Below are 63,293 nucleotides of genomic sequence, written 5' to 3'. Positions count from 1 at the left end.
TGGACACACTGGGGTCCAGGTATAAAAAAGTCAGGGCATGGGTGGGAGCTAGAATTAGGGGTTGAGAGACACCTCCCTGCTCTCCGCAGCTCCAGGGAGATTCTGGCAGCTAGTCTCAGTTCTGGCACCCAGCAGGGCACAGATGGAGACATTTGCTAGAACAGGTGGTTGCCACAGCACATGGTGGGGAGGGGCAAGCAGCAGGAAGTCCCTTCTGGGTGCAGTCCTCCCCGAGGGGCCCTTGGTGCTTTCATCAACGCTCACTCTTCCCAACACCCGCCCCATGCACCCCCACCTCTAGACCGAGAGCCCACTGGCTAGCAGTACCAGGAGTCAGGCCTCTGACCCACAGGGCAATGCACACAGCACCCATGCATCTGTAGCATCCCCAGCCCGCCCCGGGTGGCTCTCCTGTGCCCTCATCCAACAGGGAGACAGGCTGGTTGCCACTAAGGGAGGCACAAAGAGAGGAAGGTCGAATGTCCCACCCAAGATCAGGGTCACGCAAGGAGTCCGAGGCCAGCAAGGGAGCCAGCGGCCTCTGCAACGGCCACTGACTCCACGTCAGAGCAGGGACCACTAGACCGGGCTGGGGAGGGGCCGGCAGGTGACAGAGTCAGCCCTGTGAGGGGTGAGCAGGCTGAAGGGGCTAGCAGCACCGCTGGCCTCTCCCAGGTCTCCACTGTGGCCTGCACCGCAGGCGCTGCCCCTCCTGTGGGGGGACACTGCCTTCCATTGAGGGTGTCTCTTCCAATCGTACACCCGGAACCGGGGATGACCACGGGACAGGCCCACTGGGATCAGACCCGAGCCAACGCTCCCTTGGTCTGGGCCTTCATAAGCCCCTATTCTGACCCAGTGACGTTTGACTCCAGAGTTCGCATCGGTTCAGAGCCAGCATCCAGGAGTCCCCAGAAGTTCTCATGATCTCCTTTTCCCCAGTGCACAGCCGCAGACATCCCCTTGAAGGCTGGGAAAAGACGAAAAGGATAAATCTGGGGGATCCTTCCTCAAGGCACCTGGCCCCCTCCATTCAGCGGTGTGGGTCTGAATGGAGTTTTGGGTCTGTGACCTGGCTTCAGTCTGAGAATTCATTGAGGGCCATGGTTCTGGGTTTTTCTCAAGAGATAGGGTTTTTTTGTTTGTTTGGTTGGTTTTTTTTTTTTTTTTTTTTTTTTAAGACAGAGTCTCACTCTGTCATCCAGGCTGGAGTGCAGTGGCACAATCTCTGCTCACTGCAAGCTCTGCCTCCCAGGTTCAGGCCATTCTCCTGCCTCAGCCTCCGGAGTAGCTGGGACTACAGGCGCCCGCCACCACGCCCGGCTAATTTTTTGTATTTTTAGTAGAGATGGGGTTTCACCATGTTAGCCAGGATGGTCTCGATCTCCTGACCTCGTGATCCACCCGCTTCGGCCTCCCAAAGTGCTGGGATTACAGGCGTGAGCCACTGCACCTGGCTGTTTTGTTGTTGTTGTTTTTTTTTTGACGTAGTCTCGCTCGTTGCCCAGGCTGGAGTGCAATGGCACAACCTCAGCTCACTGCAACCTCCGCCTCCCAGGTTCAAGCAATTCTCTTGCCTCAGCCTCCCGAGTAGCTGGGATTACAGGCGCCCACCACCACACCCGGCTAATTTTTGTATTTTTAGTAGAGACAGGGTTTCGCCATTTTGGCCAGGCTGTTCTAGAACTCCTAACTTCAGGTGATCCTCCCGCCTTGGCCTCCCAAAGTGCTGGGATAACAGGCGTGAGCCACCACGTCCGGCTGGAGGGTTGTTTTTTTTGAGACAGGGTCTCACTCTGTCACCCAGGCTGGACTGCAGTGGCATGATCAAGGCTCACTGCAGCCTCAGCCTCCTGGGCTCAAGCAATTCTCCTGCCTCAGCCTCCTGAGTAGTTGGGACTACAGGTGTGTGCCACCGTGTCTAGTTAATTTTGTATTTTTTGTAGAGATGGAGGGGGTGGGGGTCTCAGTATGTTGCCTAGGCTAGTCTCGAGCTCCTGGGCTCAAGTGATCCTCCTTCCCCGGCCTCCCAAAGTGCTGAGATTACAGGCGTGAGCCACCATGCCCAGCCTGACTCTGGGATTTTTATTTGTCTTAGACTTTTGTTCACTTGACCTAGAACTCTTCTGCTTACACAGATTAAGTAAGATTCGGTCAGCCTGGCCCAGTGGCTCATGTAATCCCTGCACTTTGGGAGGCCGAGGCAGGAGGATCACCTGAGGTCAGGAGTTCAAGACAAGCCTGGCCAACTTGGTGAAACCCCGTCTCTACTAAAAATACAAAAATTATCTGGGCATGGTGGCACATTCCTGTAGTCCCAGCTACTCCAGAGGCTGAGGCAGGAGAACTGCTTGAACCCGGGAGGTGGAGGTTGCAGTGAGCGAAGATCGTGCCCCTGCACTCCAGCCTGGGTGACAGAGTGAGAATCTGTCTCCAGAAAAAAAAAAAAAAAAAGGGTCGGGCGCGGTGGCTCACGCTTGTAATCCCAGCACTTTGGGAGGCCGAAGCGGGCGGATCACGAGGTCAGGAGATCCAGACCACGGTGAAACCCCATCTCTACTAAAAATACAAAAAAAAATTAGCCAGGCATGGTGGCGGGCACCTGTAGTCCCAGCTACTCGGGAGGCTGAGGCAGGAGAATGGCGTGAACCCGGGAGGCGGAGCTTGCAATGAGCCGAGATTGCGCCACTGCACTCCAGCCTGGGCGACAGAGCAAGACTCCGTCTCAAAAAAAAAAAAAAAAAAAAAAAAAAAAAAAAAAAGAGTTCAGTTGGCTTCTGTCTATTTCACTTCTGGGAACACCATGAGCCACAAGTCAACGCCGTGGGTCGTGGGTCTCTGAGAGTCAGATTATTGTGATCGCTGGTTGACCTCTGCTGTTCACTGCTGCAGCCACGCCCACCTTGTTTTGAGCCTTTGAGCCCTGCCCCCCCGGGATCCACTTACTCCCCTGTACGTAGCTTTCCCAACCCAGGGACTGCAGTTGCCACTGTAATTCCAGATCTGCTGGAGAAAGGTGATCACAGAGCTCTTGAAAGAGGATCGTTCCCCTCACACATTTATTTCTCATGGGGGTGGTAAGAGGTGTGTCCTCTCTCCTCTCCCGGGGTGGGTGAGTAGGTCTCAAAAGACAAATCCACTCTGACACTCCAACCTCCCCAAGCCTTTGAGTCCCATCCTCTGCCACGCAGAGAGGCAGGCCTGGCATTTCAGTCTGACTTTGTGTAGGTCACTTTTTGGTCTGTGTTGTAGCTCACCAACGAACCAGTCGAACCCCAGCAGTGGTAGCATGAAGTCCAGAACCTCTGCTTAGTGGACCCGTATCAATAAATGCAACCTGACCCAATTTTTTGTTCCTTCCCCCATTATCCCTACTGTAGGGTCTCCTGGTTCCCCCTACTTTTTTTTCTTTTTTTGAGACAGTCTCGCTCTCTCGCCCACGCTGGAGTGCAGTGGTGTAATCTCAGTTCACTGCAACCTCTACCTCCCGGATTCAAGTGATTCTCGTCCCTCAGGCTCCCAAGTAGCTGAGATTACAGGCATGCGCCACCACACCCAGCTAATTTTTGTATTTTTAGTAGAGATAGAGTTTCACCATGTTGGCCAGGCTGGTCTTGAACTCCCGACCTCAGGTGATCCGCCCGCCTCAGCCTCCCAACGTGCTGGGATGAAGGGCATGAGCCACCGCACCCGGCCTCCCCTGCTTTCTGTGTCCTGACCAAGAGTCACAAAGTCCAGCTGGGCATGTGGCTCACGCCTGTCATCCCAGCACTTTGGGAGGCTGAGGCAGGAGGACTGTTTGAGCCTAGGAATTCAAGACCAGCCTGCGTAAGATGGTAAGGCCCTGTCTCTAATTTTTAAAAAATTAAATTAAAAAATTCTAGGCTGGGTGCGGTGTTCAAGACCGGCCTGGCCAACATGGCGAAACCCTCTCTGTACTAAAAATACAAAAATTAGCCAGGCATACTGGCGAGCGCCTATAATCCCAGCTACTCAAGAGGCTGAGGCACAAGAATTGCTTGAACCCGGGAAGCGCGAGATGGAGGTTGCAGTGAGCCGAGATCTCGCCACTGCACTCTAGCCTAAATGACAGAGCAAGACTCCGTCTCAAAAAAAAAAAAAAAAAAATCTAGGTTGTTGGCTAAAACACTGAAAGAAACTGGCCCAGCCCTGAGCCGAATCCCTTAAACTTCCATATCCACTCCACACCATGTCCCCTTGCTGCAGAGATAGCGAGGGAGGGCACCCCTTTTCTCGCTTCTGTTGCAAGGATACACTGCGGCCTTCTGTAAGTTCCCCTAATAAGTGCCCTGGACTGCTCACCCTGGCGTTTAGCGTTCCTTACTTCAGATCCCAACTGGCCCCATCTTGCGATGCTCTGTGGCCACCCTGTGCCCTTTGGGGCACTCCTGGCCACTTTTGGGGCGATGCCAGCTATGGGTTCTGCAGGGTGAAACATCCACCCTTAAAATCCACTCCCACATGCTCCCTGAATTTCTGTGGGTATAAATTGGGAAGATGGTGCATTTATTCTAGACCTTTGTTCCGTGCCCTCCAGGGCCTGGGGCAGGCCCCATGTGTGCTGAGCCTATGCACATGCTGTGCCTGTCACTGCTGAGCTAAGCCCTCCTGAGTCCCCCTCCCTGACCCCTGGAGTTTCCTCCACACATCCTAGTGTGTCCGGAATTAGTGGGTTCTTGGTCTCACTGACTTCAAGAATGGAGCCGCATACCCACGCGCTGAGTGTTACAGCTCTTAAGGTGGCACGTCTGGAGTTTGTTCCTTCTGATGTTCGGAGTTTCTTCCTTCTGGTGGGTTCGTGGTCTCGCTGGCTCAGGAGTGAAGCTGCAGACCTTCACGGTGAGTGTTACAGCTCATAAAGGCAGTGTGGACCCAAAGAGTGAGCAGCAGTAAGATTTATTGCAAAGAGCGAAAGAACAAAGCTTCCACGTGGAAGGGGACCCGAGCGGGTTGCCGCTGCTGGCTGCTTTTATTCTCTTATCTGGCCCCACCCATGCCCTGCTGATTGGTAGAGCCGAGTGGTCTGTTTTGACAGGGCGCTGATTGGTGCGTTTACCATCCCTGAGCTAGACATAAAAGTCCTCCACATACCCATCAGATCAGCTAAATACAGAGTATAGACACAAAGGTTCTCCAAGGCCCCACCAGAGCAGCTAGACACAGAGTGTCGATTGGTGCATTCACAAACCCTGAGCTAGACGCAGGGTGCTGATTGGTGTGTTCACAATCCCTGAGCTAGACATAAAGGTTCTCCACATCCCCACTAGACTCAGGAGCCCAGCTGGCTTCACCCAGTGGATCCCGCACCCGGGCTGCAGGTGGAGCTGCCTGCCAGTCCCAGGCCGCGCGCTCGCACTCCTCAGCCTTTGGGTGGTCGATGGGACTGGGCGCCCTGGAGCAGGGGGCGGCACTCCTCAGGGAGGCTCGGGCCACACAGGAGCCCATGGACGGGGTGGGAGGCTCAGGCATGGCGGGCTGCAGGTCTCAAGTCCTGCCCCGCGGGAAGGCAGCTAAGGTCCGGTGAGAAATGGAGCGCAGTGCCGTTGGGTGGGCACTGCTGGGAGACCCAGTACACCCTCCGCAGCTGCTGGCCTGGGTGCTAAGCCCCTCACTGCCCAGGGCCGGCAGGGCCGCCTGGCTGCTCCGAGTGTGGGGCCCGCCAAGCCCACGCCCACCCAGAACTCCAGCTGACCCGCAAGCGCCGCACGCAGCCCCGGTTCCCACTCGCGCCTCTCCCTCCACACCTCCCTGCAAGCTGAGGGAGCCGGCTCTGGCCTTGGCCAGCCCAGAAAGGGGCTCCCACAGTGCAGCGGTGGGCTGAAGGGCTCCTCAAGTGCCGCCAAAGTGGGAGCCCAGGCAGAGGAGGGGCCGAGAGCAAGCAAGGGCTGTGAGCACTGTGAGCACTGCCAGCACGCTGAGCGTGGGGCCTCACCTATCTTGTTCACAGCTGCATCCCCAGCCATATTTTTTTTGCAAATATTTACTGAAAGGATACTCAGTAAATATTTGCAAAAAAAGTTTTTTGGGGTTTATTTTTTTTGAGGCACAGTCTGTTGCCTAGGCTGGAATGCAGTGGCAGAATCTCATCTCACTGCAACCTCTGCCTCCTGGGTTCAAGCAATTCTCCCACCTCAGCTTCCCGAGTAGCCGGGATTATAGGCGTGCGCCACCACACCTGGCTAATTTTCGTATTTTTTTAGTAGAGACGGGGTTTCCCCATGTTGGCAAGGCTGGTCTTGAACCCCTGACCTCAGGTGATCCGCCTGCCTCGGCCTCCCAAAGTGCTAGGATTACAGGCGTGAGCCACCGCGCCTGCCTTTTTTAACTATATAAAGGCCTGACACTCATGTGCTGGCATCTCTGATGTTGTTAATAAAGACAGCAGGGCTGGGGCAAGGTGGCTGACATGTGTAATCCTAGCATTTTGGGAGGCTAAGTTGGGAGGATCATTTGAGTCCAGGAGTTCAAGAGCAGCCTCGGCAATATAGTGAGACCCCCCCATCTCTACAAAATATGTAAAAATTATCCAGCATGGTAGTGCCCAACTGTGGTCCCAGCTACTTGGGAGGCTGAGGTGGGAGAATCGCTTGAACCTGCGAGGTCAACGCTGCAGTGAGCCACGCTGCACCACTGTACTCCAGCCTGGATGTCAGAGCAAGACCCCACCCCATCTCAAAAAAAAAAAAAAAAAAGACAGTACATCTGAATGTTTCATTTGTTTATGGATTTCCACCTGATTACTCCACAAAGTGATTACTTAAGATAGGGGGTGATTTCAGCATCACCCACCCTCCTATATGGCCAGGCCTCCGAGCACGTATAGTAAGGCACAGTCACCACATCTTGGGAAGGGCCTCCCTGCAGGTGTGAACTGCAGGCCTCAGCCCTGTGCTGGTTAGAGTTACGGAGCAACAGCCGCTTTCCTAAGCAGGAGTGAGGCAAGCTACTTCCGCACAGACTGTGAAACAGGATGTAGGCTTCTCCCCTCGTGGACGAGGGACCAAGGGTCTGCCCCATCAGCCTGCCTTCCCAGCAGGTCACAGACCATCCCCACCCTGGCTGGCCTGGAAGGGTTTGACCAGAGCGGATCATGCAGTGACCAGGGCCAGGGCGGCTGGCAGGGGCGGCCTCCGTTTCCATTCTGTCTCCTAAGCAGCCTGGGAGATGTGTGTCTAAGCTTCGGTGAGCATGAGAGTCTGTCTTGGAATTGGGCCTCACAGGGGACAGTCCAGAGACAGGGCCAGGCAAAGAAGGTGAGGGTGTAACGTCATTCAGAGACCAGCTGCACCCAGGGCTCACCTCCTGGAGGCACCTAGAGTGAGCAGGGGGCTAAGTCCGCCGACAGTGTGGCTGCGCAGCCCAGGCCTGTCCCAGCAGAAGGCATGAACCATCAACAAATGAGTGTCTTTTCCAAGAAACGAGACGGTCTTGTTCTGAGCCAGGGCCTTGGGAGCATCCTGATGTTTCAACCACTGCGCCCTGCCTTCCTGTCTCGACGCCCAGGGTTCCACCTCCGAGGTGGAATGGCCAACGTGTGGCCTCAGTGCGGTGGCTGTCTGGGGTGGGTGTGGGCTGCCTGCCTAGTGACCCTGGGAGGCAGAAGTTTCTTTGCCTGAAAGAAAGGACGCGGGGGCGGAAAGCAAGCGGGGGCGGAAAGCAAGGAGGGGCGGAAAGCCGGGGGACAGAGTGGGGGAAAGCCAGGGAGGGGGGTGGGAGGGGCGGAAAGCAAGTCACTGCAAGGCAGAGCTTCAGACCCTGTTCCCTGCGCTTTCACACTCTGCCCTGGCCTGCAGGCCACAGGGGAGCTGAAAGGACCAGATGCCCAACTCAGGGGAGTCTGTGCACCCCATTTTGTTCTGAGATCCACAGGAGAACCCAGAATCTCTTCTCTCTCCACTCACATGGAGGACAAATAACAACAAAAGGACGAAAATATCGCAGGTTTACCACGCACCAGGCTCTGACAGGCTGCTCGCTGAACCCCAGAGCACGGTGATGGCCATGAGCGTGTGCTGCTAACAACCCCATTTCAGGCCAGGCACAGTGGCTCAAGCCTAGAATCCCAGCACCTTGGGAGGCCAAGGCCCAGAGGAGTTCAAGAGCAGCCTGGGCAACATAGTGAGACCCCATCTCTATAAAAATTCTAAAAATTGGCCGGGAGCGGTAGCTCACGCCTCTAATCCCAGCACTTTGGGAGGCTGAGGCAGGCAGATCACCTCAGGTCAGGAGTTCCAGACCAGCCTGGCTAACATGGTGAAAACCCCGTCTCTACTAAAAACACAAAAATTAGCCAGGCGTGGTGGTGGGAGCCTATAATCCCAGCTACTCGGGAGGCTGAGGCAGGAGAATCCCTTGAACCCGGGAGGCAGAGGTTACATTGAGCTGAGATCAGCCATTGCACTCCAGCCTGGGTGACAGAACAAGACTCTGTCACCAAAAAAAAAAAAAAAAATTAAAAATTCACCAGGTGTGGGCCGGGCACGGTGGCTCACGCCTATAATCCCAGCACTTTGGGAGGCCAAGGCGGGCGGATCACCTGAGGTCAGGAGTTCAAGACCAGCCTGGCCAACATGGTGAAACCCCGTCTCTACTAAAAATACAAAAATTAGCTGGGCGTGGTGGTGCATGCCTGCAATCCCAGCTACTCGGGAGGCCAAGACAGGAGAATTGCTTGAACCAGGAGGCAGAGGTTGCAGTGAGCTGAGATCGTACCACTGCACTCCAGCCTGCACAACAGAGCAAGACTCCATCTCAGAAAAAAAAAAAAAAGGATGAGGATTCATCAAGCTATTATTGGGTGCCAGGCCCAGGTGCACATGACATGCAGCTGTCCTCACTGGCCCTGCTACCACGGCCACTCTGCAGAGGAAGAGGCAGGCTCTGAGCGGCTGAGAAGCAAGGCCACAGTCCCAGCCAGTGGCAGACACGGCCGCACAGACTGGGGCCTCAGGCTCTGCCTGCCCCGCCCCTGACTCTAGCCTCCGGGAAAGGCCAGGCCTCTGAGGAAAACCATTTGCCACATTTTCACTCCGAAGCCCCTTCTGGGGACAGCCATGATCAACCAAGCGAGGAAGCGGAACACCAGCCCCCTTGCCCCTGTGCCACAGCCACCTTTCGGGGGGATCCTTGACAGTTCCCAGGCAGCGTGACTTGGTGGCCCCGTACCTTGTCATGGTAAGTGGACAGGCACAAACACTGGGCCCCCCAGCCTGGGCTCAAGGGCCAACAGGCCTGGCCCCAGCTGTGCAAAGCAAGCTCACCTTTAGGGACAAACTTCAGCGAGCTGCTGAATATTCAGAATCGGGACTGCCCCGGCTTGGGGCCGTCGTTCAGGAACTCGTGGCCCAACCCGTTGCCACACTTGCCACAGGACACCTGGAAAGATCACAAGGCAGCTGCGTGAGCTTCTGGCCACGAAACAGCCGCAGTGAAGGCCCTTACTGGGGCCGGTAGATGGTGTTTCTTCCCACACGCCCATTTCCCAAGCTGACAGCCGACGTAAGAGGTTGACCTTTGTCCTGGAGCCCCTACGGGAAACCTCTCCTGTTGCCCGCATTTGCACCAGAAGGCCAAGCTCTCCCGATAGCCTGGGGTGGCAGCTCCCTGGTGGAGGCCACAGGCCTGGAATAGACAGCCTCTAAGCCCCTGGAGCTGTGGGGCAAGCAGAGGGAGGAAGGTGGGACTGGCTCTCTGCTCTCCCTGGCCGCCCCGGTCCCTCCCTCACCCCTGTGGCCTCTCACCTTCAAGGCTTCAGATCGATTGTGCTCCGGACGCTTGGCCACGCTGTCGGCGTGAATGGTCTCGGTGAATGCTGGCCATGGAGATGAGTGTGCATACTTCGAGCGGCTGGAGAACAGCTCATAGCCACACTTGGCACACACGTAAACGCCTGTGGTGGAAGGAGAGGCAAATGTGGAGTCGTCAGCTCCGGCCTTTCTGGGGTCAAGCTCCCAAATCCACGGACCCAGGCAAAGACAGAGCTGCCCCCGTTCTGAGGGTGGGCTGCGCTCCTTCCCCATGCACCCGCCACGGGAGGCGCTGTGCTGAGCTCACGTTTAGTAGATGTGCCAGAGACCAGGGGAGTCACCTTTCACAATTATCTCCTTGATTCTTCTCATAGCCTCGTGATGGGGCATCTCCTAACATTTCCATCTTTGCTTGGTGATGCAAAGACACCCAGCTACAAGCGTGTGCAGCATGAAGGAACCTGAGCAGTCCGATGAGGACACGGAGCTTCCCCTCGCCACCCTAGTTCCCCCAGGGACATACAGGGCAGGGACCCTGATGTGGCCCAACCACCTGGTCCCTCTCCCTTCTCAAGAGGCCCTCCCTGCTGCCCGACAAGGCCCTAAGCTGGACACCCAGGCACTACCCTGCTCTCCAGGCAGGAAGAGAGCAGTCCCAGAGAAAAGGCCTCCAGGCCACACAGGAGCCCAGGAAGAAAGAGGGCTGGGGACAACAGATTTCAGCCTACCCGCAAAGGACCACTTTCGAGTGGAGGGGGTGGGAAAGTTGCAAAACTGACTTGCAGAACTGTTTTAAGGACTGAAAACAGGAACCTCCAGGGGTGCTGAGTCACCTCTCACCCATCACCTGGGGACAGCCTCCCCTGGAGACTGTGAACTACCCAGCCTTTTCCAGGAACTGGAGAAAAAAGCAAAGAAGAGCCAGCAGCTGCCGTGGAAGTGGAGTTTCTGGCTTGGCAGAGCAGCCTGAGGACAACTGGGGTCCACAGCCAGAGAGTCTTGTTGGGGGAGGTTTTGTCGGGATGGTCCTGTGTCACAGCCCAGCTCCCTACAGGGGTGCCACCCAGCAGGGGTGCCACCCAGCAGGGGTGCCACCCAGCAGGTCCGCCCCACGAAGACCAGTGCACTCAGACTTGCCTGTGGATGTGTTTTTACTAAATGAGTCCACTACCAGGCGAGCCCAGCCCAGAAGGGGACTCATCAGGGCCGGTGTGGAGGGCTGGCCATGCCCCAAACCACCCCATCCTGTCTGCCTGGTCAAAATTCACTGGTTGTTGGCAGGTGCCTGATGGCACTCTGGTTCCCCAAATGTGGAGTCCCTGGGCAGGTGGGGAGGCACCTGGGCCGGCACGTTAGGATCTGAAGGGGACATTCTATGCTTGCCGGACTCCTCGCAGAGATCCCGAACTCGGGGGAATGGGAAGGGCCAGGGTAACACCTGCGGGATGACCCGCGAAGGGGCGCCCCGGCCACAGGAGCTGGCCCTGGACAAGAACCTGGCCTCTCCGAAGCCCCGACTCTAACCCGAATTCCCCCAACGCCATCACTTTGGAGTGAAGGGGGCAGGGAAGGGGTACCACCCCCACGTATCCCGATCCCTTAGACCCCACCCCCCCGCCAAACGGCACGTTCACAGTCGAGGCCTGCCTCCTCCCGGACGGTGAGCCCCAAGGCCCCCTCTCCTCGGGTACCCCACTCTCCTTGCTCCCAGGCTCCCCGCTCCTCCGCAGTCCTCTTGACCCATGTTCGCTTCTCCCCGGCAGCCACATTCGCCCCCATTCTCGGCTTGGGAGAGACATCACACCCGGAGGACGGCGGCGCCCCCTCTAATGCGCGCCCCCCGCCGCGCTGCCCTCCCAGCGAGAGGCCGCAGGACCAACCGGGCTCAAAGTGATTCTGGAAAACCTCGCCCCCGAAGAAACTGCAGAACGACATGGCGCCGCCGGAACCGGAGCGCGCCTGCAGCTGCCAACTGACCAAAGGCTGCCGACCCGACGACCGCCGGGACCCGCGTCCGCCTCCCCGCTCCTCCCGAGGACCAATCGCTCCCCGGAGTGCTAATCCCGACTTCCGCCTCCGGGAGGCCCCGCCCCTCCTAAGGGCTGGTCCAATACGATTTTCCCAGCTGGCCCCGCCCACGTTGACTCCCAGGGACCCCTCCTGGCCACATCCCAAGGCCCCGCCCCCCTGGTGCCATTCCTATCCCATCTTCCCAGCAGGCCCCGCCCATCAGTAACTTCCAGGGACCACTCCTGGCCCGCTTCCTGGAGGCCCCGCCGCTCGCGATGACCGGTCCAATCGCATCTCCCCAGCAGGCCCCGCCTATGGAAACTCCCAGGGACCACCCCTAGGCCGCTTCCCCAAAGCCCCGCCCCTGCCGCCCGGCTTGCCCTCGTGGCTAGGGGCGCATGTGGGGCCTGGCCTGGTAGTCTGCGGCGCGCACCCGTAGGGCCGTGTCCCCCCAGTCCAGTCCCTGGTGCTAAGCCCAGAGCCGCTGGAGGTCAAGCAGCCTTTGCGCGCCCAGGTGAAACCGCCTTTGCAAAATTACAACTGAGACAGTGAAAAAGATCTAACTTAACTGACTCTATCTTGCTTCTAACCTCCAAGCTGTCCTTGTTTATCCCTGGTGGTAGATTGAAATAACTTTGGGAGAAACTCAGTTTACAGTTTTTTGGTTTTTTCTTTTCTTTTTTTTTTTTTTTTTTTTGAGACGGAGGCTTGCTCTGTCTCCAGGGTGGAGTGCAGTGGCGTGATCTCGGCTCACTGCAACATCCAACTCCCTGGTTCAAGCAGTTCTCCTGCCTCAGCCTCCCGAGTAGATGGGATTACAATTCATGCGCCACCACGCCCAGCTAATTTTCTATTTTTAGTAGAGATGAGGTTTCTCCATGTCGGCCAGGCTGGTCTTGAACTCCTGACCTCAGGTGATCCGCCCATCTTGGCCTCCCAAAGTGCTGGGATTACAGGCGTGAGCCACCGCGCCCAGCCAGTTTATAGTTTAAAACAAAGATAGTAACAGCCCTTTCCCAAAGCAGACCTCCTTCTGGCCTGGGGCCTTGATTGCCTTTTTATGACTAACATTAGCCACAATATTAGAAATTATGGTTTAGGAGTCATGCATCTGGAGGCTACAAGATTCTCACCCTCCCTAAACTGCTCCTAAGATTAGTGCTTGAGATATTTTTCCGACCCTGCAGTTGATGGATCTGCTGGCACCACCCAGATCCATAAACTGGCTCATCTGATCTTGTGGCCCCCACCCAGGAGCTGACTCAGTGCAAGAAGACACCTTCCACTCCCTGTTATTTCATCCCTCACCAATCACACTCCTGGCTCACTGGCTTCCCCCCACCCACCAAGTTATCCTTAAAAACTCTGCTCCCCAGCACTCCAGCAGCCTGGGCAACAAGAGCAAGACTCTGTCTCAAAAAAAAAAAAAAAAAAAAAACCTCTGCTCCCCAAATGCTCAAGGAGATCAATTTCAGTAATAATAAAACATAAAACTCCGGTCTTCCACACAGCCGGCTCTGCGTGAATTACTCTTTCTCTATTGCAATTCCCCTGTCTTAATGAATCGGCTTTGTCTAGGCAGCAGGCAAGATGAACCCCTTGGGCGGTTACATAGCACTCTGAGACATCGCAGGAAGAGTCGCCTCTGGACTTTATTAGACATTGGGGTAGACAGTGCGGTGCGCTTCAGGGCTCATCCACCCCACACAGCCTACAAGTCTCCCGAGGTCTCTGGCTTTTCCTTCTCCAGATGCTTCTTTTGGGGGCCCTGGTTGAGGGGGTGGTGCAGGAGGAGCCTTAATCACAAGAGTCTGGCCAGAAACACGCCCTCCCCCGGCCAGGCTCTAGATCACTCAGGGCCGGCCCTGCTGACCCCCCAAGGCTGTTTCCTCCCCCACCTTCTCTTCTAAAGAATCAGTGCCCAGGGATAGCCCCTTAAGAGTCTCTCCTGCTGGCCGGGCGCGGTGGCTCACACCTGTAATCCCAGCACTTTGGGAGGCCGAGGCGGTCGGATCATGAGGTCAGGAGATAGAGACCATCCTGACTAACACGATGAAACCCCATCTCTACTAAAAATACAGAAAATTAGCCTGGCGTGGTGGCACGTGCCTGTAGTCCCAACGACTTGGGAGGCTGAGTCAGGAGAATCGTTTGAACCCGGGAGGCGGAGGTGGCAGTGAGCCAAGATCATGGCACTGCACTCCAGCCTGGGTGACAGAGCGAGACTCCGTCTCAAAAAGAAAAAAGAAAAAAAAGAGTATCTCCTGCAGGTGAGCTCAGGGGAGTCCCTGCCAGCTCCAGCTCCCCACTCGGGCAGACTGGATATGGAGCCGGAGCTCCAGAGAAGAACAAGGATGGGGGCGGTGAGCTCACCATGAAGGCCCTCTTCTCTTGGGCTGTCTGGAAGCGGCCATGGCCGAACTTGGAGGTGGTGTCAATGAACTTGAGCTCAATATTCTCCACAGCCTGGCGGCTGTGGTGCACCAGGAGGGACTGGGGAATCATGGTAAAGTAGACATCAAGGGTGAGGATCCCCCACACCCTGGTGTGACCTCCAAGCCCCACCAGGAAGGTTTTACTCACCTAGCTCCTACCAGAGCCCTCCCTGTCTGCTCCCACCACTCCGTCCCCCTCATAGCAGGCCGCAGGGCAGGACAGGCTGGCAGCCCTCGGGCACCCACTCCCCAGCCCGCCCAGCACTGCCAACCTTTCTCAGCGTAATGACCCGCTTCTTGGTACCAGCAATACAACCCTTCAGCATGACGAAGTCGTTGTTCACTTCCCCGTAGTGGGGGAAGCCACCCTGCAGAGGACACAGGTCAGGGGCCAGGCCCGGAAAGGGCTTCTGAGTTAGCTGGTGGCTGGGGGGCCCTAGGAGAATCCACACAAGGGGCAGTGATAGGCAGGAGCCCGGTGCCCAGCCCCCAGGTGTAGGGGTGACTATCACACCGCCGCTACTGTGGGCAGCATCTGAGTCACAAGCTAAGTCCTTTTCATGCATTATCTCACTTAACAGTCTGCATTTTTGTTGGGGGAGACTGAAGATCAGAGGAGTGGAGTCACTTGCTCCAAGCTCCACAGCTGTTATGTCCCGGAGGTGCCGTTTGAGCCCAGGTGGCCTGACTCCCAGGCCACAGTAGGAGCTGCCGCACTTCATACCCGCATGACAGCGGCTGAAGTGGAAGCTGCCTCCAGAGGAGGCTCGGAGGGTGTGGGACACAGCAGGGATTTCTCGCTTGTGACTACATCCAAATGTTTTGGACAGCCGAGGCAAGGGTCCCACATCACTGCCCAGCTGTCAACGTCTTCTGTCCAGTGTGCCTGGCAGGGCAGCATCCAGCTGTGGGGCAAAAATCTCGAGCCCTTGGGGCAGGGAGCATCCCGCTGAGGCTGGGGCATGCCCCCTACATGTATACCAGGCCCCCTTGGCCAGCCTGACCCCACTCCAGCCCTCATCAGAGGTGTGATGGACTTGGCAGTCACCCCCTCCCGGCCTCACCAGCGGTGTGATGGACTTGGCAGTCACGTCGTAGCTGGTAGATGCATTGTTCTTCACCAGCTTCCCGTCCTCCATGTGCGGCCCCCTGCCGATGCGGTAGATCTGCCAGAAGGGGGCACATGCCAGGGGCAGGAAGTGGCCTCTGAGGCCAGCAGCCCATCCAGGCCCATCCGCCCACATGCTCAGACTCAGTGCTGGGGGGGCATCTTGTGACCCCGGCAGTGTCTGGGTCATGCATCCCACCCACTGAAGCCAGTACTGAGGGCTGGGGTCCGACCACACAGTGTCCCCCTACCCCGGCTGAGGACGCACCTTCTTGTTGAGCTCCGTGCGGTGGTGATAGCCCTTCTGCCCGGCCCGAGCAATGGAGCAGCCCACGCGGGCGGGGTGCCAGGCACCAATGCAGGCCACCTTGCGCAGGCCCTTATGGGTCTTCCGTGGCAGCTTCTTGGTATGCCAGCGGCTTGTGACCCCTGTGAGTGAGAGGGGCTGGTGGCTGAGAGGCCAGGCTGGTCCCCACTGCCTCCAGGCAGCCTGCCCTGGAGCTGCCATCCTCACTGAGCCCTACCTTTGACGCCTCGACCCTTGGTGACAGCAATGACATCAATGACCTCACTCTGGCTGAACACGCTGTGCACGGGCACCTGCTTCTCCAGCCGGGCCTGGGCCCAGGCCACCTTCTCGGCCACCGTGCCACCGTTCAGCTGGATCTCCATGATGTGGGCCTTCTTCTGCCGGAAGGGCAGCAGTTTCATCTGCAGGACATGGCCAGAGGTCACGCCACGGCCCACGGGATCACACCCCCACCTGAAACGTGGCATGGCCAGCAGCGACCCCTGCCGCCTTCCACGCGTGCATTCATTCACAGGTGTTCCCACTTGCAATCCATGTGTTGTGCTGGGCACTGCGGATCCGGCGTAGAATGAGGCAGACAGAGTCCCACACCTCGGGAGCCACCATCTCGCTGCGGGACAGAAGGAAGCCAAGAAACTCTTGGAGAGGACAGAGTGCTCTGATGGGCTATGGGGGCTGGTGTTTCAGATACAGTGGTCAGGGCAGAGAGGGCTTCTCTGAGCAGGTGCCGCTGCTAACAAGAAGCAGCCACGAGGCAAACATTGGAGAGGCTCTGGGCGCAGAACTCCGCATTTGCACAGGCCTGGTGGCCGGGGAGGTCTTGGAAGGTTGGTGGGACAGAGAGGAGACCAGTGTGGGCAGACAGTGGGGAGCAAGGGGCGTGGGGCAGCGCCTGGGAGTGGGGAGCTCGCAATTTCTTCCAAGTGCAGGCTGCGATGTGATCTGATTGGATTTTTTTTTTTTTTTTTTTTTTTTTTTGAGTCTCGCTCTATAGCCCAGGCTGGAGTGCAGTGGTGCCATCTCGGCTCACGGCAAACTCCGCCTCCCAGGTTCACGCCATTCCCCTGCCTCAGCCTCCTAAGTAGCTGGGACTACAGGCACCCGCCACCATGCCTGGCTAATTTTTTGTATTTTTAGTTGAGACGGGGTTTCACCCCGTTAGCCAGGATGGTCTCGATCTCCTGACCTGATCTGCCTGCCTCGGCCTCCCAAAGTGCTGGGATTACAGGCGTGAGCCACCGGCCTGGCTTTTTTTTTTTTTTTTTTTTTTTTTTTTTTTTTTTTTTTTGTAGAGATGGGGATGTCCCTATGTTGCCAAGGCTGGTCTCGAAGTCCTGGACTCAAGCAATCCTCCTGCCTCAGCACCCCTCTCCAAGTAGCTGGAACTACAGGCATGCACCACCATGCCCAGCTAATTTTTAAATTTTTTGTAGAGACGACGTCTCGTTAAGTTGCCTGGGCTGCCACCTTGGCCTCCCACAGTACTAGGATCACAGGCGTGAGCCACCGGGCCTGATTTTTGTTTTTTTGTTTTTTCGGCTTCTTTTTTTTTTTTTTTGGAGACTCTATCGCCCAGGCTAGAGTGCTGTGGTGCGATCTCGGCTCACTGCAACCTCCACCTCCCAGTTTCAAGTGATTCTCCTGCCTCAGTCTCCCAGGTAGCTGGGATTACAGGCGCCCACCATGCCCAGCTAATTTGTTTGTATTTTTACTAGAGATGGCGCTTTGCCATGTTGGCCAGGCTGGTCTTGAACTCCTGACCTCAGGTGATCCGCCACCCTTGGCCTCCCAAAGTGCTGGAGTTACAGGTATGATCCACCATGCCTGGCTTGATTTTTTTTTTTTTTTGGTGAGGTCTCTGGCTGGTGCTGTGTGAAGCACAGGCTGTGCGACATAGAGGTGGAGACAGGCCAGCGGGGACCACATAGTGACCCACAGGTATGTACGGGGCAGGTATATAGGGGGCAGCTATGTACGGGGCAGGTATGTATGGAGTAGGTATGTACGGGGCAGGTATGTACGGAGTAGGTATGTACGGGGCAGGTATGTACGGGCAGGTATGTATGGAGTAGGTATGTACAGGGTAGCTATGTACGGAGTAGGTATGTACGGGGCAGGTATGTACAGGGCAGGTATGTACGGGGCAGGTATGTACGGGGCAGGTATGTACGGGGTAGGTATGTATGGAGTAGGTATGTATGGAGTAGGTATGTATGGAGTAGGTATGTATGGAGTAGGTATGTATGGAGTAGGTATGTATGGAGTAGGTATGTACGGGCAGGTATGTATGGAGTAGGTATGTATGGAGTAGGTATGTATGGAGTAGGTATGTATGGAGTAGGTATGTACGGGGCAGGTATGTATGGGGCAGGTATTTACAGAGCACCTCCTGCATACCAGGCTCTTGGTGGCAGCTGTGGCCCCGCCCAGGGCCTCTGCCTGTCTGGCGTCTGTCCAGGGAGATGAACACACGCCAGTGACTGGCCCAGGCATGGCGTGCAAGTGTGTGAGCAGCTGGAGGCAGTGTGGGTTCAGCGGGCTGCGGGAAGCTCAGGGTCGGGGGCACTGCTCTAGGGCCTAGGGAAGCCTTCCCTGAGGACAAAGATGCCAAAGCGTGTTCCAGAATAAGCTGGAGGGTGCCGCCTGCCTGTCAACCTCCAGCGAGCCAGACCCAGGTACAAACACGGATTCCTGTGCACACTTACGCTGGAAACCGAAGGGAGGTGACCAGCCCTCCACACTGCACACTTGGCTGGGGATCCGGCCCTTCAGGGAGTGCCAGGGTCTTAGTTGACTAGCCGGCGTGACTGATGCCCCCGGCACCCCAGAAGGCACCGATGCCTTTCAGCAGCCATCCCTGGGGCTGCACGTGGCCAGCGAGGCTGGTCAGCCGCTCCTCTGGCCTGTGCCGAGGCTCAGGTATTTTTAGGCTGACATTTGCCACAGCTCCTGGAAGCTGGGGTGAGGGAGCGTGGGCCTAGGGACTGACCAACAGCGGAGGGCCGGGGGCTGACCTGAGTATGGACAATGACCCGAATGACCTTGCAGTACTTCTTCATGGCAGCGAAGTCTTTCTGTAGCTGCTTTTTGCCGTCTGTGTCCCGCCACCTCTTGCAGGCCTTGGTGAAGGCTTTCTTCTTGCTCTTGTGCCTGAGCCACGCACAGGAGGGTGCTCAGAGGCCCCCAACTGGGGCAGCTCCCCAGGCCTATCCTGCCCCCACCTCACCCCCAGCCCACCAAGCAGGGGTCCTACCACTGGGACCGCCCCCACCTGGAGGCCTCTGAGCTGGTTCCAGCCACCATCTTTGAACATAGACTGTCTCTCTCCCTCTCTAAGCCCCAGTTTCCTCCTCTGTAAAGTGGGTACCCTCCCTGTTCCCGGGGCCTGAGAGTGAGTGGCAGAGGTGCAGAAGCTCAGAGAAGGGGGCTGGCCAGCCCTGCAATCCAGGCACCTAGAGACCACTCCACTTGCCACATGGCTCAGACTGCTGGTCCCACTTTTCAAGGGTGCAGTGGGTGCCGTGGGTGCCGTGGCCAGGCACCTCGGGCTTGGGAGCCATCCCTTCTTTTTTGTTTTTGGAGACAAGGTCTCACTTTCTCTCCCAGGCTGGAGTGCAGTGGCACAAACACAGCCCACTGCAGCCTGGAGCTCCCAGGCTCAAGCAATCCTCCCCCCTCAGCCCCCCATGTACCTGAGACCACAGGCATGCGCCACCATGCCCGGCTAATTTTTTTGTATTTTTTTGTAGAGACGGGTTTTGTCATGTTGCCCAGGCTGGTCTCGAAGCCCTGAGCTCAAACAGTCTGCCTGCCTTAGCCTCTCAAAGTGCTGGGATTATAGGCATGAACCATTGCGCCCAGCCAGAAGCCATAGTTTCTAACCCTCACCAGAGTTCTGGGAGGTGGACATTATTATTATTATTATTATTCCCATTCTGTAGGTGAAGAAACCAAGGTTTCTTTCAGGACTTACCGCCAGGGAAGATTTGAGCCCCGACAATACCTTTCTTTCTATGTATAAGAGCTTCTCAGCTGGCTATTTCACTTTTCACCATGGCTGCTAGGAAACTCAGAGCCAATGCTAACATTCCATCAAATTAGCCTTTTGTTTTTTTTGTTTTTTTCTTAGACAGGGTCTCACTCTGTCACTCAGACTGGAGTGCAGCGGCACAGTCTCAGCTCACTGCAATCTCCACCTCCCAGGCTCAAGCGATTCTCCTGCCTCAGCCTCCCAAGTAGCTGGAATTACAGGCGCCTGCCACCACGCCCGGCTAATTTTTTTTTTTTTTTTTTTGTATTTTTAGTAGAGAAGGGTTTTCACCATGTTGGCCAGGCTGGTCTCAAACTCCTGACCTGAAATGAGCCACCCGCCTCGGCCTCCCAAAGTGCTGGGACTACTACAAGCATGAGCTACCACAACCCGCCCAAATTAGCCTTTTAATTAACCCTGAGGATTAGAATATTTGTTTCTTCTTTTTCCTCCATCCTGATTTCATCTCCAGCCTTCTAGTACTCATGTTTTTTGTTTTTTGTTTTGGGGTTTTTTTTTGAGATTGAGACAGAGTTTCACTCTGCCACCCAGGCTGCAGTGCAGTGGCACAATCTCAGCTCACTGCAACTTTGCCTCCTGGGTTCAAGTGATTCTCCCACCTCAGCCTCCTGAGTAGCTGGACTACAGGTGCGCACCACCACAGCCAGCTAATTTTTGTATTTTTTGGTAGAGATGGGGTTTCACCCTGTTGGCCAGGCTGGTCTCAAACTCCTGACCTCAATTGATCCACCTGCCTTGGCCTTCCAAAGTGCTGGGATTACAGGCATGAGCCAGCCTATTCATCTTTTATTGAAATGAAGGCAACCACACAAACACACACACACACACACACACTCCTACCTCCCACACACCATTGAGACTTCTCTTCCTACTCACCCACACCTATGATTTCAGCAAGAGCTAGAGCCTCAGGCACCCAACTTCTGTGGTCCCAGCAGCCCTTGGACAGCTCAGCCAGGGGCGGTGCTCACCAGTCCTTGTAGAATCGGCGCCGGCACTCGTCACTGAGGTGTTCTGCAAAGATGGTCTTGAAGCTCCGGAGACCTCGAGGGGTGGCCACATACCCCACCACGCCCACCACCACCACGGGCGGCGTTTCTACAATTGTCACCGCCTCCACCTCCTCCCGTTTGGAAATTTCTGGATGAGACACAGGGATGGGGCATGAAGGGGGACCTCCTGAGGCCTGTGGGAGAGGGAGTGGAGAGCCGGCCACACAGGGGCAGGCCAGGAGAGTGTGGGGCCAGCCAGGACAGCATCCCCCAAAGGGTGGGGCTGAGCCCAAATGAGCATTTGTTATTTTAATAATTACAATGGATTTCTTTTTCTTTTTTTGAGACAGGGTCTCACTCTGTCACCCAGGCTGGAGTGCAGTGCTGCAGTCATAGTTCACTGCAGTCTTGACTTCCCGAGCTCAACTGATCCTCCTACCTCAGCCTCCCAAGTAGCCGGGACTACAGGCACTCGCCACAACGCCCTGCTAATTTTTGTATTTTTTGTAGAGACAGGGTTTCACGATGCTGCCCAGGTTGGTCTGCAACCCCTGGCCTCAAATGATCCTCCCGCCTCGGCCTCCCAAAGTGCTGGGATTACAGGCGTGAGCCACCATGCCCGGCCTGCATTATTTCTTACAACTACTTGTGAATCTACGATTAAAACAACAAAAACCAAACTATATACATAGGCGTACATACGAAATAATGGTATATGAAATAGACCCGAAATGGCCAAAAAGTGCAGATGTCCTGGCAGGTGGTTTGAACTGAGGGCTTGGGGCGCTGGCCTTTGAATCCTAGCTACTGCGCTTACTACCCCGATGCCTGGACCAGGTTCCTCACTGCTTTGTGCCTCAACGTCCTCATCTGCGAGCTGGGGCCATGACAGAACCCGCCCGGAAGCCCTGCCTGTGCTCAGCGTCCACCACAATTCCCGGGGTCAGGGCCTGGTGCTCCCTGGGACTGTGGCCCCGCCTGGACCAACAGCGTGAGTTCTGGCTCCGAGCATCTGGAAGGTTCAGCCCTCCCCCTCCCCCGAGGGTCCCAACTGTGACTCACTGAGCCCCGGCCGGTGCACCTCACGCAGGGTGTGTGTCATGCCCGCCTTGTAGCCCAGGAAGGCCGTGAGGTGCACGGGCTGGCTGGGGTCATCCCGCGGCCACGTCTTCACCTTGCCCCGGTGCCGACGGCTCCGCTTGTGGGGCAGGAAGCCCAGGTGTCCGTGCCGAGGGGCGGAAAACTTCCGGTGGGACTGGGGGGCAGGAAGGAAGGAGGTCAGAACTGGGGTGTCCCTGGTGGTACAGCTGGATGGTCCCAGAACCCATACCTGGAAAAATGAACTAGAGGCCTCGGGCTGAGGCCGGTGCTCAGCACCTCCCCTGTCTGCCTACAGGAGGGGAGAGGAAGGTTCGCCAAGGGGCCGCTGCCATCTGTTCATCTCCAGGGCCCTCCCAGGCCCAGGAGCCCAGCCCTCGTCCCCATGTTTCCCCCTCCAGCCTCCTATCCCCTCACAGGCTGGGAGACTGTCCCCTCTGAGGGAGCGTCCAGAAGCCCAGCTGTCCCATCCCCCTGGAGTTCCAGCTCCAACCCCAGCCCACCCTCACCCTGGTCCCACCAACCATGGTGGCCGATCCCTGAAGGTCAGTAAGGGGCCTCCCCGCTAGCCGCCAGAGGTCGAGTGGCAGGGCCAGGACTCACAGCTGCCAGCTCCCAGATTAGCCCCTGGCACAGCCAGCAGGGTCTCCGGTGCCAGGAGCAGGCAGGGGCGGGGCACAGTTAGGGACATAAGATGGACAGCCTGAGTGGGGCACCCGGAGCCAGGGCTGGCACTCCTTTCCTCTATGGCCCTGGGACTGGGTCATGACCCTCCCAGGACAGGACTGGCCAGGCAAGGTGGGGGCCAAGGTAGCCTGGTGGGGGCCTTCTCCCAGGCAGTGGCCAAGAGGAGGGCTCTGGAGCAGTTTGCTGACTTGGAGGCAGAGGGGATTCCCATCCTGAGGGCTGAGAGACAGCTGGATAAATGGCAGGGAGCAGGGCTAGGGACGGGGGAGATGAGGGGGAGGGCTGACTGCACCCTGAGGATCACCAGAGCTGTGCTTCCAGATTGAGATCTCTGGCTGAGTGCAGTGGCTCATGCCTGTAATCCCAGCACTTTGGGAGGCTGAGGCAGGAGGATCACTTGAGCCCAGGATGTCAGGCTGCAGTGAACCTTGACTGCACCACTGCACTACAGCCTGGGTGACTGAGCGAGACACTGACTTAAAAAAAAAGAAAAAAAGCCAGCCTGGCCAACATGGTGAAACCCCATCTCTACTAAAAATATACAAATTAGCTGGGCATGGAGGTGTGGGCTTGTAATTCCAGCTACTTGGGAGGCTGAGGCAGGAGAATAACTTGAACCTGGGAGGCAGAGTTTGCAGGTTGCAGTGAACCGAGATTGTGCCACTGCACTCCAGCCTGGGCAATAGGGTAAGACTCCGTCTTAAAAAAAAAAAAAAATCAAGATCTGACTCCTGTCATTCACAAGCATTGAAATACTTTTATGAATTTATCCTTTATTTTATTTTTTTTTTGAGACAGAGTCGCTCTGTTGCCCAGGAGTCGCTCTGTTGCCCAGGAGTCGCTCTGTTGCCCAGTGCAGAGGCATGATCTCAGCTCACTGCAAGCTCTGCCTCCTGGGTTCACGCCATTCTACTGCCTCAGCCTCCCAAGTAGCTGGGACTACAGGCGCCCGCCACCACGCCCGGCTAATTTTTTGTATTTTTAGTAGAGACGGGGTTTCACAGTGTTAGCCAGGATGGTCTCGATCTCCTGACCTTGTGATCTGCCCACCTCAGCCTCCCAAAGTGCTGGGATTATAGGCATGAGCCACCACGCCTGGCCTTATTTATTTATTTTTAAGAGACAAGGTCTCATTCCGTTGCTCAGGCTAGAATGCAGCGGTGTGATCATAGCTCACTTGCAGTCTCAACCTCCTGGGCTTAAGTGGTCCTTCTGCCTCAGCAGGACCTGATTTTTAAATGTATTTTGTTGTAGAGGCGGGAGTCTCACCATGTTGCCTAGGCTGGTCTGAAACTCCTGGCCTCAAGTGATTCTCCTGCCTCAGCCTCTCAAAGTGCTGAGATTACAGGCATAAGCCACAGCACCTGGCCAAATTTAATTTTTTTTTTTTTTTTTTGAGACGAAGTCTTGCTCAGTTGCCCAGGCGGGAGTGCAGTGGCGTGATCTCGGCTCACTGCGACCTCTGCCTCCAGGGTTTATGCCTTTCTCCTGCCTCAGCCTCCCGAGTAGCTGGGACTACAGGTGCCCGCCACTACGCCCGGCTGATTTTTTTTGTATTTTTAGTAGAGATGGGGTTTCACAGTGTTAGCCAGGATGGTCTCGATTTCCTGACCTCGTGATCCAGCCGCCTCGGCCTCCCAAAGTGCTGCAAATTTAAATTTTGAACTTAAGTTTTGAATGTAAAGGGGGTTGAAATCTCTTTTTTTTCTTTTTTTTTTTTGAGAGAGGGTTTCTCTCTGGTGCCCAGGCTAAAGTGTGGTGGCACAGTAATAGCTCACTGCAGCCTCAATCTCCTGGGTTAAACAAATCTTCCTGCCTCATGCCCCAGAGTAGCTGTGACCACAGGCACTTACCACCATGCCTCACTAATTTTTGTATTGTTTATAGAGATGTGGATCTCATTATGTTGCCCAGGCTGGTCTCGAACTTCTGAGCTCAAACAATCTGCCTGCCTTGGCCTCCTAGAGTGCTGGGATTACAGATGTGAGCCACTGCGCCCCACAAAATCTCTTTCAAAGATTCTATGGTTGTAAAGTTCTTTTTTTTTGGTTTTTTTTTTTTTTTTTTTTTTTTTTTTTTGAGAAGGAGTCTCACTGTGTTGCCCAGGCTGGAGTTCAGTGGCACAATCTCGGCTCACTGCAACCTCTGCTTCCTGGGTTCAAGCGATCCTCCTGCCTCAGCCCCCCAGTAGCTGGGATTATAGGTGCGCACCACCATGCCCGGCTGATTTTTGTATTTTTAGTAGAGATGGGGTTTCATCATGTTTAGTAGAGATGGGGTTTCGTCATGTTGGCCACGCTGGTCTCAAACTCCTGACCTCAAGTGATACACCCACCTCGGCCTCCCAAAGTGCTGGGATTACAGGCTCAGTGAGCCACCCTGTGCAGCTGGTTGTAAAGTTCTATAGCAGTAGAATTCTAGTTTTTCAGGCCTACGACATCTCTAAGATCTGTGGCTCTTACATCAATAGATACTAACATTCTAGGCTACTAAAATGTCAAGATTGTTTGGGTCTCATGGTTCATATTTCTTTCCAAGACTTTGGCCGGGTGCGGTGGCTCACATCTGTAATCCCAGAACTTTGGGAGGCCAAGGTGGGCAGATCATCTAAGGTCAGGAGTTTGAGACCAGAAACATGATGAAACCCCGTCTCTACTAAAAATACAAAAAATTAGCCGGGCGTAGTGGCAGACGCCTGTAGCCTCAGCTACTCAGGAGGCTGAGGCAGGAGAATCACTTGAACCTGGGAGGCGGAGGTTGCAGTGAGCCGAGATCAGCCGCTGCACTCCAGCCTGGGCGACAGAGCGAGACTCTGTCTCAAAAAAAAAAAAAAAAAAAAAGTTCATAATGTGAAGATCGAACGTTTCTGTGACTGTAGATCCTGTTGTGTCCAGAATTGGTGGGTTCTTGGTCTCACTGACTTCAAGAATGAAGCCGCAGACCCTCGTGGTGAGTGTTGCAGTTCTTAAAGGCAGCGCGTCTGGAGTTTGTTCCTTCTGATGTTCAGATGTGTTCGGAGTTTCTTCCTTCTGGTAGGTTCATGCTCTCTCTGGCTCAGGAGTGAAGCTGCAGACCTTCGCTGTGAGTGTTAAACTCATAAAGGCAGTGTGGACCCAAAGAGTGAGCAGCAGCAAGACTTATCGCAAAGAGCGGAAGAACAAAGCTTCCACAGTGTGGAAGGGGACCAGAGCAAGTCGCACCTGCTGGCTCGGGCAGCCTGCTTTTATTCTCTCATCTGGCTCCACCCACATCCTGATGATTGGTAGAGCCCAGTGGTCTGTTTTGACAGGGCCCTGATTGGTGCGTTTACAATCCCTGAGCTAGACACAAAGGTTCTCCACGTCTCCACTAGATTAGCTAGATAGAGTGTCCATTGGTGCATTCACAAACCCTGAGCTAGACACAGGGTACTGACTGGTGTGTTTACAATCCCTGAGCTAGACATAAAGGTTCTCCACATCCCCACCAGACTCAGGAGCCCAGCTGGCTTCACCCAGTGGATCCCGCACCTGGGCTGCAGGTGGAGCTGCCTGCCAGTCCCGCGCTGTGCGCTCGCACTCCTCAGCCCTTGGGTAGTCGATGGGACTGGGCGCCCTGGAGCAGGGGGCGGCGCTCCTCGGGGAGGCCGGGGCAGCACAGGAGCCCACGGAGGGGGGGAGGCTCAGGCATGGCGGGCTGTAGGTCCGGAGCCCTGCCCCGCGGGGAGGCAGCTAAGGCCTGGCGAGAAATCGAGCGCAGCGCTGGTGGGCCGGCACTGCTGGGGGACCCAGCACACCCTCCGCAGCTGCTGGCCTGGGTGCTAAGCCCCTCATTGCCGGCGCCGGCAAGGCCAGCCAGGCGCTCTGAGTGCGGGGCCCGGAACTCGCGCTGGCCCACAGCACACCCACCGGGAACTCGCGCTGGCCCGCAAGCACCGCGCGCAGCCCCGGTTCTCGCCTGCGCTTCTCCCTCCACACCTCCCCGCAAGCTGAGGGAGCCGGCTCCGGCCTTGGCCAGCCCAGAAACACGCTCCCACAGTGCAGCGGCGGGCTGAAGGGCTCCTCAAGTGCTGCCAAAGTGGGAGCCCAGACAGAGGAGGCGCCGAGAGCGAGCGAAGGCTGTGAGGACTGCCAGCACGCTGTCACCTCTCACTGTTTGTCTGTAGGGTTGATGGTTCTGTGTCGCTGGTCTCAGCCTCAGGACAGGACATGACCAGTGTCCCCCCTGGATACCAGCCAGGGACGGTGCCAGGTGTGGAGATTGAAGATGGGGCCAGCAGGGCCCTGCTCAGTGGAGCTGCCTAGAAGCACCAGAGTGCCCAGGGCCAGGATGGAACCATCAAAGCCGGCCAGAGGGCCCTGTGCCCAGGGTAGGTGCCTTCTCCCTATGAGCCGCCTAAGGGCAGGCCCTGCCTCCTGGCCTGCTCCCTGCCCTCCCCCAGACAGGCTCCCAAGTTCACTGGCACCAGCCAGTCCATGAGGGGCCCTGATAGAGAGCGGGGCCCAGAGAAGTCTGTAGGGGCTGGGCAATCCAGGAAAGCTTCCTGGAGGAGTAGGGCGTTTGGAATCGCGTGTTATTTGTTCACTTTGTCGTGTGTGCTCTAACGGCCTGTGTTCTCCATCACAATTTATCTTATTCCCTGCTGCACTCAGCACAGTGCCTGGCGCGCAGTGGGAACCGAATGACCCCCTCCTATTCCTTATGTCAGTTGCGTATTGTCTGTTTCTTTCACCGCAAGCAGGAATCTGTCCGGTTGGCGGCTGCTTCCCAGGCGCCCGGACCAGCGACCAGCATCGCGCAGGCGCTCGGCACAGACCAAGAACGGAGGCCCCACACGGGGGCGCCCTGCGGCGAGGCGGGTCCCGGCCGCGCCCGGCGGAGCCGGAGAACTACAAGTCCCATGGCGCATCGCGGCCGCCAGCGCGCAGACGCAGCCGCGCTTGGCGTCCTCTGTAGCGGGCGACCTAGGCCGCGGGACCGGGACCGAGGTAGAGGCCAGGGCAGCGCGTCCGGGAGCGGAGTCCGCGCCCCTCGCCACCATGCCGGACAGCTGGGACAAGGATGTGTACCCTGAGCCCCCGCGCCGCACGCCAGTGCTGCCCAGTCCCATCGTCTACATGATGAAGGCGTTCGACCTCATCGTGGACCGACCCGTGACCCTCGTGAGAGGTACGAGGACCCAGCCCGGGGCTCCCTCGCCGGCCTCTGGGGACCCCTGGATCCTCCAATGCCCCCGGGGTCCCGTCTCCCTGAGACCGCCCCGTGCTGCACCCTGGGGACAACCCCCCACCCCCGGAGACCCCCGAGCTCCGTCGCCTCCTTTGGCCTCCCACTGCACCCTAGACCTCACCTCCCAGGATCCCTTACTCTCCCCTGCACCCCGGGATGCCCCGCTTCTTCCCAGGACTCTTCCCTCCCTGCCGCACCCAGCGCCCACTGCCCCAGGACCCCGCACTGCTCTTCGCCCCCGCCGCCCCGGGAACCCCTCCACTGCACCGCTGACCTCAGGCCTCTCTCAAATGTCTCTCTGCCAGATGACCAAGTGTCGGGGTTATGGCCGAGATGCCCAAATTCAGCATCTCTGGAACGAACCGGGAAAATGCCCAGTTCAGGTTTTGTTTTTTTTTTTTTTCTGAGACAGTCTCGCTCTGTTGCCCAGGCTGGAGTGCGGTGGCGCGATCTTGGCTCACTGCAACCTCTGCCCCACCTCGGGTTCAAGCGATTCTGCCTTAGCCTCCCCAGTAGCTAGGATTACAGGCGCACCACCACCACGCCCAGCTAATTTTTATATTTTTATTAGACACGGGGTTTCACCATGTTGGCCAGGCTGGTCTCGAACTCCTGACCTCAGGTGATCCTCCCACCTTGGCCCCCCAAAGTGCTGGGATTACAGGGCTGAGCCACCGCGTCCAGCCTGGTTCAGTTCTTTTTGAACACTTGGGGTGTATAGCATGCTCTGGTGGTTCTTCCATAAGAGGATGAAGTCTCTAAATCAAACCCCCAAAGATCTGGAAACCATGCAACAGCGGACCCAGCTTCCTCTCTTTTGTAGCAGTCGTAGAGCATGTCTGTCCTATGTGTCTGGATGTTCGAGCTCTCTTTTTAGCTCGTTCATTTCCCAGTGAGGAAGCTGAGGCCGTAAGGTGGTAAGTTCTGCTTGCTGGAGGAGCCTCTTTGTGCACCCAGCGGGGTCCCTGTGCAGCTGGGGGAGGTGCAGTGGCAGAGCTGCGTCCCAGTCAGTGCCGTCTGTGAGAAGCAGCTGCCTGTAGGCTTGTGTGGGGGACTGAGTAAGGTAATGCATGTGGTACTCTGAGGATGATGCCTGGTACACGGGAGCTCTCCATCAGCTGTAGCCTAGGCCTTCACAGGCCTGCCTGGCCGGCCACATCTCTTAGACGAATTGCGTGTTTTCTAAACGCTGGAACACTCAGGAAGTTCTCCTCCCTCCCCTCCAAAGGACTTATGAGAAATAAGAAAGCTAAAAGCCTGTCCAAACCAATGAGCCGTTTGAGTCTGTGGTTTTGTCTTTGCAGAATTTATAGAGCGGCAGCACGCAAAAAACAGGTATTACTACTACCACCGGCAGTACCGCCGCGTGCCGGACATCACTGAGTGCAAGGAGGAGGACATCTTGTGCATGTATGAAGCCGAAATGCAGTGGCGGAGGGACTAGTACGTGAGCCATGCTGGGCCACCAGTCCCTGGGGTGCCACAGGGTGGCATGCCCAGATCTTAGGAGTGACATGGGAGGAGCCAGGCCCCAGGGCTCTTGCTTTCAATTGTTGTCACAGGGTACAGGGAAAGGATTCCTTGTCATTAGCCTCTCTTGCTCCTTTTCTCCCCCAGCAAAGTCGACCAAGAAATTATCAACATTATGCAGGATCGGCTCAAGGCCTGTCAGCAGAGGGAAGGCCATAACTACCAGCAGAACTGTACCAAGGAAATGGAGCAGTTCACCCAGGTGGCCAAGGCCTACCAGGACCGCTGTGCGTGCCCCACCCCCCCGCCCAACCTCCCCCATCCTTCTGAGGCCTGGGGGCTAGAACCATCGTGAATCTTCCCTCCCCTCCCTTCTGCTCACTTGACTTTGCCCCCTTTGCATGTAGCAGAGGCCTCGGTTCCCAGCTTGTTTCCATTGCTTTCCCCAGATCAGGACCTGGGGGCCTACTATTCTGCCAGGAAGTGCCTGGCCAAACAGAAGCAGAGGATGCTGCAAGAGAGAAAAGCTGCAAAAGAGGCTGCCGCTGCCACCTCCTGAGGCAGCTGTGGGTGCCCCTGCTGTGTGGCTCTGTGTGACTGTTGCTGAAACATAAAGCCCTGCAACCTGCCTGTGTGTCTGGTGTGATCTATTGGCCCCACACCCCAGATTCAAACCACCAACCATGCAGGACACAGGAAAAAAACAGTAACAGGCTTAATTCACTTTATTTTTCTTGTATAAAAACCCTATGTTGTAGCCACAGCTGGAGCCTGGGTCCGCTGCACGGAGACTCTGGTGTGGGTCTTGACGAGGTGGTCAGTGAATTCCTGATAGGGAGACTTGGTAAATACAGTCTCCTTCCAGAGGTCAGGGGTCAGGTAGCTGTAGGTCTTAGAAATGGCATCAAAGGTGGCCTTGGCTGCACAACAAAAGAACCCCAGGAGGGTCAGTGGTGTGCTTGTGGCAAGTCCCGCAACCCAAAAATTGTCGCACTCCTAGGAACAGAGAGGCCATTCTGGGCGGGTCTGTCGTGCATCAGGAGAGCCTTTCTCTGCCTCCCTGAAAACACGCCAAGCACACACTGGACCCGTGTGGTTAAGCGGAGCTGAGAGACCATGGCTATACCCCATGTGTGGACCACCTACCGAAGTTGCCCAGGGTGGCAGTGCAGCCTCGCGCTGAGGTGTAGCAGTCATCGATACCAGCCATCATGAGCAGCTTCTTAGGCACAGGTGCGGAGACGATGCCAGTGCCCCTGGGTGCAGGGATGAGGCGCACCAGTACAGAGCCGCAGCGGCCTGTCACCTGGTGAGGGGAGGAGTCAGGAGACGGGGGCCTGAGGGAGCCTGCCCCACAGCAGGCCCATCACCTGCCACCAGCCTACCTTGCAAGGGACGGTGTGGGGCTTGCCGATCTTGTTCCCCCAGTAGCCTCTGCGCACGGGGACAATGGAGAGCTTGGCCAGGATGATGGCCCCACGGATGGCGGTGGCCACCTCCTTGGAGCACTTAACACCCAGACCGACGTGGCCATTGTAGTCCCCAATAGCAACAAACGCCTGTGAAGAGATGTGTGTGAGGCAGCTGGTGGCCCTACACCCAATCACTGCCCACCGCCCAGGGCCTGTTGTGCCCCTCAAGGAAAGAGAGGCCACAGTAAGGCCCATCCAAGGTCCTGAGGAGATCTTTTCTCTCTCTCCCCATTACGAAAGTCACACGGGTGAAGCCAAGTGCAACTATGCAGAGCCGAGAGAGTCCCAGCAAGCCCAGCCCAGCCCCCTCCAGGACAGCCGGGTACCTTGAACCTGGTGCGCTGGCCGGCACGGGTCTGCTTCTGCACTGGCATAATCTTCAAAACCTCATCCTTGAGAGAGGCCCCCAGGAAAAAGTCAATGATCTCTGATTCCTGAAACAAGAGAATTATAGGGAGAGCATTAAAGAAAAACTTAATATAACACCATTATGCTATTCAAGAACCAAAATCATGGCCGGGGGCGGTGGCTCAGGCCTGTAATCCCAGCACTTTGGGAGGCTGAGGTGGGCGGATCACAAGGTCAGGAGTTCGAGACCAGCCTGGCCCACATGGTGAAACCCCACCTCTATTAAAGATACAAAAAATTAGCCGGGCATGGTGGAGTGCGCCTGTAACCCCAGCTATTTAGGGGGCTGAGGCAGGAGAATCACTTGAACCTGGGAGGCGGAGGTTGCAGTGAGCCGAGATCGCGCCAGCCTAGGGGACAGGGCGAAACTCCGCACCACACCACCCCCGAAAAAAAAAAAAACCGAAGTCATGGACCCCCTCACCTGGCTTCCCCCCATCTGTCCCCTTCGTTTCGTTTTTGGAGGCTTGTATGTAAGGTTACCATATTTCTGCATCTCAATCATTTTTTCCTATTTGCCCTTTTCCTCGTTTCGTGAGATGTGGCTTTCCACTCAGGTTTCCTTTTGCTTTGGCCAGCTTTGGCCTAGCCATGGCCACCGTACCGTGCTAGGGCGAACGCTCACATGACAAATATGCCATTAGCCTTTCCCCACTGCACCCGCTGGACGCAGATGACAGCTGTCCGGTACACGCAGACTATGACACTTTGCTAAGCCTTACAGTGTCCTCCCACAACCTGAACTTCATCATCCTCTCGGATGGCATGAACCGAGCGCTGCTTCTCTTTCAGTTCTTTGGAAATGAATTCCTTGCGAATGTGGCAACATGCGCTGAAATGCCTTTTGTGGCTCTGGCTTCGCTCAGGTATCCATCCAACCTCTAAGCGGAATCCTCTCCTCAGCCAGCCCGCAACACAACCTCAACCTCTCAAACGAGACGCTGGGCCCTTTAATGCGGGTCAATGGCAGATGCTAACCCTCCAACCCCAGCCCAAATGACTCCGGAGTCGCACTTGCTCAACGCCCCCAACGACCGACGCGTACCTTAATAGGCAGGGAGAAGAGATAGATCTCCTCCAGGGACTTGATCTTCATGTCCTTGACCAAGCGGCCCAACTTGGTGACGGGCATCCACTAGAGGGAGAAAAAGCGCGAGTGACCAGGGCTACTCTCCGGCGCCGCCCACGGGCCCGACCCCGAGCGTGGCTGATACCTACCTCCTTATCCTCGGCCTTGCCTCCGCGAGCTCCGCGGCCTCGGCCCCGGCCCCGTCCACGGCCGCGACCCCGGCCCCGGATGCCACTGCCGAAACCTCCGCGGAAGCCACCACGGTTCCCCAACCCAGGGCCACCAGGGCCTCCGGGCCCCCCCGCTGCACCGGCGTCATCCGCCATTTGCTGGAAAAAGCGACAAGATGGAACCAGTCAGTGGGGCCTAGGCACCTGGCAGCCCCCCGCGAGACCCAGACGAGGACTCCGGCCCAGCAGCGCGGACTCGGGAGCCTAGACCCGACCCGATGTCCGCGGATTCCCGCCGCCCACGCCGAGCCCGCAGCAGCCACCAACAACACTCACGTGTTTTTTCGGAAAAGAAGAGCGAGGCCTCCTGGGAAGCAGCTTTTATAGCAGGCCAAGAGTCGCGAGATCTCCGCAGCCCCGCCCCAGGCGGGAGCGTGCCGAGCTCCTATAAGACAACCTGTGATTGGCTCCGCGGTGCCCCGCCCTCACCGGGCTCTGAGAGCTCTTGTCCGTCCGGTCCCAGCCGCGGCCCGGGAATCTACGTCACCCGAAAAGCGACTATAAACGCCGGCGCCTCCGTCCCCAGCCGCGGCTTGGGAGTCTACGTCACCGGCTATAAATTCCCGCGCCTCCGTTGTGCTCTCCTCTTCACTCAGGTAGGTCCTGCCGCGTTGACCACTGGCATCCCGCCGGTGGTCTTCGAGACCGGCGTTGGTTGAAAATCACCCCCGGCTTTGGCCGTGGCCGCGGGTGAGATTCGGCGCCCAGAGCCTCCGGGGGCCTCAGCTCACCGCGCGCTGCCCCATGTGCGGCGGTGAAACCCAGGCCCCGACAGGCGCCGCGGCCTGCCCCCCGGGTGCGGCCGCTCTCGAAGTCTGGCCCCTGACTCCTGACCCCGACTGCATACTCCTAACCCTGTTTTTTCTCCGCAGGACACTGGTCCTCCCACGCCTGAGACCGACGTCGCCAGGACCGCGGGGTCGGGGGAACTTGGCTGTCCCCCGTCTTTCAAATAAAGCTGTTTGTCTAACTCACTGCGTGCGGGTGTTCTTGGGGCCCCGACCCGCCTATCAGCATCTGTTCACGCTGTGGCGGGGAGAACCCTAGCGAGATGCGTCCTCTTCTTTCCTGGCCATCCCAAGTCCGACGCCTCTTAAGTGGCGGAGCCAGATTGGGAACAGTCTTGTGGCCATGCCATCCGCGCCTCAGGTGAACTACACTGGCAGGTAAAGTGCCCTGGGCGCCAGGTGGGGCCAGCAGAGCACTAGCAAGGATGGGAAGCTCAGAGGCTTCCAGTGGCTTCCTTGTGAGACCAGCTGAGATTCTAAAGGATTTGACCAACCAGGCCTAGATGAACTCAGCCCCCGTGCCGCTAGGCTGGAGTGGATCAGACACCTGGTTTGGGAGGCTGGGCCCCCTGCTCTGGGGCGGCAGGTTACCCCGGAGTTTAGTTCTCACTGCCGTGGGGCAAGCACCTGAGTATCAAATCCTAAGTGAAGACCCCCAGTGGGTCAATGCCTAAAGCCCCTAAGCCTTAGGAGCTCCAGCCACCTGGGCCGCACTGTTGGAGAGAAGAGGGTGGCAATCCCTGTGATCCCACTGAAGCCCTGGCCTGGGGGAAACAGCTCCATGAAGCTTGGTTCTGACCCAGTGCTTCTGGGGAAACGCTGTCAGCCACGTTCAAGCCCCGGGCGCTTCTTAGACCTATCTCAGGTCAGGAGCTGCCCTTTTTTTTTTTTTTTTTTTTGAGACGGAGTCTCGCTGTCACCCAGGCTGGAGTGCAGTGGCACCATCAGCTTACTACAACTTCTGCCTCCCGGGTTCAAGCAATTCTGCCTCAGCCTCCCAAGTAGCAGGGACTACAAGCACCTGCCACCACACTTGGCTAATTTTCTTGTATTTTTCGTAGCGATGGGGTTTCACCATGTTGGCCAGGCTGGTTCGAACTCCTGACTTCAAGTGATCTGCCCGCCTCGGCCTCCCAAAGTGTTAGGCTTACAGGCACCTAGCCCTGTGGCTTTTTTTTTTTTTTAAGAGGTGGGTTCTCACTGAGTTGCCCAGGCTGGTCTCCTGAGCTCAAGTGATCCTCCTGCCTTGGCCTCCCAAACTGCTGGGATTAGAGGTGTGAGCCACCGCACCCGGCTACCTGTGATCCTTCAGAGAAGGGGGCAAGGGCTGGGCTGTATGGGGTCTCTGGGTCCTGAACCAGGGTTGTGATTGGCTTGAGCTGGACAGTGCTATTGTGATGTCAGCCCACACCCACTGTGAAATGCAGGCTCCTGAACTCTGGGGGCCTGTGGAGCTGCTGTCTAGACACAAATCATGGTGAGCCTGGGGCCCTCTTGCGTCCAGCCCTGAGATGTGTGCCCAACTCCAGAAACCTGCCCAGTTGTCCAGGGATCGACCCCACTCCACTCGGAAAGGGTGGGCAATGGGTTGCAGACCCCCATGTGGTACAAGGAAACCTTCTGGAAGGCTCTGGCTAGGTCTAATTCCAGGCTAAGGCCCCCGTCTCCAGCCAGGGATTAGTGGTCCTGGGGTGGGGGGCCCTAACCCCCACAGCTGCCCCCTCAAAGTGGGTGCTGAGCCAGCCCCTCTACTTGAAGTTCTGTGGCCCACCTCCCCGCCCAAAGCTTGCTGGGCTCTCTTGCTGGGTGTGTGGACCAGGGACTGGATCACTGTCCCTGACAGGTCCTGACACCTGACCTTTGCAGAGCGGCGGGTATGATCTCAACCCCTTCGCCAGCCCTCCTGACAGCAACTTCGTGTGCTCCGTCTGCCATGGGGTTCTCAAGAGGCCAGCAAGGTTGCCATGCAGCCACATCTTCTGCAAAAAGTGCATCCTCCAGTGGCTAGCCAGGTGCCACCGGGTACCCAAGGGGCTGGGAGGGCAGGAGTGAGACTGGGGGCCATTGCTGTGGCCCAGAACAGAAGGGAAGGTCAGCCAAAAGACTCAGCCACCAAATCTCCCTAAACTAAAATGTGTGTACCCTCAGTAACGTCTGCAGACCCTGGCCCCAGCCTCAGAGCTGAGAGCACCCTGTAATATGCCCTAATGCCTCCTGCAGCTGATGAAGGGACCACCTGGGTCACCGAGTGAGGGCTTGACCAGGGCTCCCTTCCCACTCCCAACACTCACCCCTACTCATGCCTCCTTCCAGACAAAAGACCTGTCCGTGCTGTAGGAAAGAGGTGAAAAGGAAAAAGATCGTCCACATGAATAAACTCCGGAAAACCATTGGCCGTCTGGAAGTCAAGGTAGCTCAAAGTACCCACTCCCCCGACCCTCAACCCTTCTCACCCTTGTAGGGGTGGGGCAGGGCCAGGAGAGAGGGCAGGAGAGTCCTATCTTCAGAGAGAAACAAGTGCAGCCTTGGGACGACCAGACATAGCTGAGTTTGAATTGTGGCTCTACTGCTTAGTTGTTGTGTGACTTTAAGCAAGTCACCTAACTTTTCCGAGCCCCTGGGGTCTCAGCTGTAAAATGGAGATCATAGAGGATTTTTAGAGGATCAACTGCCTGGTGTGCCGGCCACTACTTTCTAGTCTGCTAGTTTTACAGATGGGCAAACTGAAGTTAAAAAGGAAAGCCTGGCATCCATATCACTCACCAGACCAACCCAACTGTGTACCTTCCAGTTCCCCAAGACTCAGCCCTCACTCCCTCCCCTGGAACTTCTAGCTTCTTCCCACTTCCAGGCATTTGCCCCAGTGTTCTCTCCACCAACTCACCGGAGTCAGAAAAGCGTGGGAGGCTCCTGGTTCCCTGGTTCCTGGTGAATGGAAAGCCAGGGGTAGCGGATTCCGTGAGTGTCCTACCCGGTTTCTTCACACGTTCTCCTTCACCCTCAGTGCAAGAACGCTGACGCTGGCTGCATAGTGACGTGCCCCCTGGCCCATCGCAAGGGGCACCAGGAGTCATGCCCCTTTGAGCTAATGGCCTGCCCCAACGAGGGCTGCACCTCGCAGGTGCTGCGTGGGACCCTGGCAGAGCACCGGCAGCACTGCCACCAAGGGTCCCAGCAGCGCTGCCCCCTGGGCTGCGGGGCCACCCTGGACCCAGCCGAGCGCGCTCGCCACAACTGCTACCAGGAGCTGCACAATGCCTGGAGCGCGCGCCAGGAGCGCAATCGGACCCTGATGCTGTGCCTCCTGCGGCGCGTGCGCTGGCTGCACCAAGCCACCAGCGTCGTTCACAGAGAGCTGGCGGAGCTCAGCAACTTCCTGGAGGCAGACACCGCTCTGCTGGAGGGCGCCCCACAGGAGGCCGAAGCCGCCCCAGAAGGCAACGTGGGGGCTGAGGTGGTGGGGGAGCCCAGGGCCAACGTACCTTGTAAATAGGTAAATAAAAGCGGAGCCCAGGCCTGCCTGCCTCTGTGCCTGCGGCCCTCACAACTGTCACGGGTGCATCCCTGCCGCCCTCTCCAGGCATTTGCCTGTTCTCTTTCATCTTTTCTTTTTTAAAGGAAGGAGCCCGGGTGCTGGTGGCTCACGCCTGTAATCCCAGCACTTTGGGAGGCCGAGGTGGGCGGATCACGAGGTCAGGAGATCGAGACCAACCTGACCAACATGGCAAAACCCCGTCTCTACTAAAAATACAAAAATTAGCTGGGGACAGTGGTGGGCGCCTGTAGTCCCAGCTACTCGGGAGGCTGAGGCAGGAGAATGGTGTGAACCCGGGAGGTGGAGGTTGCAGTGAGCCAAGATCACACCACTTCACTCTAGCCTGGGCGACAAGAGTGAGACTCCGTCTCATAAAAATAAATCAATAAATAGGCCAGGCGCGGTGGCTCCCACCTATAATCCCAGCACTTTGGGAGGCCGAGGCAGGCGGATCATGAGGTCAGGAGATCAAGACCATCCTGGCTAACACGGTGAAATCCCGTCTTTACTAAAAATACAAAAAATTAGCCAGGCATGGTGGCGGGCGCCTGTAGTCCCAGCTACTCGCGATGCTGAGGCAGGAGAATGTTGTGAACCTGGGAGGCGGAGCTTGCAGTGAGCCGAGATCACGCCACTGCATTCCAGCCTGGGCAACAGAGCGAGAGTCCTGTCTCAAAAAATAAATAAATAAATAAATAAAGGGAATACAAGAATGGCTACTCCATAGACAGAATAGCCTTTTCTTCTTTTTTGAGACTGGGTCTTGCTCTGACACCGAGACTGGAGTGCAGTGATGTTATTACGGCTCACTGCAGCCTCAACCTCCCTGGGCTCAAGCAATCCTCCCACCTCAGCCCCCTGAGTAGCTGGGACTACAGGCATGCATCACGACTGCCGGCTAATTTTTGTGTTTATTTTAGAGACGAGGTCTCACTCTGTTATCTGCACTGGTCTCAAACTTCTGGGCTCAAGTGATCCTCCTGCCTCTGCCCCCCAAAATGTTGGGATCACAGATGTGAGCCACCACAATGGCCTACTTTCTTTCCCTCAAATATCTCTCCTCTCAGAGCTTCTCCCTGATCATACTTCTCAGTTCTCCTTCCCAGTTTCTTTCGTTTTTTCATTTTTTTTCTTTTCTATTTTTTGAGATAGGATCTCTGTTGCCCAGGCTGGAATGCAGAGGCCCGATCACAGCTCACTACAAACTCAGCCTCCCAGGCTCAAACAGCCCTCTCACCTCAGCCTCCAGAGTAGCTGGGACCACAGGCACACCACCACCCCTACTAAATTTTCCGTGTGTGTGTGTGTGTGTGTGTGGGTGGTGGGTGGGTGTGTGGGGAGACGGGGTCTTGCCATGATGCCCAGACTGGCCCAGTTCCTTTTTTTTTTTTTTTTTTTTCTGAGACATTCTTGCTCTATCGCCCAGGCTGGAGTGCAGTGACATTGCGATCTCGGCTCACTGCAACCTCCGCCTTCCGGGTTCAAGCAATTCTCCTACCTCAGCCTCCCGAGTAGCTGGGATTACAGGCGCCTGCCACCACGCCAGGCTAATTTTTGTATTTTTAGCAGAGACGGGGTTTCACCATGCTGGCCAGGCTGGTCTCGAACTCCTGACCTCATGATCCACTGGCCTCGGCCACCCAAAGTGCTAGGATTACAGGCGTGAGCCATCGCGCCTGGCCTGGCTGTTACTTTCTACGAGCTTCAGAGCCAGTAGCACAAATGGCTCAAAACCTTGAACTCAGAGTAAAAGCCAACTCCTCGCCACGGTGCACAGGCAACTGCATGCCCTCTGCCCTCTGCACCCACTCCCTGCAGCCACCCGGCTTGTTGCTACTCAACGCTTGGCACCCCCAGTCCCGGGCCTGTGCCCTGGCCGTTCTCAACACCATTCGTTCCACAGGGCTCCCTGCTTCGCGAACTTGTGTCTGCTCGGGCGTCACCTTCTCGATACAGCCTCCTCCTTCCTCCCTTCCGCTCCCTCCCTTCTGTTTTTTCTTTTCTTTTTTTTTTTTTCTGAGACGGAGTCTCACGCTATCACCCAGGCTGGAGTGCAGTGGCACAATCTCAGCTCACTGCAGCCTCCGCCTCCGGGGTTCAAGCGATTCTCCTGTCTCAGCCTCCCAAGTAGCTGGGATTACAGGCATGTGCCACCACGCCCAGCTAATTTTTTTTTTCTATTTTTGTAGAGACAGGGTTTCTCCACGTTGGTCATGCTGGTCTCGAACTTCCGACCTCAGGTGATCCACCCGCCTCGGCCTCCCAAAGTGCTGGGATTACAGGCGTGAGCCACCGCGCCCGGCCCTCCTCTTTTTTCCACCGCGCTCAGCAACTATCACTCCTCGCCCGTTCTGTTTCTTCTCTGGTGTCTGCCAAGTGCCGATTACAGTGCTTTGCATACAGAAGGTGCTCAATACATGAATGCCTGTGAGATTACCCGGTTTATTCATTTACCTACGTTATCAAGAGCCACACTGCGAGCCCAGGGGCAGGGTCAGGTTGACGGCTCTACGCACGGACCGCACCCGACAGCTGGTGCCCCCAAATCCCAGAAAGCCGAAAAGCAGGAGTAAACGCTGGCTACGAATGCCTTTTTATACTGGTATCAAAGAACCAGGCCACCAGCGATGCCACACCCGTCGATCTACCCCCACTGGCCGGCGAAGCACTCTCACGGCTCACAGCCCTCCCTCCAGGCCGGAAACGTCTCCGCCCGCTTCCGCTTCCCGATGCAGCCGCCACTGCCCGAAGCAAGGATGGCGCCAAGCGCGCGGCGCCGGCGGGGACGTCACAGTGGTCGCCCGCGGTGACGCCATCGCAGCGCGCCGGGAGTGTGGAGTTCTCTGAAGAGCTCGGTGCTAACCTCCCTCACGCGGCGGTGGCTGCCGGGACCCTAGCAGGTTTCAGCTGGAGCGGCGGCGGCGGCAACATGGCAGAGACCGCGGCCGGAGTGGGCCGCTTCAAGGCCAAGTGAGCCCGGAGCGCTGGGGCCTCTCGGGGAGGGAGCTGGGTTCGCAGCCGGCATAGCGGAGGCGCGCGTGGAGTGGGCACGCATTGGGGTCCATGGAGGCGAGAGGCTATGTGTGCGCCGGCCCGCGGGGTCGCGGAGGCTGCGGTGATACCAGGCGGGAGAGCCGGCCCCGACTGCTCTCGGGGAGGACGGCGATCGGAGCCCGGCCGCCGGGAGCAGCAGCGTGGGCTCATCGGGAAGCCGGCTATGGGGTGGAGTGGGGACCAGAAGTCCCGATGAGGGGAGGAGAGGGCTGAGCCTAGGTCGGGGCTGGTCCCGGGAGGCGGCGGGAGGCGGAAAACCACCTCTGAGCAGTCGGCCTGGGGACCTTTCACCCGCGATCCCTCTTCTCCAGGGAGCAGGGAGAATGCAGGAGAGGGGCGGGTCCGCAGAAGCCCAGGAGGCCCTGAGCGCTGTGCCCCATCACTCCCCAAACCTTTGCGGAACAGCAGGGCTGGTGCCCCCGCCCTGGCAGCGCAGCCTCATGGGATTATCGTTTCCACTGGCGGCTGTGGGGCTTTGGTTGTGCCAAGCACTGGTAAAGGAAGGTCCCAGGCTGGCAGCACCGCCGTGGGAGGGTCAACTGGGCGCGGGGGCGGAGGGGCTGCTTTCATTCTGGCAGTCAGGCTTCCAGAAGCGCAGTGAGCCAGGCCTTGACATCTGGGAAGAGAAGCCCAGGCCGCATACAGGGAACCCGTCCCAGAGGCTGGGACAGGAGCAGTGGGGTGCACTGTGGGCCATGAGAGGGAAAGAAAGCAGAAGCAAGGGTGGCAGAAGCTCTTCTGGGCAAGGTCTGGGAGGTGTGTGGGCAGAAGGGAGGAGCTGACGCAGGGCAGTGACATCTTCAGTTAGGTTCTGAAAGGTACCTGGCAGCAAGGTTAAGAGGTAGGTAGGGGAGGCCGGGCGCCGTGGCTCACGCCTGTAATCCCAGCACTTTGGGAGGCCGAAGCGGGGCGGATCACGAGGTCAGAAGATTGAGACCACGGTGAAATCCTGTCTCTACTAAAAATAGCCGGGCACGGTGGCGGGCGCCCGTAGTCCCAGCTACTCAGGAGGCTGAGGCAGGAGAATGGCGTGAACCCGAGAGGTGGAGCTTGCAGTGAACTGAGATCGCACCACTGCACTCCAGCCTGGGCAACAGATCGAGACTCCGTCTCAAAAAATAAATAAATAAATAAAAAGAGGTAGGTAGGGGGCCCAGTGAAGAGGCCAGAGTGGCTGACCAGATCCTGCGATGGCCTGGACCAGGTGGAGGCAGTGGAGAAGGAAGGAGGAGGGGCACGAGTGAGGTCACAGAAATGACCGCTGCTCGTGGGCCCCGGGCTCTGGGCAAGCCTGGGGATGGAGGGAGGAGTCAGGGAGGGGAAGAGGTATGCCAGACCTCAGGGATGAAGACACTGGGAGGATGTGCTCTGGGCTGGCTACCCAGGCCTGGCCACCCACCGCTGGCAGGGGTGTCCCCAAGGACCCCCCTGGCTCTCACTGGGGAATCCCTGGGAGCCCTGGGCTGTTGGGCTGACTCCACCTGACACAGGCCCACCCCCTACTGCCTCAGGGATCACCAGCCAGCTCCGGGTCTCTACTTCTCAGTGACGGGGGTAGCTACAGCCCCCTGCAGTACTGCTGGTTCCACCCCATGCCCTGTCCCTGCTGTTGCCCAGAAACTCAAGGGCAGGGGCCATTGGGGTCACCTCGAGAGGAGCACCCAGCACAGGGCTGGGCCCTGGGGACTGAGGGGGTGGGTGGTGCTCATTCACCCCTGCTCTCCTTGCAGCTATGCTGTGGAGCGCAAAATTGAACCTTTCTACAAGGGCGGAAAAGCACAGGTACCAGCCTGGGGAAGGGCAGGGGGGCGGGCACCCAGAGGCCACGGTGGGTGCCGAATGTTGCCTGGCTGAGACCTCTCTGTCCCCAGCTGGACCAGACTGGCCAGCACCTCTTCTGCGTCTGTGGCACCAGAGTCAACATTCTGGAAGTGGCCTCGGGGGCCGTGCTGCAGAGTCTGGAGCAGGTGAGGGCAGCCTGGGTGGGTGAGGGGCAAGTGGAGAGGGCAGCCCACTCACACCGGGCTCTGCACACCACTCTTTCTCCTAGGAGGACCAGGAGGACATCACTGCCTTTGACCTCAGCCCTGATGACGAGGTATGTGTGGCGGGGCCTGGAGAGGACCGCTCCAGCGCCTCCCTCCCAGACTGAGTCCAGGAAGATGTGAGCAGGGTATTGCTGCCCCTCTGCTGACCTGTACCCTCCCCCAGGTGCTGGTGACAGCCAGCCGGGCACTGCTGCTGGCTCAGTGGGCCTGGCGAGAGGGCAGCGTTACCCGCCTGTGGAAGGCGATACACACAGCCCCCGTGGCCACCATGGCCTTCGACCCCACCTCCACTCTGCTAGCCACAGGTAGGGCCCTGCTGTGCAGGTGGGTAGTAGGCACAGATGCAGGGGCTTTGGGCATTCCACCCCCTCACCTTGCTTTCCCGCAGGTGGCTGTGATGGGGCCGTGCGCATCTGGGACATCGTGCGGCACTACGGGACACACCACTTCCGAGGCTCGCCCGGTGTCGTGCAGTGAGTTGGAGGGTGGAGGGGGAGGGCAGAGGCACCGCCCAGGCTGCACAGCTCACCCATCCTGTCCCGTCTGCCCGCAGCCTTGTGGCCTTCCACCCGGACCCTACACGCCTGCTGCTCTTCTCCTCGGCTGCGGATGCCGCCATCCGCGTGTGGTCACTGCAGGACCGGTCATGCCTGGCTGTGCTGACTGCCCACTACAGCGCCGTCACCTCACTGGCCTTCAGCGCCGACGGCCACACCATGCTCAGGTCAGCAGTGGGCCCTGGTAGGAGGGGGAGGCTTGGAAAGTGGGGGCTGAGGCTAAGACCTGACCTGAGGTTGCTGTTGCTCCTGCAGCTCCGGCCGTGACAAGATCTGTATTATCTGGGACCTTCAGAGCTGCCAGGCCACGAGGACCGTGCCTGTGTTTGAGGTGGGGATGCCTGGAGGCCACAGCTGGTTGAGTTGGGTGGGGACGGGGCATGACAGCAGCTTGTGACCCAGTTCGTTTCCAGAGCGTGGAGGCCGCTGTGCTGTTGCCAGAGGAGCCAGTGTCCCAGCTGGGTGTGAAGTCCCCAGGCCTGTACTTTCTGACAGCTGGCGACCAAGGTGTGTTGGGCCGGGACACGGGCAGGCAGTAGGGGCTGGGGAAGGCCTGTGGACCTGAGAGTCTCAGCAGCCCTGTCCCCACCCACACAGGCACTCTGCGTGTGTGGGAGGCAGCTTCCGGGCAGTGTGTGTACACGCAGGCCCGGCCACCGGGCCCTGGGCGGGAGCTGACCCACTGCACCCTGGCACGCACCGCCGGCCTGGTCCTCAGCGCCACTGCCGACCACAACCTGTTGCTCTACGAGGCTCGCTCCCTGCAGCTGCAGAAACAGGTGCACACCTGCCCTTGCTCAGTCTGGAGGCTGCGGGCACCAGCCCTCCTCTTGCACAGGTCCTGGCTCACATCTGCCCCCTGCCACCCCGCAGTTCGCTGGCTACAGTGAGGAGGTTTTGGATGTCCGGTTTCTTGGGCCCGAGGACTCCCATGTTGTCGTGGCCTCCAATAGCCCCTGCCTGAAAGTGTTTGAGCTGCAGACATCAGCCTGCCAGATCCTCCATGGCCACACAGGTGAGTGGGGTCAGCCCACCTGACACCCTGGGATCCGCCAGTGTCCGTTGCTTGCTTCCCTTCCCCCGTCTTGTTGTGTGACCTGTACCTCCCCACAACATCTCAGATATCGTCCTGGCCCTGGATGTGTTCCGGAAGGGGTGGCTCTTCGCCAGCTGTGCCAAGGTGAGGCACCCTGAGAGGTAGGGGCAGGGGCATCAGGCAAGGAGGCCACACAGAAGGCCCACAGACCAGCCTCTCTCCTCAACTCCCTGTCCCCAGGATCAGAGCGTCCGCATCTGGAGAATGAACAAGGCTGGCCAGGTGATCTGCGTGGCTCAGGGTGCCGGTCACACACACAGCGTGGGCACCGTCTGCTGCTCTAGGTAGTGAGTTGGGGCTGGGCCCAGGGGTATCAGAGAGGTGGAGGCCCAGGCCTGTCAACAGGGGCTGCCGCTCAGGGAGCTGGGGAGGCAGCAGCAGCTTTGGCTTGCTCTGAGGCTCCAGCCCAGAGATGTGGAACAGAACAGGACAGGAGAGTCCCTGGGTGCCTCGGGGGCAGTCCTCAGAAGTAGCCCCGGCGAAGTGGTTAAAGAGGGAAGGGCATTAGCCAGAGAGAATGACCCTGCACGAGGCCCAGGTGGAGAGGTGACCCCTGCATGTAGGCCCAGGGTCCTGTGGCTGGGGCTGAGCCACCCGGTGCTGCGTGTGGACAGTATAGACAGGGCTTGATCTTACAGGTGCCTGGGGGTGACCCAGGCCAACCCGCATGCTGGGACAGGCCCCGTGGTCTGGACCGTGGGCTCCCAGGCTGGCCCTATGGGGAGCTGGCCATCAGGGCTGGCCGGGGCTCAGCTGTGTCTCTTCCTCTCCTGTTGGGTCACAGGCTGAAGGAGTCCTTCCTGGTGACAGGCAGCCAGGACTGCACTGTGAAGCTGTGGCCTCTTCCCAAAGCCTTGCTGTCCAAGAACACAGCCCCAGACAACGGCCCCATCCTCCTGCAGGCCCAGACCACTCAGCGCTGCCATGATAAGGTGACTCCATAGCCACTGGGGTGGGGGTGTGGCCGAGCCCTTGCTGGGGGAAGATGGGGGGTTGCTGAGCCACCACCTTCTCCCATTGCCAGGACATCAACAGCGTGGCTATTGCCCCCAACGACAAGCTCCTGGCCACAGGCTCACAGGACCGCACAGCCAAGCTCTGGGCCCTGCCGCAGTGCCAGCTGCTGGGTGTCTTCTCAGGCCACCGGCGTGGCCTCTGGTGTGTCCAGTTCTCTCCCATGGACCAGGTGCTGGCCACGGCCTCAGCAGATGGCACCATCAAGCTCTGGGCGCTCCAGGACTTCAGCTGTCTCAAGGTAAGCGGTGCTCCAGGCCCTCCCCACCTCCCGCCCTGGTGGCATCTCATGCCCTACCCTCCACCTCGCAGACATTCGAGGGGCACGATGCTTCTGTGCTGAAGGTGGCCTTTGTGAGCCGTGGCACGCAGCTGCTGTCCAGGTGAGTGGGCTGGGGCGGGGCAGCGATGGAGTGGGGGGTGGCAGGGGGACCTGCCTGATGCTGAGCCTCTCCCCACCCCAAACCCAGCGGCTCGGATGGCCTCGTGAAGCTCTGGACCATCAAGAACAATGAGTGTGTGCGGACGCTGGATGCCCACGAGGACAAGGTCTGGGGGCTGCACTGCAACCGGCTGGACGACCGCGCCCTCACTGGGGCCAGTGACTCCCGAGTCATCCTCTGGAAGGTTGTGGGCCCCAAGGGCAGGGAAGAGTCGGGTGGAGTGGAGGCCCCATCTGACCCCAGTCTAACCCCAGGATGTGACCGAGGCGGAGCAGGCAGAGGAGCAGGCCAGGCGAGAGGAGCAGGTGGTCAGGTAAGGCCAGGGCAGTGGCGCCCCTCCCTGCATCAGCCCTGCTCTGTGCTGTAGGGAAACTGAGGCTGAGTGCCAGGCTCACTGCCTGCTGACTCCAATGGCTCTGTCTGCAGCCCCAGCCAGCAGCCCTCAGTGGCCTCTCCTCCCCTCCCCGCAGGCAGCAAGAGCTGGACAACCTGCTGCATGAGAAGCGGTACCTGCGGGCGCTGGGTCTGGCCATCTCCCTGGATCGGCCCCACACCGTGCTGACTGTCATCCAGGGTCAGTGCTCACCCCGGGGGCGAGGGGCTGGGTCTTCGGACCACTGGGTTCTGCTTTCCCCAGCTCAGCCTTTCCTTTTCCCACAGCCATCCGGAGGGACCCTGAGGCCTGCGAGAAGCTGGAAGCCACCATGCTTCGACTGCGGCGTGACCAGAAAGGTTGGGGGCCGGTCGGGGTGGGTGGCCCGGTGGGTAAGGGCGAGTCACGGCAGATTGGCTGGGCAAGACGATGAGGGTCCTGTTGCCCACAGAGGCCCTGCTGCGCTTCTGCGTCACGTGGAACACCAACTCGCGGCACTGCCACGAGGCCCAGGCCGTGCTGGGTGTGCTCCTGCGGCGCGAGGCCCCCGAGGAGCTGCTGGCCTACGAAGGCGTGCGGGCAGCGCTTGAGGCCCTGCTGCCCTACACTGGTATGTGGGCACAGCCTGGGGTTGGGGGATCCTGGTGGGCATGTGGACCACCCGCCTGACCTCCCTCTGTCCAACCCCAGAGCGGCACTTTCAGCGGCTCAGCAGGACCCTCCAGGCCGCCACTTTCTTGGACTTCCTGTGGCACAACATGAAGCTGCCTGTGCTGGCCGCCGCCCCCACCCCCTGGGAAACCCAGAAAGGCGCGCTCCCCTATCCGGTGCGGTCTCTCTCGGTCCATCCTGAACCCCTGGAAAACCCATAAAGGCCGCTCTCCTAGCCGGCTCTGTCTCTCTGGACTCCAGTCCAGCCCCCACCCTGGCCAACACCCTACCTAGCCAGCCAGAAGGGCACTGGAGCTGATGGTCTCGGCCCTGCCACGCCCATCCCGCACCCTGGCCTGGCAGAGATCCAGCCCGCTGCTCCGCACGCTTAGACAGCGGGGGTCATTCAGAACAAGCTTTACTGAGAGGAACAGCAAATGGCCCCCTCCCATCCCTGCTGGCCAGGGAGATCCGCCCTCCCCGCTCCTCCCCAGCCCTGGGATGGCGCGGTCCATCCCCTCATCGGGATCCTCGCGCTCACTGCTCCGTCGTGGGGTGCGGCACAGGGTCCACGCATCCTCGAGAGGGGCTCTGGCGCCGTGGGCGCCGCTCCAGGGCCCTGCGTGTGACGGTGCAGCAGCGGCTCTGGATGGCGCCCGGCGAAGGTCGGGTGGGCACGGTGGGGGGAGGGGCGGTGGCCTGGGAGGGTTCTGGGAAGCCCCAGGCCTCACCCGCAGGGTTGTCTCCGCGGAACCCCGTCCTGCTCAGGAGCGCGCCCAGCCCTTCCGGCCGCAGCAGCACCGCGGGGAGTAGGCCCGCCCGGTCGCCGTACCTGCGAGGGGCGGGGTGTGGTTAGGGCCCCGCCCGCCTCGGCTAACCTGCCCTGCCCACGCCCTCTCCCGCGTACCTGCACAGCCACCAGCCGCGGTCTGACGTTTCCAACACGCGCACGCGCGCCCCCGCGGGCACGGACAGCTCATCTGCGCGGCTGCTCTCGTAGGCGCGGGAAGCACAGAACTGGGGACCTGGTGGGAGTGGGTGTTTGGAGTCACGGCGGGGCCACAGATGCCAAGGCCCGCCCGCACCCTTCTCCACATTCTCCTCGAGTCTGCTGACGGCGGGGCCGCTCTAAAACCGGTTCGGGGCTTCCTCTAGGTGCGGAGACCAAGCACGGGCTCCTGGGCCGCCCTGTTCGCGGTGCTTCTGGCCCAGTCTTGCCTCACGGTCAAGCCGTAGTGGTGGCGTGAGGGGTGGGGTTAGGCGCATACCGCTGCTCCCTAGGGACGGGCCTCCCTCCCGGCCCTGGCCCGGGGCCACCTCCTCCAGGTAGGGCGCTGGAAACCAGGCCGTCTGCTGGTCTTCGTTCTCCACCAGCCACCAGCCTGTGCGCAAGAAGCGGGCAGGGACTCAAATCTCGAGGCTCCCTCGGGTCCAGGAGCAGAGGGGCAAATCCCTGGGTTCTTGTCGGGCCCTACCTGACGGATGCCGCAGCAGCACGTCCAGGCTCTCCTGGGCCCGCGCCTGAAAAGGCCGATCCCGCGTGTCCTGGGTACAGAAGGGCTGCAGGCAGCGCAGGCTCTGAGCCTCCAGACTGTGGATGGAGAGGCGGCCCGCAGCGCGAGAGAGAGGCGGCTCCTCTGGGGTGGGCAGGATCACCCGGCTGGGAAGGGCAGCCCGTACGAGTGAGAGGTAGGCGGATAGGGAGGGTGAAACTGGGGGCGCCACCCCGGCAAGACCGCCAGCCTCCCACTCTCTGCCCCTATTCGCTGGCTGTTCCCCACCACCCTGGACCTCTCTCAGCTCCAAACACTGCTGCAGGCTAGGAGTTTGGGGCGAGTCAGGCACCTGCCGGGTGGCAGCGCGGGCTCCAGGTCCAGGGGTTGTGGTGCGAAGAAGCCAGTGATCGCTGGGCTCCGTGCCACGCGCTCTGCGGTCGCCAGCAGCCTCCGAGAATAGGTTTCCAGCAGCTGCAGGCGCGCCAGGCCGCGGCTCGTGCGCCCCACGCGTGCCAACAGTGGTGCATCTTAAGGCACCACAAAAACGTACTGTGATACTCCGCTTTGGGCTTTACTGGTCCCTGGCGCCCCCAGGCAAGCCACCGCCTTCCCCGCCCCCGTACCCAGGCTGGCCTGACCGAGAAGCTTTGGGAGAACGCGGTCAGATCTCCGCAGCAGGCCTGCCTCCACCGGGAAAGTCTCCTTGAGGGTCTTCTGAGGGCGGGAACCGGGGCGTTGGTCTTCCAGAGCCCACTGTGCACCCTTGAGAGGGCGGGGTCCCTCACCCGGATGGCAGGGGCTGGGAGCTTCAGCGGGAACGAAGGGCCTCCAGTGGGAGTCACTGATGGGAGGCAGCAGGGTGGGGAAGCTGCCACCGCGGCATCAAGGTGGCCCAGGGTCACTCACCTTGAGCCGCCTGAATTCATCCCAACTCCTGCGCACGAAGGTGTCGCTGCCATCTGACCAGCGCACGGAGAAGGCAAACGTCTGGGGGACAAAAAGTTGGGAGTGCCTTGGAGGTGCTGGTCCAGGCACCCGCTTCCTATGCCTTGGGGCCACTAGAGACCCAGCCAGGTCTTACTTGGAGCCTCTTGATCTGCACCAGGGCTGCCCCTTGCACTGAAACTGGGTATCGGGGTCCTGCCATGGCTGTGGCCTCCAGGCTGCAGATTCCTGAAATGGGCGAGGACCCTTCTGCCTCCCTGTGCTTGAGAGGGCTCTGGGGGACCCAGAAAACCGCCTGGGATAGAATCCTGGCAACGCCTCAAGCCTGTGGGGTCCTTGTGGGGCCGCCCCAGCTGAGTCCTTCGCAGCTTTCTTGCTGTCCCCTAAGCCCACGATCTGGGGGCAGGAGCACAGCGATAGGGGGACTTCCAGGCAGAGCTGCTGGGAGGAAGAAGAAGAATGAGCTTTCCAGCCCTGGAGGCGTGCAAGACTGAAGAAGGGGCGGAGGGTAGGCGGGACTGCTGCCTGGGGCCCTCCTGCCTGCCTCTGGACACAGGAGGAGGGAGGAGAAGGCAGGGCTAATCAAAGCACTGCCTGTCCTGCCCACCTCTCTGGATTCCCCTACACTGTGAGGTAATTGCCCTGCCAGGGTGCGCCCAGCAACTCTGTCTTTGAACTGGCCTGAGGATTTCTGTGCAGAACCGAGGACTCGGTGCTTACAGCTTTAAGTGCTCTGTCTGACTTAATCCTAATGCTGGAGGAAAGGTCTCTTAATGTCCCCAACTCATAAAGGAGGAAATGTGTGTTAAATGCGTAATTATTGTGAGCTTTTCTATACATGCTGGGGGAGGGGCAGACCTCACAGGCTCACCCCAGGGGTTCCCCTGCAGTGAGGAGACTTGGGGTAGGAGAAAGAGGGCCCATCTGTGCAGTCACTGGCATTTGGTGGGTGGGGGTGGTGGTCAGGGAAGTGGTCACTAGGGCTGTTTTGAGAACCACCTCTCAATTCATGATTTGCCATGACTTACTGCAAACATGGCCTGGGCAGAGGCTCGCCCAGGTGCCCCACCTCTCTGGCTGCTTCCTTATAGTTCGGGCTTCGGAAGCCACATTCAACCCTGGCACACGGTGGTTCTTCCTGGTGCTGGGGCCACCAGTTCTGTGATGGGATGCCCCTACTCCAGCCCCTTCAGGGAGCAGTCAGCCTCTGAGGCATCCCTCCAGGAAGCTGCCCTGGCTGCAACAAAGGGCCTCTGTGTGTCTGTCCCACCAGCACTCTCTCTGAGGCCCTCAAGCTGTTCCTGGTCTTGGCATGGGCAATGAACACCTGCTCACGTAGGGCTGATTTGCAGGGTTCCCCCAGCCAGCTGTCACCTTCTCCCTGTCTCAGCCGAGGGCCCAGCTGACCTGGTGGGGTCCAGCGTGTGAACCCAGGGGAGACCTTGCTCCCCGGGAAGACAGGAGAAGCTGGGGAGGATTTATTCACAAGCAGAGGTCTAGAGGGATTCTGAGGCTACTTGCCTACCCCAGCTGACAGCCCCTGCCCCACACCCCATCAGCCCTGCGTGGTTTCCACTTTTTCCTCCCCTACCCTCTTTTCTTACCTGAATAGTACAACCACCCCACCCTCCGTCTGTATGCTCCTCACTTGCCCCTACAAAATCCACTCCAAGGACAGACACAGTGCCTCTCACCTGTAATCCAAGCACTTTGGGAGGCCGAGGCAGGGGGACTGCTTGAGCTGAGGAGTTCGAGACCAGTCTGGGCAACAGGTTGAGACCTCCATTTATGCCCCCTCAAAATACAAAAATTAGCTGGGGGTGGTGGCGCATGCCTGTAGTCCCAGCTATTTCAGAGGCTGAGGTGGGAGATCACTTGAGCCTAAGCAGTCGCAGCTGCAGTGAACAACATTGTGCCACTGCACTCCACCCTAGGTAACGGAGCAAGACTCTGTCTCAAAAAAAAAGAAATCCACTCCCCATATGATAGCCAGAAGAATCTGCAGCAAACTGAAATGGGATCAGATTGGGTAGCCTTGCCTAAAACTGTCTCGCATCTTCCCTCCTACCCTTATAATAAATTCCCAATCCCCGCAGCTGCTGACCAAGTCTTTGGTGGGGCCCTGCCCCTCCCTGGATCTCCCCTCCCACCTTACAACCCTCCCTAGCGTCCCACTGGCCTTTTTGTTCCTGCAAAATGCCAAGACCCTGCCACCTTGGGCTTGGTCTCGAAGGTGCTCCTCAGCGGATTCCTCATCCTTCAGAAAGAAAGACCTCCTCAAGGAGGCCTTCCAGATTTACCACACCCTTGCAAGGACCCACCAGTTTGTACGTGAACATTTATGAGTGTGAGTCGTTTTTTTTTTTCCTGTCTTGACCACTGGATTATGAACAGAGGAGGTCAGGGAACAGAACTGTGTTCCCTGGTCTGCCGAGCACTTGGAACAGCGCTTGGAACAGAGCGGTCACTGCACAAATACGCGGAATGTATAAAGGAACGCAAGGAGGCAGAGGAATCCCAGAGGCCGCTCCAACCGGGAGCCCGACCCCTCATCCCAGGTTCTAGGATCCGCGACAGCCGGCGGGGGGCGCCGGGGAGCCCGTTGCCATGGCGCCGGGGAGGGGACAAGAGCCCAGGACCCTAGCGCGCGCCGCAATCTGTGCGGTCACGCCCGGCCCGCGTTGAGAGGGCGCTTGGCAGCCAGCGGGTGGACGCGCCCCTCAGCGGAGGGCACAGAGCCTGGCCGCAGGCACGCAGGACACTCAGAGAGGAGCGACGGGGACGTCGCGGGCCACAACACGGACTTTGCCTGGGTGTCAGCCCGGGTCCACAGCGCGGCCGCGGCGCACCTTCCGCCACACGCTGCTCTTTTACTGGAGAAAGTGAGAGGGCCGCCACGGACGGCGCAACCCCGGCGTGCGCCGCAGATCGAGGCCTGAGGGCGCCAGCAGGTTCCAGCCCTCCTGCTCCGTCCCGGCCCCTGTCCCCGGGCCCGGCCCCGCCCCGGCCAGCGCCGCGGCCTCTGGCTCCGCCTCCACACCGGCCCACGCGCCGGTCCCCGCCCCCGACTCCGCCCCCAGCCCCCGCTCGGGCCCGGCCCCCGCGAGCACGGCGCGCGCCTCCGGCTCCTATGGCCGCGCGCTGGCCTGGAGGCTGACCTGGAGGCTCATCTGGAGGCCGAGCTGACCCGGCAGGCCTTGCGCGGGCAACATGGCGGCGCCCGGCGAGCGGGGCCGCTTCCATGGCGGGAACCTCTTCTTCCTGCCGGGGGGCGCGCGCTCCGAGATGATGGACGACCTGGCGACCGACGCGCGGGGCCGGGGCGCGGGGCGGAGAGACGCGTCCGCCTCGGCCTCGACGCCAGCCCAGGCGCCGACCTCCGATTCTGCGGTCGCCGAGGACGCCTCCCGGAGGCGGCCCTGTCGGGCCTGCGTGGACTTCAAGACGTGGATGCGGACGCAGCAGAAGGTGCAGATCCCTGCCCGATTTCTCCCAGCCCCGCGCAGCCCCTGCCCCCGCCCCCGCCCAGGTGCCCCGGCAGAGCTCCCCAGGGTTGCCTGTCCCTGAACCTTGCCCCCCGGGTAGGCCCGGCCTTACAGGCTTCATCCGCGCGTGGGTTGGATCGTCTGCAGGACTTTGGTCGGAGTCCAGTGGGCCACCGGCTGGGCCGTACAGGGGGGAGCTTTGGGCGCTTCTGGTCGGAGAATGAACTCACTTTCGGTCGGCCTGCTTCCGCAGCGGGACACCAAGTTTAGGGAAGACTGCCCGCCTGATCGCGAGGAACTGGGCCGCCACAGCTGGACTGTCCTCCACACCCTGGCCGCCTACTACCCCGACCTGCCCACCCCAGAACAGCAGCAAGACATGGCCCAGTTCATACATTTATTTTCTAAGTTTTACCCCTGTGAGGAGTGTGCTGAAGACCTAAGGAAAAGGTAAGATGTGTTTGCACGCAGCAGAGCTTTGCACTGGAGCCTGGGCCTGGGGCTCCTGGCTGACGTTATAGCGGGGAACTTAGAGAAACGGATGCAGAGGTGGCAGAAGTTTGGTGAGGAGCAGGGACCTCCAACAGGTGAGGACTGGGGCTATCTGAGCCTCCTCCTCTCGTCTCAGAAGCCAAGCTGCCGGGATGTGCTGCTGGGTACTGCTCCTGCCACAGCCACAGACAGGGCTCCCAGGAAGGGATTCCCTGCCTTGTCTGGCACTGAAGGCGGCTCCCCGCAAGTTAGGGAGGACTCCACTTTGCCTGACTTCTAGAGCAGGACTGCTGGTTTTAAAATCTTGGAAATCCACTGCTTTTGCTCCCAAGAGCCACCTTTTCCTCACTGAGGCATCCAAGAGCCAGCACTGGCCCTCATAGGTGTTTCTAGGCCAGATGTGTAGGACAGAGCTGCCATCGTTGCTGTAAGCCTGGTCAGTTAGAATAAAGTCTCTTGCTGAACTGACACACCAGGGCCTGCCCTCAGGTGCTAAGAAACAAGTCCAGTTTTCAGTTACAAGGCTGTGCCCAGCCCCACCCAGGCCACACTCTGCCTGAGGCCAAGGACACCGGATGCCGTTTCCTGGGTGTTAGGAGCTTATAAAATTGCCAGGTCTGTGCTGTAATGTCTTGCTTTGAGGCCTCGTCAGAGTTTGCCAAGCTCTCCAGGTGGGTGTTTGAGCAGCCCTGGGAGTTCATCACACCCAGGGAGCTGCAGGGTCAGCCCTGTTCTGGGAATGCCTGTCCCTTGGAGCATAAGGGCACTCCCAGGTGCAGCTCACAGCAGTGCCCCAGCTCTCCTTCCTTGGGAGCAGACAGGGAACAGGCAGGCGCAGTGGAGCCGCTGCGTCCTCCCATTCTTTACATGCTCTCCCTACACAGGCTGTGCAGGAACCAGCCAGACACCCGCACCCGGGCGCGCTTCACGCAGTGGCTGTGCCACCTGCACAATGAAGTGAACCACAAGCTGGGCAAGCCTGACTTCGACTGCTCAAAAGTGGATGAGCGCTGGCGCGACGGCTGGAAGGATGGCTCCTGTGACTAGAGGGTGGTCAGACAGAGCCCATGGGACAGCTAGCCAGGCGTGGTTGGATAGGGGCAGGGCACTCATTAAAGTGCATCACAGCCAGAGCCTGTTGTGTCTCAGTTGGGTGGTCCCCAGGACACTGCCCATGGGTACCTGCCCTGCCCCTTTTAGGTTTGGAGCTGAAGTGGAGCTGCCCACAGCAGGCACCCACTGGCCTCCTCCTCAGTGGAGGCCCCAAGGAGCTGCAGCTGAACTGCAGGTGAGGGAAGGAGGAGCAGCCTGGGCTGCCCCTTGACATTCAGGATGTGGCTTCCTGCCCACCACATACTCTGGCGCCTCACTCCTCACACGGGAAGACAGCGGGCCTGGCTGGGCGTCCCTGTGCCTGTCCCTGGCGGCCAGGCTATTGACTTCCCACTATACAGCCAGGGATGCCCCTGCCCCCCATGGCTCTGTGCTGCTCACTTTAGGGGGCTCGATTCTCCACTCTGCTCAGTCCCTACAGGGAATGCAAGGCCAGGTCTTTCAGAGGGTCCACCAGCCATCCTGCCCTCTCCCTGCCTGGCACGTGCCTGGCAGCGTTGTGTCATGTGTGTCCACAGCGGATTCGTGGGGCTCGCTTCCTCAGAGTCTGAAGCCCAAATGAAACGTTGAAGTGACTGAGAACCTGGCTTCAGTGTATTTTCTGCTGGGGCTGAATAAAGCAGTGGATGGGGCTTGTTCCATCCCTCTGTGCTCAGCTGCATTTCCTGCCGGGGTCCTGCTTTCTCAGGAGAGAGAGAGCCCAAGGTGCGAGTGAGCCAGGAACAGCAAGGACGCTGATTGGTTGGGGCAGGGGTCCAGAGTAGCTGATGTGGGGGTCCCAGGAGTACTGGGAGGCCAGACGGCACGAGTTCTCCCAAGGCCCCAGCAGAGCCGTGGCTTCTAACCCCAGCTCCCCTGACAGGAAGTTCTTGGCGGGTTTGGAGCCAGGGGGATGGCATGGAGTGACGTGGCTTTGAAGGGTCCTCTGGCTGCTGAGCTGGGATGAGGCAGGTAAGGGAGGAACACGAGGGCTGGTGAGGAGGCTGGGGCAGTCACCGAGTGACCACCGGGGGGAAGACCCACCCCACGGCAGGGACAGACGCAGGGTACATTAAAGGGAGAGCCAGAGAACTCAGGGGGTGAGGGTGGAGTCCGAGGAGACTGCTGGGAGCTGCCGTGTGTGTCAGAGATGCAGAAGGCTGAGTGCAGCAAGTTGGGGCCTGACTGGGACCCAGCCTTGGGCCTCCCCAGCCAGAGCAGCCCAGCAGCAGTGTGTCCTGTGGCCGTAAAACTCCAGGGACCTCTGTCCTCCAGGAGGCTCAGCCTTTCCCTGGGCGCAGGCCCACCTTGGCATGGCCTCCTCAGGCCTTTGTGGAGGGAGCTGCTATGTCCCCACCAGATGGGCCCTGTGGGGCTGCTGGCTTCTGTAGAGGCTGCCCAGAGGGGCCAGGTGGCACAAATAAGAGAGGGGAGATGGCGCAGCCAGGAGAGAAGGTGTTCCTTCTTCGCCCAGACACAGCGCACTTCTCTCTGGCCTTTCCCGAGGCCTGTGAGTGCCTCAGGAAGCAGCTGCGTCCTCTGGTAAGGCTGTGTTCAGCTTAGGAACACGCCGCCTGTATCTGCTGTCCCTCCCCTGCCCCCCACCACCACCTTCCCTTTTTCCCTGTCTTCCTTAAAGTTTCACTCCTGAATAAAACTTCACTTTGCCTTAGAATCTGTTTTTCTTTTTGTTTTTTGTTTTTTTTGAGACAGAGTCTTGCTCTGTCACCCAGGCTGGAGTGCAGTGGAGCAATCTCGGCTCACTGCAATCTCCATCTCCCGGGTTCAAGCAATTTCTCCTGCCTCAGCCTCCCGAGCAGCCGGGATTACAGGCGCCCACTACCATGCCCTGCTAATTTTTGTACTTTTAGTAGAGACAGGGTTTCACTGTGTTGGCCAAGGCGGTCTTGAACTCCTGACCTCATGATCCGCCCACCTCAGCCTCCCAAGGTGCTGGGATTACAAGCGTGAGCCACCACGCTGGTCCAGAGTCTGTTTATGAAGGCATCCAGGCCAGTGGAACTCTGTAGGGACCAGCCCCACAGGGTCGGTGGGCTTCTCCCTGTGTGCGGCGACTAGAGAGTGTAGAAATAAAGACACAAGACAAAGATAAAAGAAAAGGTAGCTGAGGGCCGGGCGCGGTGGCTCATGCTTGTAATATCAGCACTTTGGGAGGCCGAGGTGGGCGGATCATGAGGTCAGGAGATGGAGACCATGGTGAAACCTCATCTCTACTAAAAATACAAAAAAATTAGCTGGGCGTGGTGGCGGGCGCCTGTAGTCCCAGCTACTCGGAGAGGCTGAGGCAGGAGAATGGCGTGAACCCGGGAGGCGGAGCTTGCAGTGAGCCGAGATTGTGCCAGTGCACTCCAGCCTGGGCGACAGAGTGAGACTCCGTCTCAAAAAAAAAAAAAAAAAGAAAAGGCAGCTGGGCCCGGGGGACCACTACCACCAATGCGCGGAGACCGGTAGTGGCCCCCTGGCTGCGCTGTTATTTATTGGATACAAAGCAAAAGGGGCACGGTAAAAAGCGTGAGTCATCTCCAGTGATAGATAAGGTCACGTGGGTCACATGTCCACTGGACAGGAGGCCCTTCCTTGCCTGGCAGCCAACGCAGAGAGAGAGAGGAAGACAGCTTACGCCATTATTTCTACATATCAGAGACTTTTAGTACTTTCACTAATTTACTACTGCTATCTAGAAGGCAGAGCCAGGTGTACAGGATGGAACATGAAGGTGGACTAGGAGCGTGACCACTGAAGCACAGCATCACAGGGAGACGGTTAGGCCTCCGGATAACTGCGGGAAAGCCTGACTGGTGTCAGGCCCTCCACGAGAGATGGAGGAGCAGAGTCTTCTCTAAACTCCCCCGAGCAAAAGGAGACTCCCTTTGCCGGTCTGCTAAGTAGCGGGTGTTTCCCTTGACACTTATGCTACCGCTAGACCTCGGTCCGTCCGGCTGGCAACGGGCATCTTCCCAGATGCTGGCGCTACCGCTAGACCAAGGAGCCCTCTGGTGGCCCTGTCTGGGCATAACAGAAGGCTCACACTCCTGTCTTCCGGTCACTCCTCACTATGTCCCCTCAGCTCCTATCTCTGTATGGCCTGGTTTTTCCTAGGTTATGATTATAGAGCGAGGATTATTATGATATTGGAATAAAGAGTAATTGCTACAAACTAATGATTAATGATATCATATATAATCATATCTAAGATCTATATCTGGTATAACTTCTTGTTTTATATTTTATTATACTGGAACAGCTCGTGTCCTCGGTCTCTTGCCTCGGCACCTGGGTGGCTTGCCGCCCACAAACTCTAGTGCAAGGAAAGGTTCTGGCTTTAGCTGGTGTTCCAGAGCTGTTGACACGCACACCAAAGCAGTTAGCACAGAGGGAGAGACCCCCACAGGATTGTGCCCTGGGCTCCTAAGGCTCACAGGTCACAGAGGAGGGACCCATGAGGTGGGAGGAAAACCAGGAGGGAGGAGGACTTCCAGGTGGGGCATAGTGGCTCATGTCTGTAATCCCAGCACTTTGGGAAACCAAGGTGGGCAGATTACTTGAGGTCAGGAGTTCCAGACCAGCCTGGTCCACATGGCGAAACCCCGTCTCTACTAAAAATACAAAAAAAAAAAAAAAAATTAGCTGGGTGTGGTGGCACATCTGTAATCCTAGCTCCTCCAGTGGCTGAGGCAGGAGAATCGCTTGAGCCCGTGAGGCAAAGCTTGCAGTGAGCCAAGATTGCGCCACTGCACTCCAGCCTGGGTGACAGAGTGCGACTCTACCTCAAAAAATAAATAAGTAAATAAATAAATAAGCCAACAGCAGCATCAGACTTGCCCTTGGGATTGGCACGGAGAGGTCAGTGGCAACCTTGAGTTTAGGTGGCGGTGGGAGCTGATTCTGCCGGGTCTCAGAGGGAGAGAGAGAGGAGGGTGTTGGAGGCAGAGGATGGAAAACTCGAGTTTGCTGCTAAAGGAAGCAGTAACGTGAGGCAGCTGGAGGGGAGGTGGGGTCGACAGTGTTTGGCTTTTTAGGAGCAAGTGCAGCATGTCTGGGTGCTGATGTTAGTGATGAAGTAAAGGAGAATGAATGACACAGAGGGGAGGTCTGTGGCCACCGGGTGAGAGGGGTTGTGATCGGACGCACAGCGTGAGGGACTTGGACCACAGTGAGTAGCGCCTCTGGCAACACCTGCTCTGCCCACCCGTGCCCAGCAAGGCTGAAGAATGAGCTCCAGACCAGAACCAATGAGTACCAGGGCGGCTGGGCCAAGCAGCACCATCTGTGCACCTGGTTGGTGTAGCAGGGACCTGGGTTGCTTATTTTCTGAAGAACAGGGTGGTAACAGTCTCTGCCACTATACAGGTAAAGCGCTTGGCGCTGTAAATGCTGTCAGTGCAGACATCTCAGTGCTCTAGACAGAAACCTAGGAGTCATCTGAACTTCCAGCCTGCTAGGAACATGAGGAGAGAGACCTTGTTGCACCCAAGGCTGGGGTCTGTGGAGGGGACTCAGCGGGACACAGGGCAGCCAGGCACCACCCCCACCCGACTCCTAGTCTCTGATGCCTCTCCCTGCTCTCGATTCCAGACTAGGTGCTGCAAGTGCGCTGGGGAGACCCAGGAGTAGGGAGGGCATTGGGAGCACCAGCACCTGGCCATGGGCAAGGAGCAGAGACACCGAAACCAACACTCCCAGTGGCTGCTGGCCACGGTGGCTCTGCCCCCTCCCTCAAGAGGTGCTCCTGGGGCCGACGCCTTTCTTCCCACCAGATCCTCCTCGCCAGAGGCTAGAACCTGCTGACAGCAGCTAGAGCACAGTGGGAGGCCATGAGAAAGACCCCAATTATCCATCTGGTCTTCCTGGGACCAGGGCCAAGGAGCCGGTCCCCTCTCCCGTGGGTTGGGGGAAGATGCTGCAGCCCATGGACCTCCTACCCCTTTACTCTCTCACCCAAGGGCCCTTCGCAGAGGAGCGGACTCCTCCTGTCTGTCCTCCCGGCTACAGCAAAGTCTGCGCGCAGCGCCCGCGCCCCACCCTGCTCCCTGGGGACCTGGCTGGCGGGTTCCTGAGGATGATCTCGATCTCGGGACAGGGGCAGGCAGGTGAGGGTGGAGGATGGGAGGTGGGCGCGGCGGAGGGAAAGGAGGGACCCGGCCCCGCGCGCATGGACCCAGCTGGGGGCGCGGGCGCGGCCCCGCCCCGTCCCGCGCGTCCCCGCCGCGGCCGGCGCGCGCTCCCGGGAGGCGGCAGCGGCTGCAGCGTCGGTAGCATCAGTAGCATCAGCATCAGCATCAGCGGCAGCGGCAGCGGCCTCGGGCGGGGCCGGCCGGACGGACAGGCGGACAGAAGGCGCCGGGGGCGCGCGTCCCGCCCGGGCCGGCCATGGAGGGCGCCTCCTTCGGCGCGGGCCGCGCGGGGGCCGCCCTGGACCCCGTGAGCTTTGCGCGGCGGCCCCAGACCCTGCTCCGGGTCGCGTCCTGGGTGAGTGGTCCCTGCCCGGGCCCCCGCTCCCGCCCCTGCCTCGCGACCTTCAGGCCCCTACCCTCCCCCTGCCCCCTACCCCCTGCCCCCTGCTTCTCGCCCCCCAACCTCACTCACTCTCATCCTCGCCGGCCCCTCCCCCGCCGGACTCAGGTTGCGGTGACGTCACCGGGCAGGGCGCGCCCACCTGCGGGCGGGGGAGGGGCCGGCGGTGCCGGAGAGGGACCTTGAGAGGTCACCGCCGGTCGCCCCTACCCCTTCCTCCTCCCCGGGTTTAATTCCAGGCCCTCTCCGCAGCCCTTACTCCGTTTTTCCTGTTCTCGTGACCTGGAAGCAGGGACAGGGTGGGGACGGGATTCGCCGAAGGCAGGAGGGGGCTACGGGAACCGAGAAGCGCCTCCCCTTCCCCCGCACACACACCCTCTGGGCTCCTTGGCAGGGAGCCTGTCCCCTGGCCCCCAGTTCCAGCTGTGAGTTGAGGAAGGAGAGGCTCTGGGCTGGGAGGGCCTCCTGGCGGCGGTGTGGGAGGCAGGTTTGGGAGCAGCCTAGTCCACTGGGGCGTCCCTGGGAGGGCCCTGCTGCTCCTTCCCTCCGGCAGGGGAGGTAGCAGTTGGGTGCCGAGCTCTGGGTTTTGTCCAGGTGGCAACCTCTGGGCCAGCCGCACCTCGGCGCCTGTCTTGGAGGAGGGCGGTGCCCACGGTAGGGCAGGGGCTTTGGCCTCCCCTGCGGAGTGGCTCTGACCAGACCGGGAGGCAGGACGCTGCGTTTTGATCCGAGCTAATGTCCCGACTTGTGGCCCACTCTTGGGGACAAGTGCATGTCCCGGCTTCCCCCTCGGCTCGGTCTCTCGGAGCTGGAGCGGGAAAGGAGCGAAGGGATGAGGTTGAGGCTGTAGGTCATTTCTTGGAAACACAGGGCTGCCCCGTGCAGCGCTGGTTAAAATGACTGCGGTCCCGCTCATGCCTATCTCCCAGAAATGGTGGGCAGGAGGCATTGAGGTTTGACGGAACCCCAGAGGTCAACGGTGTCATCTTTTCAGCCCAAACACTTACAGGTGATATTAATAATCAGTCACGTGGGGGCCGTCATCCCTCGGGTACCCACCACGTGCGGGAAGCTGGGTGGACATGTCTGTCCCAGCACTCCATGAGCTGTGCCCGTCACCCTATTTGCATGCTAGAAAACAGGCCAGACCGTTCCCAACCGCGCAGGGAGCAACAGCTCCGCTGCCTCCATACCCTCCCTCCCGCCCCGCTCTGCCCGCTCCACTCTCACCTCCCCTTCGCGGTGCCGGCTCCTGCCTGGGAATCGCGGGCCCAGGTGAAGGCTCCTGTTCCCACACTCTTGAGTGGGCTCTGAGGGGATTCCACGGGCCCACGCGGTGCAGAGTACCTGGCTTGAATCGGCCCCGGCTTTTGTCAGCCTTGTGATCCCGGACAAGTCACTTCACCTGTTGGGGTCCCAATGTCCCCATTTATAAAGAGAATAAGAACAATGGCGATCCCACGGGGACTTTCTGAGGATTTGGTGAGGGGACGCATGTAAAGTGGCTGTTTAACACAATGTCTGGGCATAGTAGATGCTCACTAAACGGCCCGTGTTGTAGATAATTACTAAATACGCGAGGGTTTGGGAAAGGAAGAGGTGACACCGCCCCCCACCCAGATACGGGCCTGGGAACGCAGGGACAGGCCCAGGGGCGTGGGCGCTCGAGGTGGGCTCGCAGAGGTCGGGTCGCAGCAGGGCCCTGAGCGCCGCGCCGCACGCAGGTGTTCTCCATCGCCGTCTTCGGGCCCATCGTCAACGAGGGCTACGTGAACACCGACAGCGGCCCCGAGCTGCGCTGCGTGTTCAACGGGAACGCGGGCGCCTGCCGCTTCGGCGTCGCGCTGGGCCTCGGAGCCTTCCTCGCCTGCGCCGCCTTCCTGCTGCTCGATGTGCGCTTCCAGCAGATCAGCAGCGTCCGCGACCGCCGGCGCGCGGTGTTGCTGGACCTGGGCTTCTCAGGTGGGCGGGGCCGGGCCGGGGAGCTGGGGCCTGGGGCGGGGGCTGGGGCGGTGAGCCTCCCGGGTGGGCGGGGAGGGGGCGGGGCCTGGGCAGGGAACACCGTTGGAGTTTCTAGCTTGGCGTGGCCATGACGAGGGGCGGGGACTGAGGCAGGGAGTGTCAATGGGCCTCCCGGGTGGGCGGGGAGGGGGCGGAGCCTGGACGGGGAGCGCCGCGGGACTTCGTAGTAGGCGGGGCCCGGGTCTGGGCGGAGCCTGGTCGCGGAAAGGGGCTGGCGCTCCCGGGTGGGCGGGGTCAGCGCAGGGGAGGGAGGCGGGACCTCGCGAGGTGCGGCGAGCCCAGGCGAGGCGCCCCAAGCCTCGGGGCCACCGACCTTTCCTCCTCCGGGCGAGGCCGCCGTGGGCCACCGCGTGGAGCGTCGCCCTGACGCGCCGCACTGTCCGCAGGACTCTGGTCCTTCCTGTGGTTCGTGGGCTTCTGCTTCCTCACCAATCAGTGGCAGCGCACGGCGCCAGGGCCGGCCACGACGCAGGCGGGGGACGCGGCGCGGGCCGCCATCGCCTTCAGCTTCTTCTCCATCCTCAGCTGGGTGAGTGCTGGGCCCGGGAGGGAGGGCGGGGCGAAGGGGCGGGCGCTCGGCTGATCCCGGCTGACCCCGCTGACCCCGCCCCGCGCAGGTGGCGCTCACCGTGAAGGCCCTGCAGCGGTTCCGCTTGGGCACCGACATGTCACTCTTCGCCACCGAACAGCTGAGCGCCGGGGCGAGCCAGGCCTACCCCGGCTATCCGGTGGGCAGCGGCGTGGAGGGCACCGAGACCTACCAGAGCCCGCCCTTCACCGAGACCCTGGACACCAGCCCCAAAGGGTACCAGGTGCCCGCCTACTAGCGGCTGGCAGGCACAGACCAGGGCTCCAAGGCCACCCCACCAACGCAGGCCCTAGGGTCTCCGGGACCTCCCTTGGGTCCTTCCAGCTCAGCGCCAGGGACAGAGTGGGTGGCCGCTTTGGGCCATCCGGGGCCAAGAGGGGGTTGACCCTCGCGTGTCTGGGCTGTCCCCTGCCAAGTTCCCCCAGTCCCTCAGCACCTGGCCCCAGGACTGAGGTCCTTAGAAGGGGATAGCACTGCCCAGGACGTGTGTCCCTGGCCTGGAATGGACTGGCCTGGGGAAGGCATTCCCCTCTTGGGCCACACCTGCTCACTCTGGGGTCTGGGGTCCAGCTGCCCTCTACGATCAGGTGCAGGGGCTGCCCAGGACAAAGCGGGGGCAGGGGAAAGACACCACCCTCGCCCCGAGACTGGGGATCCTGGCCACTGTTCCCATCCCATGTCCCTGTGGGTAGTGACTGTCTCGTTTCTGTCATGGTGGTGCGTCCCGTCCGGAGCCACTCTCCACTTTCTCTCACAGGCTCCTAGAACAGTCCGGCCCTGTCAGTGTTGTGATCATGGTCCAGTCTTAGGGTTTCACCTCCTAGTACTCCACAAGCTGCTCCTCTGTCTGTGGCCCCGGCCCCTGCCCAGGTGTGGGTGGTTCTGGCCAGGAAGGCACAAGTAGCTGTGGGCCAAGACACCAGCCCTGTCCCAGCCCTTCAGTAAGACCTTGCCAGGAGAGGAGAAGGATGCCTGGGTGCCAGGCAAGACAAGCCCCTCAGCAGGAGAGAGGCCTAGAGGCTCCAGCCAGCCACCGTGCCCCACCAGATGGCCCCTGTGTGGTTCCCTTTACCTTGGCTTCCTGGACCAGTCCCTGCCTCTCCACCTGCATCCAGCTTCCTGGCCCAGTCCCAGGTTGGAGTCCCTCTGCGTAGCTGACTACTCATGCATTGCTCAAAGCTGGCTTTTCACATTAAGTCAACACCAAACGTGGTTGCCACATTTCATCAGACAGACACCTCCCTCTGGAGATGCAGTTGAGTGACAACCTTGTTACATTGTAGCCTAGACCAATTCTGTGTGGATATTTAAGTGAACATGTTTACAATTTTTGTATATATCACTCTCTCCTTCTCCTGAAAGACCAGAGATTGTGTATTTTCAGTGTCCCATGTTCCGACTGCACCTTCTTTACAATAAAGACTGTAACTGAGCTGACTGAGACCTGGACGCTCCTGGAATCATTTCTCCCCCTTCCCTTCTGGTGCCAGGAATTGGGATCTGAGAGGCACCAGGGCCCCAAAGGAGGGGATGGGGAGGTAGAGGCCAGGCTGACCCCCAGGCTCTGGGGGCTCCAGGTCCACAGGTCCCCACCACCACGTATCCCACTAGTCTGGTTCTCTGAACTGCTGTGAGACCCCTTGTTTTTTTTGTTTTTGAGATGGAGGTTACTCTGTCGCCCAAGCTGGAGTGCAGTGGTTCAATCTCGGCTCACGGCAACCTCTGCCTCCCAGGTTCAAGCAATTCTCCTGCCTCAGCCTCCA

The 63,293-nt window shown here is 59.0% G+C and overlaps 10 protein-coding genes and 3 non-coding genes across 17 annotated transcripts; 7 read left to right on the top strand and 6 right to left on the bottom strand.

Annotated features, from left to right (window-relative positions):
* Positions 1-6,719: 6,719 nt before the first annotated feature.
* MSRB1 (methionine sulfoxide reductase B1) lies at positions 6,720-11,866 on the bottom strand. The gene is made up of 4 exons (XM_004093041.3): positions 11,648-11,866; positions 9,762-9,910; positions 9,282-9,396; positions 6,720-7,633 (listed from the first exon to the last, which is right to left on the bottom strand). The coding sequence occupies exons 1-4, from the start codon at positions 11,700-11,702 to the stop codon at positions 7,602-7,604; spliced, it is 351 nt and encodes a 116-aa protein (XP_004093089.2). The 5' UTR covers positions 11,703-11,866; the 3' UTR covers positions 6,720-7,601.
* A 754-nt stretch (positions 11,867-12,620) lies between these two features.
* RPL3L (ribosomal protein L3 like) lies at positions 12,621-22,351 on the bottom strand. Its single transcript, XM_003269146.2, has 10 exons — positions 22,296-22,351; positions 21,736-21,928; positions 20,653-20,821; positions 18,645-18,780; positions 15,845-16,031; positions 15,589-15,749; positions 15,277-15,378; positions 14,485-14,580; positions 14,151-14,270; positions 12,621-13,545 (listed from the first exon to the last, which is right to left on the bottom strand). Exons 1-10 carry the CDS (start codon positions 22,296-22,298, stop codon positions 13,489-13,491), a joined length of 1,224 nt encoding a protein of 407 aa, XP_003269194.1. The 5' UTR covers positions 22,299-22,351; the 3' UTR covers positions 12,621-13,488.
* Positions 22,352-27,343: 4,992 nt separating this feature from the next.
* Positions 27,344-29,764, top strand: NDUFB10 (NADH:ubiquinone oxidoreductase subunit B10). 2 transcript variants are annotated; one of them, XM_012497234.2, is made up of 4 exons: positions 27,344-27,606; positions 28,971-29,076; positions 29,284-29,423; positions 29,586-29,764. In XM_012497234.2, exons 1-4 carry the CDS (start codon positions 27,477-27,479, stop codon positions 29,693-29,695), a joined length of 486 nt encoding a protein of 161 aa, XP_012352688.1. In that variant the 5' UTR covers positions 27,344-27,476; the 3' UTR covers positions 29,696-29,764. The 2 variants fall into 2 exon arrangements, with proteins under 2 accessions (XP_012352688.1, XP_003269202.1); XM_003269154.4 differs by having other exon boundaries at positions 27,345-27,606; positions 28,971-29,109.
* A 74-nt stretch (positions 29,765-29,838) lies between these two features.
* RPS2 (ribosomal protein S2) lies at positions 29,839-32,611 on the bottom strand. The gene is made up of 6 exons (XM_030798965.1): positions 32,235-32,611; positions 32,062-32,151; positions 30,935-31,042; positions 30,522-30,695; positions 30,283-30,442; positions 29,839-30,056 (listed from the first exon to the last, which is right to left on the bottom strand). The coding sequence occupies exons 1-6, from the start codon at positions 32,409-32,411 to the stop codon at positions 29,884-29,886; spliced, it is 882 nt and encodes a 293-aa protein (XP_030654825.1). The 5' UTR covers positions 32,412-32,611; the 3' UTR covers positions 29,839-29,883.
* On the bottom strand, positions 30,120-30,252 carry LOC115831355. Its single transcript, XR_004026871.1, has one exon. It is a non-coding gene; the product is annotated as a small nucleolar RNA SNORA64/SNORA10 family (small nucleolar RNA).
* LOC115831354 lies at positions 30,759-30,892 on the bottom strand. The gene has a single exon (XR_004026870.1). It is a non-coding gene; the product is annotated as a small nucleolar RNA SNORA64/SNORA10 family (small nucleolar RNA).
* On the top strand, positions 32,534-33,289 carry LOC101178053. Its single transcript, XM_030798967.1, has 2 exons — positions 32,534-32,911; positions 33,188-33,289. Exons 1-2 carry the CDS (start codon positions 32,534-32,536, stop codon positions 33,269-33,271), a joined length of 462 nt encoding a protein of 153 aa, XP_030654827.1. The 3' UTR covers positions 33,272-33,289.
* On the top strand, positions 32,966-33,092 carry LOC115831388. The gene has a single exon (XR_004026899.1). It is a non-coding gene; the product is annotated as a small nucleolar RNA ACA64 (small nucleolar RNA).
* A 1,229-nt stretch (positions 33,290-34,518) lies between the features above and the next one.
* On the top strand, positions 34,519-36,618 carry RNF151 (ring finger protein 151). 2 transcript variants are annotated; one of them, XM_003269056.4, is made up of 4 exons: positions 34,519-34,580; positions 34,970-35,115; positions 35,417-35,513; positions 36,108-36,618. In XM_003269056.4, exons 1-4 carry the CDS (start codon positions 34,578-34,580, stop codon positions 36,594-36,596), a joined length of 735 nt encoding a protein of 244 aa, XP_003269104.2. In that variant the 5' UTR covers positions 34,519-34,577; the 3' UTR covers positions 36,597-36,618. The 2 variants fall into 2 exon arrangements, with proteins under 2 accessions (XP_003269104.2, XP_030654826.1); XM_030798966.1 differs by lacking the exons at positions 35,417-35,513; positions 36,108-36,618 and adding an exon at positions 35,565-35,707.
* A 2,757-nt stretch (positions 36,619-39,375) lies between these two features.
* TBL3 (transducin beta like 3) lies at positions 39,376-49,132 on the top strand. The gene is made up of 22 exons (XM_012497227.2): positions 39,376-39,608; positions 41,423-41,474; positions 41,564-41,659; positions 41,743-41,790; positions 41,904-42,045; positions 42,129-42,213; positions 42,294-42,464; positions 42,553-42,628; positions 42,711-42,804; positions 42,895-43,076; positions 43,171-43,312; positions 43,419-43,477; positions 43,574-43,677; positions 44,178-44,325; positions 44,418-44,648; positions 44,720-44,790; positions 44,878-45,034; positions 45,105-45,163; positions 45,321-45,424; positions 45,511-45,582; positions 45,675-45,833; positions 45,914-49,132. The coding sequence occupies exons 1-22, from the start codon at positions 39,568-39,570 to the stop codon at positions 46,093-46,095; spliced, it is 2,475 nt and encodes an 824-aa protein (XP_012352681.2). The 5' UTR covers positions 39,376-39,567; the 3' UTR covers positions 46,096-49,132.
* Positions 46,277-50,543, bottom strand: NOXO1 (NADPH oxidase organizer 1). 2 transcript variants are annotated; one of them, XM_003269156.4, is made up of 8 exons: positions 48,452-50,543; positions 48,277-48,357; positions 47,994-48,084; positions 47,720-47,897; positions 47,350-47,534; positions 47,143-47,256; positions 46,782-46,899; positions 46,277-46,706 (listed from the first exon to the last, which is right to left on the bottom strand). In XM_003269156.4, the coding sequence occupies exons 1-8, from the start codon at positions 48,515-48,517 to the stop codon at positions 46,412-46,414; spliced, it is 1,128 nt and encodes a 375-aa protein (XP_003269204.1). In that variant the 5' UTR covers positions 48,518-50,543; the 3' UTR covers positions 46,277-46,411. The 2 variants fall into 2 exon arrangements, with proteins under 2 accessions (XP_003269204.1, XP_012352685.1); XM_012497231.2 differs by having other exon boundaries at positions 48,009-48,084; positions 48,452-50,542.
* Positions 50,544-50,975: 432 nt separating this feature from the next.
* Positions 50,976-55,059, top strand: GFER (growth factor, augmenter of liver regeneration). Of its 2 annotated transcripts, XR_004026802.1 has the most exons (4): positions 50,976-51,783; positions 52,054-52,250; positions 53,177-54,110; positions 54,268-55,059. XR_004026802.1 is itself a non-coding variant. In XM_003269155.4 (3 exons), exons 1-3 carry the CDS (start codon positions 51,526-51,528, stop codon positions 53,337-53,339), a joined length of 618 nt encoding a protein of 205 aa, XP_003269203.1. In that variant the 5' UTR covers positions 50,976-51,525; the 3' UTR covers positions 53,340-55,059. The 2 variants fall into 2 exon arrangements, 1 of the variants encoding a protein (XP_003269203.1); XM_003269155.4 differs by having other exon boundaries at positions 53,177-55,059.
* A 3,537-nt stretch (positions 55,060-58,596) lies between these two features.
* Positions 58,597-62,973, top strand: SYNGR3 (synaptogyrin 3). The gene is made up of 4 exons (XM_030798964.1): positions 58,597-58,874; positions 60,644-60,881; positions 61,328-61,470; positions 61,559-62,973. The coding sequence occupies exons 1-4, from the start codon at positions 58,776-58,778 to the stop codon at positions 61,766-61,768; spliced, it is 690 nt and encodes a 229-aa protein (XP_030654824.1). The 5' UTR covers positions 58,597-58,775; the 3' UTR covers positions 61,769-62,973.
* Positions 62,974-63,293: the final 320 nt, after the last annotated feature.

The sequence above is a fragment of the Nomascus leucogenys genome, chromosome 18, assembly GCF_006542625.1.
Source record: "Nomascus leucogenys isolate Asia chromosome 18, Asia_NLE_v1, whole genome shotgun sequence".
In the NCBI taxonomy this organism is placed as follows: domain Eukaryota; kingdom Metazoa; phylum Chordata; class Mammalia; order Primates; family Hylobatidae; genus Nomascus; species Nomascus leucogenys.
The sequence above is the reverse complement of the archived record's forward strand: the minus strand, read 5'-3'. Positions and strand labels throughout refer to the sequence as shown.

Coding starts and splice junctions, on each gene's coding strand:
- RPS2 (XM_030798965.1), bottom strand. CDS start 32,411: ATGGCGGATGACGCCGGTGCAGCGGGGGGGCCCGGAGGCCCTGGTGGC. Junction 30,443..30,521: donor CCCACACCGTCCCTTGCAAG/GTAGGCTGGTGG, acceptor TCCCCTCACCAG/GTGACAGGCCGCTGCGGCTC. Junction 30,057..30,282: donor TGCCACCCTGGGCAACTTCG/GTAGGTGGTCCA, acceptor TTTGTTGTGCAG/CCAAGGCCACCTTTGATGCC.
- SYNGR3 (XM_030798964.1), top strand. CDS start 58,776: ATGGAGGGCGCCTCCTTCGGCGCGGGCCGCGCGGGGGCCGCCCTGGAC. Junction 58,875..60,643: donor TGCTCCGGGTCGCGTCCTGG/GTGAGTGGTCCC, acceptor CGCCGCACGCAG/GTGTTCTCCATCGCCGTCTT. Junction 61,471..61,558: donor TCTTCTCCATCCTCAGCTGG/GTGAGTGCTGGG, acceptor CGCCCCGCGCAG/GTGGCGCTCACCGTGAAGGC.
- LOC101178053 (XM_030798967.1), top strand. CDS start 32,534: ATGTCCGCGGATTCCCGCCGCCCACGCCGAGCCCGCAGCAGCCACCAA. Junction 32,912..33,187: donor GTGCTCTCCTCTTCACTCAG/GTAGGTCCTGCC, acceptor TTTTCTCCGCAG/GACACTGGTCCTCCCACGCC.
- GFER (XM_003269155.4), top strand. CDS start 51,526: ATGGCGGCGCCCGGCGAGCGGGGCCGCTTCCATGGCGGGAACCTCTTC. Junction 51,784..52,053: donor GGATGCGGACGCAGCAGAAG/GTGCAGATCCCT, acceptor CTGCTTCCGCAG/CGGGACACCAAGTTTAGGGA. Junction 52,251..53,176: donor GCTGAAGACCTAAGGAAAAG/GTAAGATGTGTT, acceptor CTCCCTACACAG/GCTGTGCAGGAACCAGCCAG.
- NDUFB10 (XM_003269154.4), top strand. CDS start 27,477: ATGCCGGACAGCTGGGACAAGGATGTGTACCCTGAGCCCCCGCGCCGC. Junction 27,607..28,970: donor ACCCGTGACCCTCGTGAGAG/GTACGAGGACCC, acceptor TTGTCTTTGCAG/AATTTATAGAGCGGCAGCAC. Junction 29,110..29,283: donor ATGCAGTGGCGGAGGGACTA/GTACGTGAGCCA, acceptor TTTCTCCCCCAG/CAAAGTCGACCAAGAAATTA.
- NOXO1 (XM_003269156.4), bottom strand. CDS start 48,517: ATGGCAGGACCCCGATACCCAGTTTCAGTGCAAGGGGCAGCCCTGGTG. Junction 48,085..48,276: donor ATGAATTCAGGCGGCTCAAG/GTGAGTGACCCT, acceptor TCCCGCCCTCAG/AAGACCCTCAAGGAGACTTT. Junction 46,900..47,142: donor CCCGTCCCTAGGGAGCAGCG/GTATGCGCCTAA, acceptor CACTCCCACCAG/GTCCCCAGTTCTGTGCTTCC.
- TBL3 (XM_012497227.2), top strand. CDS start 39,568: ATGGCAGAGACCGCGGCCGGAGTGGGCCGCTTCAAGGCCAA. Junction 43,478..43,573: donor TCTTCGCCAGCTGTGCCAAG/GTGAGGCACCCT, acceptor CCCTGTCCCCAG/GATCAGAGCGTCCGCATCTG. Junction 45,425..45,510: donor CGTGCTGACTGTCATCCAGG/GTCAGTGCTCAC, acceptor CTTTTCCCACAG/CCATCCGGAGGGACCCTGAG.
- RPL3L (XM_003269146.2), bottom strand. Junction 18,781..20,652: donor CGCCGATTCTACAAGGACTG/GTGAGCACCGCC, acceptor TGCGTGGCTCAG/GCACAAGAGCAAGAAGAAAG. Junction 15,379..15,588: donor GCACGGAGCTCAACAAGAAG/GTGCGTCCTCAG, acceptor CCCTTCTGGCAG/ATCTACCGCATCGGCAGGGG.
- RNF151 (XM_003269056.4), top strand. Junction 35,116..35,416: donor ATCCTCCAGTGGCTAGCCAG/GTGCCACCGGGT, acceptor GCCTCCTTCCAG/ACAAAAGACCTGTCCGTGCT. Junction 35,514..36,107: donor TTGGCCGTCTGGAAGTCAAG/GTAGCTCAAAGT, acceptor CTTCACCCTCAG/TGCAAGAACGCTGACGCTGG.